The sequence below is a fragment of the Bactrocera neohumeralis genome, chromosome 4, assembly GCF_024586455.1.
Source record: "Bactrocera neohumeralis isolate Rockhampton chromosome 4, APGP_CSIRO_Bneo_wtdbg2-racon-allhic-juicebox.fasta_v2, whole genome shotgun sequence".
Taxonomy (NCBI): Eukaryota; Metazoa; Arthropoda; class Insecta; order Diptera; family Tephritidae; genus Bactrocera; species Bactrocera neohumeralis.
The window spans coordinates 58043193-58114605 of record NC_065921.1 but is presented as its reverse complement, the minus strand read 5'-3'; the positions used below and the strand labels follow the sequence as shown (position 1 = coordinate 58114605).

Sequence of the window (71413 nt, the reverse complement as noted above, 5' to 3'; positions counted from 1 at the left end):
AGATATTCAGCGACAACGCCACGAATTTCGTCGGCGCGATCGCAAGCTGCGCGAATTGAAGGAGGCGTTTCTGGCAATGGGTCCAGAACTGAAGAGATCCGCAGCAGACGAAGGGTGCAGCTTCATCTTTATACCACCGCGAGCGCCGAACTTCGACGGATTATGGGAAGCCGCGGTGAAGTCCGCCAAACACCAATCGTTCGGGTAACCGGCACGCTACATTAGCAATAGTGTTGGCCGAAGTGGAGGCCATCCTCAACTCTCGCCCCCTAGTACCTCTGAGCCAAGATCCCAACGACGGCGAGGCGTTAACACCAGCACATCTATTAATAGGATGCTCCCTGCGGGCATTACCCCCAGAGAAGGTGCCAGTGGACCCAGTTCGTTGTTGCGAGAGATGGCAACTTGTTTGCTGTCTCAAGCAACAGTTCTGGCGGCAGTGGTCCAAAGTATACCTGACGGGCCTTCAGAGCGCAACAAGTGGCTGCACCCCAAACGCAATATGCAGCTCAACGACCTCGTTCTCGTCCACGAGGACAACGTGCCGCCGCAGCAGTGGGTACTAGGGCGCGTCATCGCAACCGTCGAAGGGAAAGACGGCAAGGTGCGAGTCGCAGAAGTAGCAACCAAGACGGGCACGATTAAGCGCCCCATCCACAAACTGGGTGCGGCGCCCGCGCTGGGAGCCTGCTTCCAGCAAGGCCACTTCACTGTCTTTCCACTGTGGTGTTGCGTCAAGCGACAAGATATATATGTGTATTTAAACCTGAAATTAAAATTAAGAAAAATGAATTATAAAAAATTATAAAATATTGAATTATCTAAATTATTGTATACTTACCTTAATTATGCATTCATACTACTAATCTACTACTTACCTTAATACTTACCATAATCTATTACAATATTGAACGAAAAGTTGAAGATAATTATATTTACCCCTTTTTTATACATATGAACATTACCACTAGTTTAAGCCGTTAGTTTAAGATTTAGGCTAAGCAACTAAATGAAATTAAATAAAGAAGCTATTGTATTAGAATCATCGAATCGACCGGACGCGTTTTCATTTATTATCGCAATTTATTTTCGAGACAGGCAATTAGGCTTCTTTTTTTATTCGCGCATTTCCCAAGTTTATATTTTCGCTTCTCAAAAACGCTTGAGAATTTTCAGATATTAACAGTTAAAGTATGATTATTTTTGGAAAAATTTTTTATTTCTTTTGAATTTTATAACTCAATGAAAAAAAATTATTATGAATGATGAAACTCACAGTTTTGTAGGAAATTTACTGCTCTATAAAAATGGTCTCATATGAATTTTCGATTAAGGTGAGCGCTTACGAGATATTAATCGTCAAACATCAATGCATATTAGGGTGGATAAAAAAAATTTTTATTTTTCGTTTGGTACTCTGAAAAATAGGTTCCTAGACACCTCTAAAAAAGCCTCTCCAAAAATCTATTCACAATAATTCTTTTTCATTGAGTTATAAAATTCATAAGAAATAAAAAATTTTCCCAAAAATAATTAAACTTTAACTGTTAATATCTTTTAAACGTTTGGGTTTACGAAAAAATCATAATAGACCTTTTTTGTAGAGCATTCAATTTCCTACAAAATCTAAGGAACAAGATATTTTTTTAAGTAGTTGGAAGGGAGAAATAAATTTTTCAATCTGATAATAAGAAAAAATAGAAAATTGTATGTAGGAGGACCTTCCCGTTACAATTAGAAACTCATGTTTGGAGAGGCTTTCTTAGGGGTGTCTAGGAACCTATTTTTCCGAGTACCAAACGAAAAAAAAAAATTTATTTTTTTGAATCACTCTAATATACATATACTATAATATTTGTGTGCATATGTAGCAACGACAGCAATGCCAGAGCTGCATTCGCACCATCTGGCAGTGTGCATCTTATTGCTACTGCCACAAATAGTAGCTAGCTTCAAGTCACAACTGTCCGTAGTTTGTGTATCTGTGTATTGAAAGTCGCCGCATTTCATCGCGCATCAGCACTTCGGCTGCATATTCATCATTTCGTTTGGTGTTGTTGCTGTTGCTACGGCTTCTGTTTGTTAAATGCCCATGCGAATAATTAAAAAATGAAAGGAAATGAGGAGAAAAGTAGCGGAGCTAAATGAAAAGTACAGAGGGAGAGGCGCAATATTGCGGCAAAAAAAGTCCGCTTACTTTTATTATGCAAATATGCGGCTTTCTTTTGATGGCTCATTCCGGTGTTAATATATAATATATATATAGTGGGTATTACCACCATATATAATGTAAGGAATTGTTAGTCGCGAATTGATCCTGCTTTCCTCCATTGACTGGCCTTCAAAATAGGGTGTTATCATTTCAACCTGCGATAAAGATTTGTGGTATCTTACAGAGAATATCCCGAACCCACAGTTACTTAGGGAAATTAATTGAGTGAATCAAAATATACTTTCAACATTAAGCTACATATCATCAAATTCCATTGTTATTGAGTTGAGTAGCTGGGGCGATCCAATATAGTAGGCATTCATATGGCTACAGGTGAAGTTCGGCAAATGAGAGTTGATTTATCATATCTATTATTTCATTCAGTCGTTTTGACTGTACTCCTACAAAGTTTTTTCCAGCTCAATGCGACCTGTTTTACGTTCTAACGGGCCTGTAAATATATTTTCTAGTCCCGAAGACATTAAATATTTGGTCACTCTGAGTTTTAGCTTCCACTTATGTCCGTGGACCCCGAATTCCGACATATATTCAGATGATACAGCAAAGAAAGTTACTAGTTTAATACAGGCTAAGAAGAAGCCATGAAATCAAATGCAGAATCACTCTTACTTTGGACTCAGTAGTCAATTGAAAAGTAAAGCACCATCCTGGCGAAGAAAGACCAAACTCCACAAATCCCTCATTAATCCCATTATGCATATGTCATCCGGATGTATGGACAATAACCATTCGAGAGAAAAGTTTAGCAAAAGATTTATGATCTAAGTCGTATCGTCGGGATGAATGAGAGAACTCCAGCATTAAAAGTAATAGATTCGGTAACCGCCGGTGGAAGCAGAGGAAAAAGAAGACCTCCACTCCGTTGAAGAGATCAGATGACGAAGAACCTGGCTACACTTGGTATCTCCAACTGGCGTCAAATAGCGAAGAAAAGAGACGACTGGCGCATTCTTGTTAAATCGGATATAACCGCGTAAGCGTAACTAAAAAAGAAAATGAAAAAGTTCATCTGTTCAGTGATTTGAGTTTATCACTATTTTTTGTACATATTCACTCCATTATGGTTTGAGACTTTCAATTCAATTGAGATACAAGCGTGGGAAAGGCCATTTAGGGACAAAAAAGTCTACCTTTTAACTAGAGCAATTCCAGAGAACTCCACCTATTCGAGGTCTGATATAACCGGGAACATACATGTATAACAACTACAGAACACCGCATCAAATTGGACCGAGAATCTGCTTTGTTGATTACATGAATTAAACTTTATAAGACTTGTCTTGCACTTGTCCTTTCGTCGCTGCTGCCTATTTCGCCATCTATATTCAGCCCTCGAGATGTGAAGTAGTTACCAACGTCACGCAGGGTGTTGCTAACATTACATATACATATATGAATATTCAGCGTGACGTGCTGGGTCAGATTTCTCAGAGTTAGCGTCACTTTACTTGAGAAATCAAAGTAAGGAAAACTCAAGCTGACAAAACTTTCTATGCAAAAGTTGAAATTAGATTAAATTGTGACAGTGGTCGTTATTTCGCATGCTAGTTATTGTCGATCATGCCAGGCTGGAGCCACAAATAACAGCAAAAATAATCATACAAATAAAATAAAGTAAACAAAAGAAGTAAAATGTGCGACGAGTGGTTGTAAAAATAGTGGCGAGTTGAGCAGCTGCCGCCTTGACTGCAATAAACTCGCTCGCACTGCAACAATTTCGCCAAAATATCTGCCTGCCGACAAAGTTTGTAGAATACAGCACAGAAAAAAGTGAATGTTCAGTTGTGCCGAACTGCAAGTAACCGAACGGTAATAAAAAAGTATAAACTAGAAAAATGTGCTGACAAATACAGCAGGCACGATGAACAAGCCAGCGCATATTTTGAATGTGAAACAAGTATAGTGGGACCCTTTAGGAAACGTTAACATTAAATTTATTGTTTCCGAGCTTCAGTCCAAATCAGCTTAGCTGACAAAAGCTCTTAGATATATGTAAGCTCTTTTTCGAGTTTTCGTAAAATACTTTTTTCTGACGTGTACGAATGGTATTTCATAGACGGTGCTCTTTTTACGAGTGCGTTCTTTAATTTCCACCTTTCGGCCATATTGTTTAGGTCTCCGAACCAAAGAAGTTCATAATACTATGGTAATAATATTATATCGAACCAAAGCAAGCTTCATAATACTATTTTTGAAGTAATATTTAAATGTTGATAACAAGATGGCGCTACATGCCACACAGCTATATTATCTAAAGAAGTACTATTTGGAAAGCTACATACAGATTCCAAGGGAACTAATTTTGAAAAACAAAGTTCTACCAAGCTGTATCAATATTTGAGGACAACGTACGAAGTTATTTTATGTCCGCACCAGGAAGAATTCATCGGACCAAACAACCAAACAACGAGAAATATTAGTGTTACATGAGAAGTCCTCGCATGCAAAATATGTACAGTCCTAGACCATGGTATATCTGCAAAGCGCCTAAGGTCAGCCACAAATTTATTAAGCCCGCTAGTATCTACTTCAGCCATTACACCGGATTCATAGAAAGTATGATCAAGATGATCCAATCTTAATCTGGTGAAAGCTGGACAGATGCGATGGAAACATGTTTCTTTCTTCCTGCAGATTTAACAAGTTGTGTTCTCTACAATATCTAACCTTACCGCGAGAAAAACGGTGGACAGGGTCCAGTTAGGACACCTATCATTGCGGCTATGTGTATGAGTTAGTAGTTCAATGAACCTTTTGCGATCTACTCTATAACAGAATGCTTTCGCAAACGCACAAGACCAACGCAACGACAGAGGCGTTATCAGCAATCTCAAGGCCCGCATTGCAGTTCTGCTATCGGAAAATACTCTTGGTAACTTAACCAGCATTTTTTCAGTTTTGGTTTCAGCTGCAGTTGCAAATTAAAGAAGCACTGAGATCCTGAGAGATGTCAGTTTCAAAAGTGAGAGAATTCACTGTTACCATTATTCGTGCAAATAATCGTATCGGGCATAAAACGGAGTAAGCAATATTGTCGTACATACTTTTCGCCCTGTTCTTGGAAACATAAATGTATGCAACGGGAACCTGCTTAGTTGTTTTTAACAACTACTTGATATTTGCTAAATACTGCGAAAATAGAGCATAACTTAAGACATTTTATAAGAACAGAAAACTTTTCGCGAATAGTGTTTGAGAGCGCGAGTACGAGTTAGTTCAGAACGGTTTTGTGCAAATGGATCCAATTGTCATGGAAACTGAACGCTACCTAACAGATGTTAACCTTGCATATTCCTTACAAACTTACAGCCGAAACCAGCCTCAATTCCAACGAACTCAGTTCCCATTTCGGACATAAGTTTTCTAAACGGGTATGTACTAAACCTAGCATCTCTCGACATATACGAGTATATTGCATGCGTGAATTTTTCATTTTCCAAACTATACGCAACCAGCAAAGCTACTGCCGCTGAGTGCCTCCAACATTTTTTGGCACTATATAAAACACTTTCGCTTCGCATTGTGGCGAAAAAATAATGTTGATGTGATTGCTCCAAAGCTATTAAAGTATGTGACGCTTAAAAGCAGGAGAATGGAACACAGCACAGCTTCAAAAGCAGCCAGTAAAATCATCAACTTACTGCAGTCACAACAAAAATAGTGCCACAGAAGTATCATGACAGTCACAAATCAAGTGCGCAGCCATGAAATGCATAAAAATAAAACACCGAAAAAGTAGCTAAGCATCTTTACGAATACAACCGCTAAGTATGCAATTGGTGAGTAAGAAATGATTGTGATCTAAATATATTTTGTATTCGAAAAGTGCATAAAACTTGGAGAAAATTCAAAAGTAAATAATCGAAAAAATGGTATTGAATTTAAAAATAGGAAGTATTACGTAGGAGACAATCGCAGTTAGAAGGATCAAGTGAAGTTTTATTCTCTTTGGTTATTGCGGTTGTTATTGTATTTTTACTATTTGCAAATTTGGTAGTCCACCACGACTTTGCGAAGTAAAAAAATAATGGCTTCGAGAAAAAAATTACAATAAAATAAGGTTCAAATTTAACAGGTTAAGAACAAGTGCGACAGCAGCTTTGATGCCCGCAAAGTTACGTTAGAATGGTGAGGCAAGTGACTGCTAGCATCGGTTTGGAGAATTTAGTTGATGTAAATTTTAATTCCTTTTCGCTGTTTGGCGCCAATTGGAGATTTCAATTTTAGCCAGTTCCTTCAGCACCTGGTCTTTCCAACGGAGTGGTACTGCGCCGAATACTCTTGGAGGTGGAGTGTTTTCATCCATTCTGACGACAGACCTAGCCAGCGTGGCCGCTTTCTCTTAATTCGCTGAATTATGTCAATGTCGTCGAATATCTCATAAGCTCATCGTATTGCGGTATTCGCCGTTACCAAGGCGCAAAGGGCCATAAATCTTTCACAGAACCTTTCTCTCGAAAACTCGTAAGGTTGACTCATCAGATGTTGTCATCCATATAGCAGGACGGGAATAATGAGTGATTTATAGAATTTGTTTTTTATTCGTCAAGAGAGGAACTTACTTTTCAATTGCCTACTCAGTAAGTAGCAACTGTTGGCAAGAGTTATTTTCCGTTTGATTTCGAGGCTGATGTTGTTGTTGGTGTCAATTCTGATACCAAAATAGCCGAAATTATCTACCACTTCGAAGTAATAACTCAACTAACTTATTGCTTCATGACATAAGATATTTCATCTTGCCATCGTTCACTATCATTTACTTTGCTAGGGTTACGTTATTTCGAAGTTCGTTCAAACAATTTGTGAGATGTTTGACAGAAGAATAAACTTTGAGATCTGAGTACAAAGAATTTCTAAATTTTTTAAAAATCATCTCAGTATAGTCGCTGTTCCAAAATTACGGAATAGAATATTTAACAATATCTCGTAATGTGCCGTTGCCTCTCACGATATCCCAAGTAATCAAGAACTGATATCTGGTTACACGATGGTTCTAGAAATATATAACAATTTCAAGTTTGGAACTCAAACTTGCTTTAGAATTCTACAAAGTCTAGGAGCCAAAGAAACAATTTTATTCATAAATATTATTTCAAGTGCCCAGGAAAACACCTCATGTTCGACAGAGTTAGGCCGGTTCGTAAATCCTCTTCTTAGGCCTCAGAAGAAGCTCAGTTATAAAAAAATAATATGCGTATCTTGCCTCAATGAAAGGACTCGGTTGTAGCCCTTGCATTAGTTTTAAAAAGTTTTAGCTCTTGCGAGAGTCTTCGATCCCAAAATCTAAAAATAAATATAGTGGAGTTCTACAGTGAATGTGTTCGAAGGCCAAAATTTTTCCCCGGAACGGTCGTTTGAGTTTTCTGAATAGCCAGAAGTCATACGGAGATAAATCAGGCGAATACGGTGGGTGCGGAAGTTCATATTGTTTAAAGATTGCACGATAATCGAAGACGACTGTCAACAGAACCTTGATTTCTGACATGCTTTGACTTGTTTTGTTACGGCATGGGCTCACCTTTGCCACGATATTCAACTGATTGATCTCTGTTTCCAGGTCGTAAGCATAAGTGCAAGACTCATCGCCAGTATGGATAAGTTTCATAACATTCTCTTAGCCGAAAAACATTGTTTTACAGATGTTAATGCATTGCTGTTTTTCGAAAAAAATTGTGATTTTGGAAACAGTCGTGCTTTTACTTTTCTTTGGCCCAAATGATCTTTCAAAATGGTTTTTACTGACCTTCCGATATTCCAACAATTCCTGTGAGATCTCTGACTGTTAATCTTCGATTTTTGATCTTCGATTTTCATTAATTTCAATGAAGATTTCGGCCGATTTTTGGTGAACTCAGGCACAGTTTCGATGGAATTTCCGGTGATCACGTATTTTGATTGGCCTACACGTTGATCGTCATTTACAATCGATAAAGATCGCAGATTCTAACGCACCAGTCGACATATAGATGGCGCCACCAGGGGGCGCTAGATTCAGAAAGTCCTGCTTACTTTGGAAAGCACCTTGTAGGTGTGTTAGCTACACAAAAGCCCAGCCTTCATCTCTGATATTAATATACAACTTTTCTCATTTCACATTCTGTTTTTGGAGGTTTGCAACCTACGTAACTTGGTTTAATACTAGTTTGTAGTACATTGCCGCTAGTGTCAGCACTTGTTTTAGGTGATGTATAAAACTATTATGTAAGCACATCTTCGTGTACAAGTTTCTTATGAATGAATCTAAAAGGAAATTTGCATGCAAAATTTAATTTTATTAAACAGTTTCGTGACGACACAACTCACAGCGAAGACAACAACGGTAACAACAAAACAAACACTATCATTTGTGTCACAAGAGCGAGCAGCATCAAAATTTCAAGAGATACTTTTATAGAGAAGCAGCACTCACACACAGATACTTGCGCGCAAACATGCATAGAAAATGAAAATGGAAAATAAAAAAAGAAGATCATATAGAAGAAGAGAGAGGCAGTTGCTGGCATACAGTAACCTGCTGCTAAAGAATCACTTTAGTTTATTTACGAGTGCATAGAAGGGACTCCATTACCGCGGAGAAGAGCACACAAGCAGCACCGCTTGAAGGCAAAGTCAAAGCAAAGTAGCGGAAGTGCGAAGTTATGCAAATAGAAAGAAGTAAGTAAGTAAATATGTGAAACAAAAACGAGCGAAGTGGTGCTGATGAACACACACATGTACACATAAACACATACTCACACATACACACTTTCATAAACTCATTCACACCCCCACAGATAACGCAATGCAGATGTGGGTATTTGAAATTAATATTTTTGCAGGATTGCTGGATTTTCGCCTAATAATTTATATAAAACTTAACAGCAAGGAGACGAGATCATATTAAAGTTTGCTATATGTGACCTGCTCTACGGAAAGGGGGCTTAGGTGTCAAAAAATCAATTTTCACTTTTTAGTTGATTAACGAGTTGTTTATTTTTAACAGCTGTTTCCCAGAAAACTAGTTTTCGCACGTTAGCTCCCTTTTCCCTTTTCGTAGACCAGGTCACATATAATAAACTATATAATGTAATTTTCAATATAATCAGGCCAAATCCTCAATAGAAGCAGATAATTTGCTTTGAAGCGTAGAAAACTTAAAGTATTTAAGCCAGATGAAGCTCTGGACAATTCAACTGGATGATTACATAACACCTGTTCATGCTATTTTCGAATCCTCAGAAGCCTTTAAAGGTTTTTAAAATCTGTGAGGTAACTATTTTTATTATTCTATAATAGTGCATGCAGGTTGCAACTATCTCTGGCTAGAAAAGTTCTACAAATAAACAAGCCCATACTTATTCCTTATAAAAGTAAAATTCTTAGAAAATGGCTATATTGAATTAAAAAATTTTACTATTCAGTTTTTGAAATTTAAAATTTTTGAGATTTTAACAAAGAAATTTTTTTTCACTTTGCAAATATGTATTTGATCATTTTCAATGAATTTGATATGATAGTACCTGAAAGCTGTCTTAATTTCAAAAAGTCTAAAAAATTTCAAAGCTTTTTAAAAGCTCTCAGAGCTAGCCAAAAGCTCTTTGAAGATGAGGTAGGCAGAAAGATGTGAATACGATGTTCTCAAGATGCTGGCTAACATGAGTGCAGCCCGAAAATTTTATCAGACGGCAAGTCTACCATAGACCAGATTTTCAAAATTTGATTCATATAGTTGATTAACAAATCGACACCCATCACCTTTTTGTCGATTTCAAAACCGCTTTTGAGAAAAGCTGCCTATTTGGCGGATTTCTAAAGTTGATATCTCTACAAATCTCATACTGTTATGGAGAAAACTGTACTCAACATTTTTTTTCATCCGCTCTGTTAAACTCGGAAAGAGCCTCGGCTATGTACTATGTACTTTACCTTATAAACAGGTTTCTGAAGAATTCAGATGGGAATACGTAAGTGTAAACTCGTCATTAACCGTTTGAGAAGTACACATATTCGTTGGAAAACGGTTGAGGATAGAAATAGATGTATAAAAGTATGCCACGAATAACTGAATTATAAAATTTGAAGTGAGCAAATGATAAAAGAGAAGGTATACATTTCAGAACAATTTTATTTAGAAAATACAATACTACTTATTTTTAAAATAATTACAAATTCATATATGTATTTTAGAGCACAATGAAATTTTGGGCATTTTTCCGCTTAAACACAAGGGCAAATAATTACAATCAGCGTAACAGAGCGTAGCCAATTTAATTGTAATATTTCGTCCGAAAATCCTAGCACACTTTGTGGCGCGTGTAGCCGGTTTTACGCATTCAACGCACAACAAGCTGCAAAACAAAAATCCACACATACATTTTGTCTCGGCGCGGCATATTGAATGCAGTATAATATGTTTTACACTAACACGCGCGCTATGAATTACTTTACATTTAATATTTAATTACAGCGCAATGCAACAGTCACACATTGTTGCAGCGGCGGTGCGCTGCGCAACTCAAGCGTGCCACAAGCATATTAAGTACGAACAGACGCATTACATGTGGCACGGTGGATGTGGCAAGCCGCTGTTGTTGTCAAATACGCGTATCAGTTACGCTGTGCTGGAAGCAGTTTTGCGTCTGCTCATACTACCACTGGCACGTCAGCTGGATTTGTTTTGCAAGCAACAGCGCGTTTTAGCTGAGCGCAGGCGTGCGGAAAATGTTGCGGAAAAATTACTAAATTTTCGCAAAAATTTCGCTGAAATGAAGAAATTTGTAGTCGAGATGTGCATTAGGTAAAATAAAATAAAAAACAAAGTTAAAAATTATAAAAAGTAAAAAAGAATTGAATAAATAAGCACGTTAAAATTTTGACCCCCGCGGTTGAAATTTAATCGAAAGCAATTTTATTTAATTATACCCTGAACAGGGTATATTAAGTTTGTCCGGAAGTTTTTTAACACCCAGAAGGAAGCGTCGGAGACCCTATAAAGTATATATATAAATCATCAGTATGTTGAGCTGAGTCGATTTAGCCATGTCCGTCTGTCTGTCTGTCCGTCTGTCTGTATATATACGAACTAGCCCCTCAGTTTTTAAGATATCGTTTTTGAAATTTTGCTAACGTCATTTTCTCTTCAAGAAGCTGCTCATTTGACGGAACGGCCGATATCGGACGCCTATAACATATAGCTGCCATACAAACTGAACGATCGGAATCAAGTTCCTGTATTGAAAACTTTCACATTTGACAATGTTTCTTCACAAAAGTTGGCACGCGCTATTTTCTAAGATAATAATGTAATATGTGAAGAAATTGTTCAGATCGGCTTACTTTAGCATATAACTGCCATACAAACTGACCGATCGGAATCTAGCGCTGGTTTGGAAAACTTTTGCATTTGACAAGATATATTAAGAAATTTGGTATAGATAATTTTCAAAGGCAACATTGTAATCTCCGAAGAAATTGTTCAGAGCGGTAAACTATAGCATATAGCTGCCATACAAACCGAACGATCGGGTTCAAGGGTTTGTATGGAAAACTTTTGCATTTGACGTGGTATCTTCACGAAATTTGACATGGATTACTGCTTAAGGTAATAACATAACCTTCGAAAATAGTTACTAAAAGAAATGCTCCTGTGAAGGGTATATTAGCTTCGGTGCAGCTGAAGTTAACGTTTTCTCTTGTTTTGTTATTAATTTTGGAATATGACCCTCGAAGCAAGAAAATACGTTAAATTCGACTCCACCGAAGCTATAAAACCCTTCGCAAATATAAAAGATTATCAGCACTTTACTGCGATAGTTCAGTACAGATTCAATCTAAATTTCCTCATAGATTGCATTATTGTCTTAGATTATGGCGCATGATAAGTTTCGCTAAGATATCTCGTCAATACAAAAAATTATTCATGCAAGCTTTCCGATCGTTCAGTTTATATGGCAGCTTCATGTTATAGTAGTCCGATGACAATAAAATGCGCCAAATTTCATATGCATATTTCGAAAGTGGAGAACTAGTATATTCGTCCAGCACGCAATGAAGAAAATATAACAGTCGTAGCTGAAAGTGTACACGAAGACCGTGGAGAGTCGATTTCACATCGTTCGCAGCTACGCTTTTAAATTGAACTGTACAAAATACAGCTTGTGCAAGAACCGAGAACTCTATGGGATCATGATTGGAATACTCACTGGTCAAAGAATGGTGGTGGCTCACGCCTACAGAATGGAGCTGAGAACTCGAAAGGTCTGCAGGAAATATCAAGAGCAAAGCACTCTTCCGCACTTGTGCCCCATTAGCAAGGCACACTTCAAGAATTTGGAGGCTCCACGTTGTGAAACTCCATGATGGAAGAGGGATCGTAAGTAAGGCCGCAGCATCTAAAAAAACTAGAAACTTTCTCATCCCTTTTCATTAGGTTTCACTAAATGCTTTCGAATAATAACCGAAATAAACTTGAGATATAAAATCGTATACAACGAGGTTACAACTTTTAACCACTGCTATAGAATCAAATTCATCTCTGGTGCTGGCTTTCAAGTGGCCTCCTGAAAGATCAGTACTCTTCTCAGCCAGACATACAGAACGTGGGAAACTGAAGAACCGACTAAAGGCGAGCACACATGGAATAACCAAACAGATTCGGCAGTTTTGAACAAAATAATAGTAGTACGCTTATTAAACTCTTCCAGAGAGTGCAAAGATTCTTAATTAACAAACGGATTCATTAATGTTCAATAGTTAAGTATATAGACTTAAAATTCATCAGATAGGAACTCCTTAAACTCAGACCGACGTAATATCTTCAAACATGAGAACCTACGTTTTCCCTCTGCACAACAAAGACTTCAGAGGATCGGAATATGTAGTTGACAGAAACTTTATAAAAAAAGTCTGTTGTGCAAACCATAAATCACTTATTTAACGGTAAACCGTTCTAATCTCGTGCAATGTGCAATGAATATAGAGAAACAGCATGTTTCCATACGCCACAGCATGCTGCACGCAACAAGTGAATGAATTCATGAATTCTTATGCATGATGCATGGCGATGTTAGCGAGGTGCTGGTGAAATAAATAAAGGACGACAAGCTAAATGTGTGCCAAAGAGGTATGGGAGTGAGCAAGGTGCAGAGACGAGCCGAAGCAGTCAAGGTGTGAAGCAATTGCCAATGGTCAACCCTCGCCGCTCGTATGCAAAAAGAAACGCAAAAAGTTCATAGACAAGGAAAAACTAGATAGAAATATTGCTGGAGGAGAGGAGGAATCGAAGAACATTGTTAGTGTCTGTGAACAGCTCACTGCAGCCGCAATGCACATAGATCGCTTGAAGACAGAATCAGTAAGAATGGTAATGTGATATTAAGCCTTTGACGAAAGCGGTAATAAATTAAGAGACTGTAAAACCCAGCATTGTCATGGAAACTCATTGGCACACAGTGAGGGAAGAAGCAAATTAAACGGATAGTGCAAAAATTCACAATTGTATTTGACATACACGTCGTTTCGTGAAGGTCTAAAAGTGAATTCTTCGATTTTTACTATGTCTGAATTTATTGAACAAAGAATTGCGATAATGCGCCATCTCATATATGATTCGTGATCATTTCGCCTTATTTTCAACTAATATCGTGCCGCAACCACTATATACGCCTGATTTACCTTCGTGTAACTTCTGGCTATTCAGCAAATTCACATGACCACTCTGAGTCACCGTTTTGACTCAATTCAGTATATAAAAGCTGAATCGAAGAAGGCTCTGATGGCCATCATGACGGAGGATTTTTCCAAGTGCTATGATGACTGGAAATTTCGTTGGCATAAGTGATTTGCAGCGGGACGGCATTACTTTGAAGGAGCTGAAATAGGCAAAATTCATCTTTCAATTTGATCACAGTAGTATATTAATTTTCGGCGAGAAATATGACAAACTGCCACAACAGGCTTAGCGGTATGGTTTTGGGAATAGCTTGCATCTCTTTTTAAACCACCAAGGACATCTTTCAGATTATTACTTTCACCGTGACATAAGCACTTAAGACCAGCACTATTTCAACGAAGTAGTTCAGTGTGATGGACCCAGCAAATCAGAAGCGAACTTCATTCAGGCTTAAGTCTATGGCAGGTTACGAAGCTGGGCAAATTTCGAGTGGATCGAATCACTCAACCTGCAAAATATGAAGGTTTACAAAGCTCAGCAGATATCGAGAAATAAACTCAATTAAATATTAATGGCATCTAGTTGCTTTCCATGAAACTGGACCGATTGTGATAACAGAAGTGGATAAATATTTAATTGGGTATCTGCTTAATGACAGTTCTTTCAGTATTTACCGCTTCCAATTTCCAAGATTTCAATGCAGTTAAACCGTCTGATGAATCCAGGAGATCAGTGTCTGAATTCACTCAACAAATGCAAGCTTACGAATTAGGGCCCACATCGACAACTGTAGTGGATAACATCTATATCAAACTAGTGACATCTGTGCTTTCCGATAGTTCCTTCAGGATTTAAAGATCCTATTTCGAAGATTTCAGTGACCCAGGCGACCAACATCTGACATTACTTCAGCAAAAGAGCTTTTCTAAGTTTTTCTTAAATGGCTACAGAGTTATTTCTTCATCAGTTTGCCACATGGTACAACCAGCCTTCCTCATCACCATAAAATCCGCTGGCTTTCGCCTCTTCACCTAAACTCACTTCACTTTAAACTCTACTTTCTTTCTTACTTCCACATTGTCACGCAATGCATAGCCGACAGAGCAATATATGTACGTATGTATACGTATAAGCAATTACAACAACAAAATGCGTCAGAATAAAATCAGCGTGATTCCATGCTGAGTTGTAAGCGGAAATGCAGCAGCTGTGCGTACTGAAAATGCGATGATAAGCAAGAAATGGAACGAAACGTGTCGATTCTAAGCGCCGGCATGACCTCCTGTCGGCACCATTACCTTCCTATTTCCACTTACGCTGAAAAACAGTAATTTAAGCTTCCTTTTCTGCTTGGCTGGGGCAGAGCTCACTCCATGGAATCGTCTGTTTGACCGCCGCTTACCCCGTTTCCAGCTTTTCATAATCAAATATCATTGAACGTTTCGCCAACAATGTTTTCATTACAGGTTTTTGTTTTTGTATTTGCATTTCGTTGCAACGCAGCGCATTCTTGTGGCTACTCCTTCTCATAGAAACGGATCGAGCTCTGTCTTGTATATATATATATATATGTATATATATGTGTGTGTAAGATGAGCGAACTGATGAAATGACATAGTAGTCTGTTGACAGCCTCTACCGAGGCAACACTGCTAGCCAAGATTACTGTTGTTATTTCTTTTGTCGATATTGTTGCAAGTGTCATTCGAGTGTGGCGAATGAATATAAGGAGTAGTACGTCAAAAATGCACAACTACACTCTTGTTAATGTATTTGTGCGTGTGAATAGAAAAATCGCGCACATTCACATACTCATATATACGAGGATATGCTCAAGCACGTGCTTTTAATACGGCACTGCAAGCATTAGTGCTCACTCACACCTCGCTGCCTCAGCTCCTCACCTACTTTACGTACAACTCACCTCGCTACCTATCCATTTCCCTTTCTCTCTGCTCACTACCCACTTTACCCCAAACACTTTACCAAGTCACCCTCATCATCCTTTCACTCACTTGAGCGTCTCAAGCACCATAGTAGTGTACAGAAAAACATAAAAGCCCTTGAATACACCCTACTACAACACAACCAACAAACCAGCGGAGAGTGTTGTTTACTATCAGCACCTACTATAGCGGGCACGCACTTATCAATGCACACATTCACGCACATAAAAGGTGTGTTCCAAAATATACACAGATTTTGGTGATTGTGTAAAGTGGACGCATTTTTGTGCGGCCCAGTGTTTTCATAGTTTTTTCCAATAGTTTTGAGGTGATTCCGTGGTTATAAATTTTGTTTTGCCGTTGTGTTTGGAGACATCAGCTGTTTTCCCCCTTTCTTTTTCTTCTTTCTCTTTTTTGTTTTGTTTTTTGCATTCCCTTTCGGTTTTGGCGTTGCCAACCATCGAAAATTTAAATTAGACATAAAAGGAAGAGCCTGAACAGATTAGTTGGCAGGTGTTCCCAACTATTTTCGAGTGAGGTATGGCCTCTGAGAATAGTTCTGGGTGTACACCAGAAAATCCTTTTAGGAGGATTGCAAAAATTGCAAGAACGCCGCCAAATGGCAAAAATGAGGAGTCCACCGTTGCTGGACCAATAAAAAATAGTGAATCTGCCGACAACGAGAACAAGAGTGGCAAATCCGATACAGCACAAAGTAGAGAATCTACTAATATTTTTTGCAAATTGGGCAGAAAAATAAAGGAGCTCGAAAATATGATGTCCGGACAGATACACATAAACCAAGCCATGCGAGAGCGTGTAAGCAGCATAACATACTTGCATGGCAAAACAGAAAATCCCGAAATCCATTCGAAAATACTGATGGTAGGGAAAGCGTCACAAGTATCGCCCCAAAATACCCCAAAAAGAGCACGGGAGACATCAGGCTTCCTACCACCTACGAAGAAGCCAAAAAATATGACCCAAAAAGTGCAAGGAACCTTTAGTGAAGTCCTCAAAACAAATATAAAAGACACCGCACCAAATAAACCAGCACCCGAGAAATGGGTAGAAGAGGAAAAAAAGAAGAAGCCCATGGAGAAGAGAATTAGGTCGAAACCAGACGCTATAATTCTAACAAAAAAGGACGGAGCCTCGTATGCAGACATCCTCCGTAAAATTAAAGGTGACAGTGGCCTCGAGGAACTGGGTTCAAACGTGACCTACATCAGGAAAACTCTCAAAGGAGACCTGCTCATAGAGCTAAAAAGCCAAGGAGACAAAAGAGCTGAAACTTTTCAGAGCGCCCTAGAGGGAGTGGTGGGCGAGATGGCTGTAGTACAACCAAAACCACACAACGTCACTATAATGTGCAAAGATCTGGATGAGATAACAACTCCAGAAGAAATTTGCTGCGCATTACAAAAAGAGTGCGGAATACAAAACATAGGGCCAGCTAATGTTAAAAATATGCGGAAAACAAGAAGCGGCACCCAAGTAGCCCTTATATCCCTGCGGGACCAAGATGCCAAGACTGCCTTTAAAATTGGCAAAGTAAAGATTGGGTAGTCGATCTGTCGCCTCCGGGAATACTCCCCTGTTTCCCGCTGTTACAGATGCTTCCATCCAGGCCACATGGCGCGTAAGTGTTGCAGTCCGATCGACAGGTCTTCTCTTTGCACGCGTTGTGGAAGCGCGGGACATGATGCAAAAGTATGCACTAACACATCGAGTTGCATGCTCTGCAAATAGAACATTCGGTTCTAAGTACGACTTGCCCCAAATACGTGGAGTTGCTTAAGACAATGGAAAAATTACAATATTGCAGCTGAACCTAAACCACTGCGCTGCAGCACAAGCCCTGCTGCAACAAACCGTAATAGAAAGCAACATTGATGTCGCCTTACTGAGTGAGCAATATTCCCAACGTTCGGAAAGCACTTGGATTACAGACAGAAGTGGCAAAGCAGCAATATGGTCCTGTAATGGACAAACATTCACATCTTGCTGTAGAGAAGCAAAAAATGGCTTTAGATGGGCGGAAATAGAGTGAATTTATTACGTAAGCTGTTTTGCTCGTCCCAGTGCGTCCGTCAGAGAATTTGAAGACTTCCTCCTGGAATTATCCTTAGAAAGCCGAGGAAAATCGCCGATAATAATTGCAGGCGATTTTAACGCATGGTCTACTGCCTGGGGAAGCAGAAGTTCAAACCATCGTGGGCGCCTGGTTTGGAATTCCTGAGCCTAACCAACCTCAGAATAATGAACAGTGGCACAAAAAATACTTACCAGAAAGAAATAAAGGCTCTGTAATATACCTGATGTTTGCAAATGACGCACTGCAGACACATTAAGTGGAAGGTGTCAGACATGTTCACAAATAGTGACCATATGGCAATCATCGCAGAAGTTTTATTCTCTCGAGACCAGGAACCCCCATGCAGTAACACTACACATAAACGAAGTTGGAAGCAAACAAATTTTGACACTGACGTTTTTGAAACAGTCTGGAGTGCAGCAATTGCACCAATAGAAGGCGGCGTCCACTTAGTAACCGCATTGCAAAAGGAACTGATAGCAGCATGCGACGCTACAATGTGAAGGACAAAATGTCACAATAAGCGAAGACCTGTATACTGGTGGAATGAAGAAATTGCCACGCTGAGAAAGCTCTGTCACTCAGCCGACGTCGCCTACAACGAATCAAAGTGGCGAAACTGAAAATCGTCTTAAAGAAGCTTTTAAAATCACAAGAAGCTTCTAAAGTCAGCAAATCCGTAGTCAAAAACTGTTTTGAAAAGATCTGTAAAGAAGTGAATATAGACCCCTGGGGGACTGCTTATAAAATCTGTATGTCCAAATTCCAAAATAAGCGGCAGCAACCCAAATGCGCTCCGTTTATGAAGAAAGTCGTCGTGGCATTATCTCCGACGCACGCCCCGATTACTAGCGCTGTGCGATGAAACGAAGCTGCTGTATCACCCCCACTGGTTATGGATGAAGAACTATTGGCCATAGCTAAAAGAATCTAAAACAACAAAACGCCTGGTATCGATGGCATACCAAACAAAGCTCTAAAGGTAGCCATAATCTCAAAGCCCACTCTTTTCGCAAAAATGTACAACGCATGTATAAAAGAAGGGATGTTCCCCGATCCCTGAAATATCCAGCGCCTGGTTTTAATCCCAAAACAAAAAAAACCACCACCAGATGAACCTTCTTCGTATCGACCTCTGTGTATGCTCGACACAACGATCAAAGTGTTCGAAAGCATAATAAGAAACCGCTTGGAGATTGCAATCCAGGAGGCCGGCGGACTATCAGAAAGACAATACGGCTTCAGAAAACAGAGGTCTAGTATCGATGCACTGAAAGAAGTTGTCGACACTGCGAAAAGAGCAGCAAGTGGCAAAAGATGGAAAGGTGGTACAAAAAAATATTGTGCGCTGATCACCCTGGATGTGAAGAATGCATTCAACTCTGCTAAATGGAAAAATATATTCGAAGCCTTATATGGAATACGCGCCCCTCAGTACCTCATAAATATCATTATGAGTTATTTTAAAAATAGAAGGCTGATCTACGACACCACCGAAGGCATCAAGAGCTACCCTGTTACAAGCGGAGTACCACAAGGATCTGTTTTAGGCCCTCTCTTATGGAATCTAGTTTATGATGGGGTGCTAAGAATTCCACAGCCTAAAGACGTTAAGCTAATCGCATACGCGGATGATCTTATAGTGGTAGCAGTAGGTAAACAACTTGAAGACCTACAAAATAAATGGAATGAATGCATAAATGGTCCAATGGTTTTCTTCCAAGTGTTTGGAACTGGCTGAGCACAAAACAGAGGTACTGCTCATAAGCACCAGGAAAATTGAGGACAAAATAACTCTCACTATAGGAGAGTGTATGATTACTTCACAACCACAATTGAAGTATTTAGGGGTAATATTGGACTCCAAACTGAAATTCAAGCAGCACTTGGTAAACATAGCAAATAAAGCAAATATGATTTATGTATAACGCGTTATCAAGAATGATGGCAAATAGCCGCCGACTTCTAATCGCAAAATGAGCTCAGTTATACTATATGCAGCTCCAGTATGGATACAGGCGCTAAACATAAAAGCGTATGCCAAACCAATAAATGCAGTGCACAGACTCACAGTAATAAGAGTAACAAGTGCTTTCCGAACTATTTCCAGCGAAGCATCTGAAGTACTAGCTGGTATGCCGAGCTCGCGAGATTATATGAGCTATCAGCGCCAATTACAGAAATCCAAAAGAGAGAAAGAAGAGCATAACTATGTGGCAGCAACGGTGGCATGCCTCAACTAAAGGACGGTGGACCCACAGACTTATACCTGACATCCATACGTGGATAAGTAGAAAACATGGGGACCTGGATTTCCACCTGTCCCAAATATTAAGCGGGCATGGGTGCTTCAGAGGCTACCTATACAAATTTCAAAATTACGTCAGTCCGTATTGTTCGATGTGTACGGAGTCAATAGAAGACTCTAAACACGTGTTTTTCCATTGCCCTCGGTTTCTAAACATAAGGGAAAAGTTAGAAACAGCACTAGGTGGTAGTTTAACGGTGGAAAGTTTGACTGCACTTATGTATCAGTCCTCTGAGAAGTGGAAAGCTGCTCGCGAAGCGGAAATTTCCATCATGACAATATTAAGACAGATACAGCAGAATAGGCGTCAGTTCGTCTGTGCTATAGAGGGCCTTAAAAATTAAATTAATTAAAGTCCCGCACTCCGGCTTTCGATGCTTCCTCCTACTAAAAACGAAACAAAAAAAACTTAAAAAAAAAAACAAACAGAACAAATGGTTTTTTCGGCAAAATCAATTTATTTTATTCAAAATAGTCTCCTTCTGCTTCAATATAGCTTTTTGCACAGTCCAAAAGCATGTCGAACGAGTGTTTTAGCTAGTTGGCCGCTTTCCTTTCATGGGCAAATGCATTTTTCCGAAAAGAAAGAAGTCGCCCTGTCACATATCAGGTACATAAATACGGGAAGTGGTTAATGGTTAAAATGTGATTTTTGGTTAAACAATCGTTCACATGATGTCCTTCAAATGTTGGATTCAGAGCAATTTTTGGTCGTCAGTCAATTTGTGTGGAACAAACCGTCAGACAAAATACTTCTTCAAATGCGATAAATCGATGTTGTGCAGATGTTCAATTCCACTTTCATGAATTTGAATGAAGATTTGGGATGAGTTTTGATGAATTCACGCACAGTTTCGGTGGAATTTCCGGTGATCACGGATTTTGATTGGCCCAAATGTTGATCCTCATTTATGTCCTCACGACCACTTTGAAAACGTTAAAACCACTCAGGCACTCTATTTAAAATCAGCAAAGATTTATCATTCTTTTCCACTGGCGGGGGGAAATGAAAAGTCTTATATCGAGGGAGAATATATTCATTCTAATTTTATTTAGATATTTTCCGGGCTTATATACAAATTTTAAAACTATCTTAAATAATTAAATATATGTGTAGGAGTGTATGTTTGTATGTATTGCATCATATTGTTTATGCCGCCTGATATGTTTTATGCTACACGTGTGTGTATGTTTTAATCTTATCTCATCTGTGACTTGTGTCCCCATGCACAGTATTATAGATACATGTGTGTGTCTTTTAAGGATATATTCCCTATTATCTTTAAAATAATTATTAGACAAAATTGGATATATTCCCTATAAAAGACTTGGAACATTGCATTGCATGGCACAAAGGCAATTAGAATCATAAAATATTTCTCGCAGGGCATATTTGGTTTTGCGCTATAGTCTTTCGTGATGTTAATTCGTTGCTGGCTCGACAACGACTGAACGACAGAGCGTAAGCGTACGTGTGAAGTTAGTTTGCACAATTGTGCTAAGAAATGCCGACCACTGATGTAAATGCATTATGTATATAAGTATGTATGTATGTATATACATATGTATATTTGTAGAATTTCGGCTTTGCTGATAAGTAAGCATGTACAATGATATTTTAACACGTGCACTCTGCTACGGGATAGGCAATCATCATAAACTTTCTTCATTAATTGAAACGTTTCGGTAAACAACAAAAAACAAAATTTAATGTTGGCTCTTTGTTCGAAGCTCATTTTCGCACCCATAACACAAACATACTGACAATTAAAACGCAATAACTTCACTTCCAATCAATGAAATGTCATCAAATTCCCACTGACAATCGATAGAGATAGGAGATTCTAACGCACTAGTCGACATGTAGATGGCACTACCAGGGGGCGATAAATTCAAAAAGTCCTGTTTACTTTGGAAAGCACCTTGTATTTGTACACAGGTATCAGCTTGAGGGTTGATACATCATTATTTTAATTAGTGTAATCGAGTGCACGCGAAAACATCAACAACCACTTACAAATGCTCATATGCACACATGCACACATACTATGTCTATATGCGCACATTTATTATCAACGTTATTCCCCGGCATATCGAAGATATCCTTGCCAGCAACAATAACAAGCACATATGGTTGGTGAAAAACTCATTTTCTCAAACGCTAGGTATTGCGCGATAAATGTTTCGTAAGTCGTATCCACTAACAATGTATTTTCAACGAGAAGTCAAAGAGTCGTTACCGTAAACTTAATGGCAATCGATTTAATTACGCTTCTTCCTTTCCATTCTGATTTGTCGAATGCAACATTTTACACTAGTTTGCGATAATTCAATGATTGCTTTTGCGGTAAGTGTGTGCAATAAATTTCAATCAATATTAGTGAACGGTTAACGACTGGGTGAGAATTGTCAGTTGAAACAATTTCCAATTGGAGTCGAATACAGTAAGATTGCGAAAATTAATCTCTGTGGGGAATTACGTGAGACTAGAGTTTGTAGATACACTTTTAACAGTTATTTTGTTTTTATGAGAGCAGCAAAGAATCAAAAGCTTTAACAAAATATCAAAAGTTTTAAAGCAAGTTTTCACAAAATGTGATGTGAAAGTTTTTTTTATCGGTTTGGTGGAAATAAGAGAAGAAGGCAATTTTAACTAATGTCTTTAAAAAGGGCAACTTTGTAATCGATATTGACACAAAAGCTTTCATAAACACTCTCGGAAATTCTCTCAATGAGCTAGGCGTAGGCGACAGCTTTCACAAAAGCTTTCTAAAAGCGTTCACGACGACTTGTTAAAAAGTTTCTACGGTAACTTTCCAAAAATTGTTCAAATATTTTTCACAAAAATAATTTTCAGAAAGCTTTCTTAAAAGTTTCCAAAAAGCTTAGCAAAACGCTTTCAAAAATATTTCTCAAAGACTTTATTCAAATATTTTTCACAACAGCTCTAAAACCGTTTCCAACGTATTCACAAAAGCACTCAAAAATCTTTTCTAAAAACTTGTGAAAGGATTTACCAAAAATTTATCGCAAAAGCTTTGAAAAAATTGTTCACATGTTCGTCACTCAAGCTTCCGAAATCGGTCACGACAACTTTCACAAAAGCTTCTATGGTAAATTTCCAAACAGTAATTAAAAAAAGGGTTCAAATATTAAAAAAAAAATTTTAAAAACTTCTCAAACTCCTTTCATACAATCGTCCAATAATTTCATAGCTTTTTAAAACTGTGACCTTGTAATGTAATTAAAAAAAGGAAATTACTCGCCTAGAGTATATTTAGAAATCTTCCCGAAAATTTTAGTAGATTTCCTTTAAACATATTGCTTTAAGCTTAACAATGATAACTTCTCCCATTTCTTCTCTTATTGCCACCACAACGATATTTAATGACTGCAATGAAATAGGAAGTCTGGCTTCAGCAATACTAAACAGCGCCTTAGTTATAGCAACAGCTGACGTTGCAAACTATAATTGCTGGGCAACTAAATTCAGCAACTAACAGCTGTTTTACTAGTCGGCAGGCGACAGGTCAATGCCTTCTACGCCAAGCGCTTTTTACAACTCTTCCTTATTATCCCAACACTTCGTACCAGTTTTTGGAGCCAATTGAAGTTCCAAAGACTGCCGACTGTCGGTGCCATAAAAATGTCAGTATTGTAAAGCGAAATTTATGTCTCAGGGACACTTGCAAAAATACTAACATACATACACACGGTCTATTATATGGGTGTACAGCTAAACGTGCGCTGCCACACTTAGTGCAGATATTTATAACCCAAAGCCTAAGCGCCTCTGTATAGTCTGCTAATCCACTATATAATATAGCTAAGGATTAAGCGACGAAAAGTATGCTACACCATGCATCAGCGGAGTAGTTTGAGTCAGCCAGCGCGTGCTTATTGCAATAAAATTATGTTTAAATTTAATTACGACAAAGGCAACAGCAAAAATTAAACTGGAAATATGTACATTTGCATGTTTGTATGTTTATTTGTGTATGTATCATTTTTGTGTATATGTATGTTTAATTAAATTTCTTCTAATTTTAATACATACTGCAGCTAATTCTATGTCTACATGTATAGGCGAACAGTATGTAATTCTTATGTGAACACATACAATAAATGCATAACATTTCGCTCGAATAGCAATTCTCTCGCTGTTAATCGTTGTCATTAATTTTCTTCTTCTCCACATACGCCTGCCGGATCCGACTTTCTTAAGTCTACTTTGCCGCTTTTCAGTCCTCACTTCATTTTTATGTGACTTGCCAGTCTTTCCACTTTCATTAAGATTCTTCCCTTTCCTCAGTAAGGTGACCTTCTTCTATGCGTAGGCCGCTTGCTGCTACATAATTCATATTATCGCTGTGTTATAGTGACACCCATGAAATTAAATATGTTGAAGTGTCACTTTCACATTAATGAATTTACTCAACTGCACTTGAACAAGAGGAAAAAACAATAACAAAAGGGCAGCACAGCTTTATTGCGTCAGAAATAATATGCAGGCGGCGCGTAGCTCATCGTGGTCAGCGTAAATTATTATTAATCTAGTAGTGTTAAGCCCTATTTGCTAATTGCCTTTGTGTTTAAGCAAAAAACAAATAATTAATTGTTCTGCTTGTATTTGTAATAAATAAGGGGCTTTAAAGTAGGCTACCCAGCAAAACTTGCGTGACTGAATCTCCAAAACATTTACACAATTTTTACTTGTCACTAACACTCCCTCACAAATCTTTGAAATGAGTAAGAAGTCAATCTATTGTGTCTTTTGTTTGTTTTATATTATAAGCTCTTCACTCAACAGATGTTAAGCAAAAATAAAACAAAAGAAGACAAACAAATTTTTTAGCTGTCATCGCTTATTGAAAACGATGGATGTGAAAGCGTACAGCATGATACCGTGAATTTGACGTTTGCTTGTCCGTTGTGACAAATTGAATTCGTAGAAAAAAAAATTCGGTTACAAACGCGTCGATAATTGAGAATTGTGCAGTTTTGTGCTTGTGCATACTTATGCAAAATTATTTAAAATAAATATTTAAACCTATTCTAATTGTATTTCTTTAATATTTGTGAATATTTTGTGTCTACAAGTGCAATAATATTTGGAGAAAGTGTGAGTAAAACAAATAATAATTCAATATGAAGAAAAATACATTTAGTGAATATATGAGCCGGGAAAAACGGCTTTTAATCTTAGTGCATCTAAATTTGTGAAAATTTGTGAAAAAGATGTAAATTTTGATTGTGATCCTGATGTGGAGGGATGCCGTTCACTAAGCTCCCTTGATTTTTCTTTAAATTGCAGCGATAGCTATGTCAGTGATAGGAATAATAGTCAAAGCGAACCTTTAAAAGTGATAGAAAATAATTCATTTAGTTTAGAAATAAAAGCTTGGGCTTTAAGATAGGGTATCCCATAATACAGTAACCGATCTTCTACAAACGTTGCGAAAAATAGGTTGCACAGATTTACCTAAAAGTCTCCTAGGTACCAGCCGAAAAAAAGTAAATATTCAAACGATTCCAAGTGGAACTTTTTTATATAGAGGAATTCAAAATCATTTTGAGAAAAATTCATTTCCTCAACTTGAAAATAAAAATAATATTGTGCTAGATGTGGAAATAGATGGCCTGAAATTATTCAAGTATTCGAATAAAGTATTGTGGCCTATTCTAGCATCGATAGTTTCGTTCCAATTTTTTTAAATTGGGTGCTTTTAACAGAAAAACTTTGATGCATTAAATTTTTTAGAAGAATGTTTGTGAAGAAGTAAATTATTAAAAAAAAAATGGTCTTCAGGTTCGTACTTATCTTGGGGAGAAAAAATTTGATATTAGTTTGTTTTGCAGATGCTTCCGCTTTTTGCTATTGCAGTCGCAGCAAAAAAGTCTTGCTTCGAAATGTGATCAAGTGAATGCCTACAAAGATTGAGTTTGTTTTTCAAAACAAATAAAACATTTAAGAGCTGACCAATCTTTTAAAAATAGAAGTGACAAATCACATCACATTAATCCTTTTAAATTTAGAGAAAGCATTTTAGAGTCAGGAAATTTCAAAATGGTTTCCAAATTTCCTTTAGACCCAATGCACCTTCTAGATCTTGGTGTATGTAAAAAGTTGCTTCAATTGTTGATTAAAAAAAGCAATATAAACGTAAGCACAGTTAACGAAAAAATAACATTCCTTTCCAATTTAGTTCCTTCAGAGTTCGGTCGAATATGTAGAAGTTTAGATGAAATCAGCAATTGGAAAGCGGCAGAGTTTAGGCAATTCTTATTGTATATAGGTATATTTGTCCTAAAGGATTGCATTGGTGGTGACCATTACTACCATTTTTTATTGCACGAATAAATAAGGCTACTATCATTCGAGAAGTCTGCTTGCACTGAAGCCAATGTTGCCCAACAAATCTTGGAAGAATTCGTTGATTTGTTGGGAAATATGTATATACGGTGACCATTTAGTTAGTTACAATATACATGGTTTACTCCATTTAACTGACTGTACCAAGCAATATGGTCATCTAGACAACTTTTCCGCTTCCAAGTTTGAAAATCACATGCAATATTTAAAAAAAACTTATAAATAAGCCCAATAAAACCCTGCAGCAATAACATTTAAGGCTAGAAGAAAGAAATGTTCCAAAAATTTTACTTGCAATAAAATATCCAAAATTAATTCGTTTAATATAGATTTTAAAAAAGAAAAAGACTCTTATTGTTTTAGTCAAAAATTAGGCCCCATAAAAGTTACAGGCATGACAGAGGAATCTGGTATCGCAACTTTATCGGCATATTGTTTCTTGGGTGTTGAAAACTACTTTCAAGAACCATTGGAATCGTCATGTGGTTTAGGTATTTTGTTGGCAGATAAATTGGACCCACATTTGTTTAAAATAGAAAAAGACGATATAGTTTATAAATATTTTTCTATTCCACATGAGGGCAAGTTTCTTCTAATTCCGATTTTAGATCATCTATTTCATGAATTTTAAAATTAGTACCACTGTAATTATCGTATCCCGGTGGTATTTTATTATATTATGTTGTTATTTAAAATGAATTTTGATGCTGCCAAATTTTTATTTCTTAATCAGATGGATTCACCAGCGCTTTTTGATGACACCTATTTGGAGGAATGCCCAACAACATCTTCGACTCCCGTAAAAGATACATATAAAATTGTCATTTTAGTTTTCAATTTATTTTTACGCATTTGTTATTGTAGAACAATTGACATTTAAACGGAAGAAATTCAACATTTCTGGTTGCTACAACTCAGAGGCAAGCTTCTTAAAACAACAAGGAAACAATTTGCCTGTGGATGGAAATGGTAATCCAATATATTGTTAAAATGCATTTCTTAAAAATGTTTACTTTATTATGTTTACACCTTTTTCAGATGTTTTTAACGTATTAAAAACTATTTCCACCCAACTACAAGAATTTTCTTCAAGAGTTGATAATATGGAAAGGGAAATGGACAGCTTTTTGAAAGAAAATGTAAGTTTATGTCGATAAAAGTTTTTATTGTTCTATAACTATTTATCAATACAAAGAAAACGTATTGTTAAGATATTGTTGTTATGGCATTATTTAAGTATTCAAAAAAGCGAAGAAATGGCCTAACAAAAAACCGTCCGCGAATGTAAGGTGCTAATTCGGAAAGTTCACCAATCAGTATGCAGACTGACTGGCGTAGAAATCGACAACACACAAACAGAAATTGCTTCCACCCTACGATTAACAACACTAGCTGCAGCTTTAAATGGAAGAAAACTGAAATGCGAAGAATTCGAATACTACAGCAACGGTTGTGATGTATACAATTTCTTCAATAAACAATATTTATTTTGCAAAATATTTTCAAATTACAGAAACTGTTTGTTTTAAGGATGAAAGATAGTTCCGACAGTGTATGGGATGTGTTGTGGCATTTGTACACTGACGAATTCCTGATCTTGTGTAACTGGTAGAGGAGGAAGCAATCCTAGTCAATTTCTGTTCCAACATATTATATTGTCAATTTAGATATTTTTACGCATTTGTTATTGTAGAAAATTGATTTTAAACATATTTATTGCTAAACTCCGGCAACAAGGAAAAATTCCTGTGGATTTGTAATCCAATAATTGTTAAAATGCATTTCTTAATTTTATGAATTTTTAACGTATTAAAAACTTTTCCATAACTATAACCTTTTTGAAGATAAACTCGATAAATGATTTTATTGTTCTCTTTTTCAATACATATTGTTTGAATTGTTGTTATGCATCGACTGGAATCGTCAAAATAAACTTTCTATCTTCGTTGCAACAATAGTTAAAGATGACAACACAATAGAAATTGCCGCAATTCGACCAGTCCACAACAAGCGATATAAATAGGCCTGCATTATTCGACATGCATACACCTATAGTAAACATGCTAAGTTTTTTTCAGAAACTTTTGTTTTAAGGATTTTAGTTTCTCGAAATGTGTTGTGGTTAGGAAGCGAAGATTTTATCACAAACATATTAAATTTAATAAATTTTTAAACTCGTTCTTCTGCCATTGTGGAGTTGAACGTGACGCATCGATGGACCAAATTTTAGTGAATTTTTTTTTTAAAAAAAATCGTAGCATTGACAAACATTCTTTTTAAACGTCTTCAATAATACGCATTGCATAATTTTATGGAAAGAACTTTTGTTTTTCGTCCCAATCAGATATATATCGTTAAAGATTCCTGCTTCAAATACTGAATTACAATACACTCTATATATAACATTTATAATTTACAGATTATCAGCATATCTTATGCATAAAAAATTTTGTATCAACCATACCACCAAATTTTGGCGTCACCACTACTTATACGTAACACATCTTATAGAGAAAACGAACTGACACTACGTATGAGTAACCAGAGTCTCAGTACTCTGAGTACTTTCTTAATTGGTTCTTTAGTGTAAACGTCGAAAAACTGCTGAAAAATCTTATAGACAGGCGGACAGACACTGCGTATGAGTAACCTGAGTCACAGTGTTCTCAGCAGTACCTTGTTTGGTTGTTTACTGCAAATGACGTACAACTGCCCAAAAATATTATTTGTCCAAATTTTTTGAGTTGTCTTTTTAAGGCTTCTAAAATTCTGGATTTGTACTCTAATTTATACTCAAGTATGTTTTTCCAGCAAAAGTTAACGTTTTTGGCTATAACTATAACCTTTAAGATAAACTTAAACGCTCGTTCATTCGAAGTCAATTTTTTGTACTATCAATTTAATTGATTTGAAAGCATCTATTTAAATATTATAAATATTTCCTTCCAGTTACTTAGATTAACTGTTCAGCCAAAGCGCACTTCGTGCTGCAAGAAAAGTGCAAATACGAAGTGAATTTACAAATAAATGTATGAATCCAGTTTAAAAATGTGACTTATAAAATACAAATGCATAATAACAGTAAACACATTTTGAGTAAAAAGACATTTTGCGCAACTGCAGTACATCTCAGTAGACAACGTGGTTAGCTGTAATTTTCATTATGATTGTGAGAGGATTCATTGCTCAAAAATGTAATGCAGTTATAGATGGTACTGGATGGTGATATATAACCGTTGTAAGCTACTAGAGAGAAATGAGCCTCCCTACCTCGGCACCATATATATATAAGCCACGCGTGATTTTTGCCCTTAAATTTTTCCAAAAACCATTGATCTGTTCTCGAGTTTCTTAAACTAATGCTAAATATTCTCGCACAAATATTTATTTATGTAAATAATACAAATTTTTTGCACACAGTAGTAATATAACGCATGTGCTCGAGTAATACACATATCGAAATATCGTAATATATAATAAGTTAACTACATTACCATCTACTTAAGCGCTATTTACCATCTACTTTGTAAATAAAAGCTGCCCAATGATTATGCATACAAAATTGCAACAAAAATGATTGTTCCGTTTTCGAGTTTCTAAACGCTAATGGTCAATATTCTCTTTAAGAATGTTTTTATGTATTTTGCTGTAATACAGTGGAACTTCCTTATAGTGAATTCGCAGGGGACCTGAAAATCGCTTCGCTATATGGAGACTTCATTATATAGAAACTCATTTTTTTCCTTTGTAATTTTATTTAAAACTAGCTGACCCGGCAGCCGTTGTCCTGCCTGAAATTATGTGTTTTGAAATGAAAAGAAAGTTGAATTTATATTGTGTTGAAAATCATTTATTTTCGATTTTTCCAAATTTTTTCAATGTAACGAAGCTTGATAAACAATATTTTTTGGTTTCTGTTTCGGTGCGTAAATGTACAGAGAAGATGGTTTTCCAACTCATGAGCACGTCACGTATATTTGGCCGTGTGAAAAACATGGCATTTCTAAATTTATGCCACACACTTCTAGCGACTATCCTTGTGTCCTATTGATTCTCATCTCAAATGAAATTTTCACTGGAAACGGAATGCGTTCAAACTGATATGGAAAATTGTAGAACTCTTTGAAAACTGAAAAGGTTTGAACTGAAATGGCAAATCGTTGGAGCTCAGAGGAATTCGTAGAGTCAAGCATTCTGCCCCATTCTATAAGATAGCTACGTCCACGTTACAATCAGTCGGGTTGCATTACACAGTTTCGGTGCTTGAAGATTGCGAAACATAATAACGACAGATCCAACTTTGAGACGCAAATAATGCGGTGTCATACCAAGCCTCTCCAAAGCACTTAGAAATTCCACTTGATAATTCGCGGCTTCGTCTCATTGTCAAGACGATCGATCGATTTGTATGAGCGCAAGTCTCCCGGAATTTGACTTTAAATCTTCCAGTTTAAGTCAACAACATCGGTATTTTTGGCAGCTAAAATTGTGCGTGCACTCAAGAAATCGTAGTTACGATAATTTGGCCAATGTCCGAATATTCTTTATGAGTTTATCTTTCATGAATTGATAAACGGCAGATGGAATTGATATTAAACCACCGGAAGTATCAAGCAGAATTGACTCATTTGCAATTCTTAGCGCAGACGATGTAAAATGTCTTCGACAATGTAATTTTTGTTCGTATACCATAATTGAAGCGGATTTGAAGGTTGATATGTCGAAATTATCTTCCCGAAAAGTGTGCGAACTTCATTTGTACCGCATCGTACATATTTTGCTGGCTTGCTTCTAAAATTGTACACACCGTACGCGCGCTCTAGAAAGCAACTAATAGCCTCTATACCCTTCACTGCTTCTCTCTATTCTAATGCTTGTTGATAAACTATATTTTTAGTTTTATGTTCTGGCGCATAAATAAATAATGTTGATGGTTTTCCGACACGGGAACAGGCTACATATAATTGGCCATGTGCAAAACATGGATTTTCTAGGTTGATGCCACATACACTTAGTGACTGCCCTTGCGATTTATTTATAGACATTGCAAATGCAAGCCGCACTGGAAACTGTAAACGTTTAAAGCTGAATGGTATGTCGTTCGATATCATAGGGATGCGTGGGATTAAAACATCTTCGCCTTTGTACTTCCCTTTCAAAATTGTGGCTTCGATGACGTTGTTCAATAATTTCTTCACCGCAAGCCGGGTACCATTACACAGACGTGGCGGGTTTATGTTCCGTAACATAATAATTACTGATCCGATTTTTAATTGCAGATTATGAGGTGGTAAGCCGCGCAATTCCAGCGAATTTAAAAATTCTGTTGGATAATTGACAACTTCATCTTCATTAGTAATGGAATCAACTGATTTGTAATTCTTCAATTCGCCAGCTATTTTCTCATTCACATCAACATTTTTTGCGGCCAATATAACACGTTCGCTTAACCAAATGTGATTTACGTAATTTTGAGCAATGTTTGGGAAAACCATCTCCATGAGTTCGGTCTTTGATTCACAAAAGTTACAAAAATTGGTAGGGAATGTAATGTATCCAGATGATGTATCAACAGCAATAATACCATTACCAATATCGAGCAGTTGTTTGGAAAACACTTCTCCAGACTGGTCTTCCTGTAATTCGACTCTCATGTTTATACTTAATTTAAGCGTTTTAATGTATTTCCATAAAATGGACGACTTCAAACAGGCATTCAGTTCATCAGCTGGCGTTGAGCGTGGAACAACTGGCAATATTTGTCGAAAATCACCTGCCAATAGTATCATTGCACCACCAAACCGGTTTTTGTTATTTCGTAAATCTTGCATCGAGCGATCTAATGCCTCCAAAGATTTTTTGTGTGCCATCGTACATTCATCCCAAATGATCAGTCTTGTTTGCTGCAGCACTTTGGCCATCGCAGAATTCCTCGAAAGGTTGCAAGTTGGAGTTTCATTAATTTGAAGGTTTAACGGCAGCTTGAGAGCTGAATGAGCTGTTCGACCGCCTTCCAACAATGTAGCTGCAATACCTGATGAAGCTAGGGCTAGTGCAATTCCATTTTGCGACCGAATTGTTGCCAAAATCAATGATAACAAAAAAGTTTTCCCAGTTCCACCGGGAGCATCTAAAAAATAAAATCCGCCAGTTCCATCGTTCATTACTTTCATGAGCGTATCGTAAGCATATTTTTGTTGTTGATTTAAAAGGGGAACTGTTCTATCAACCATTCTCGTAATGTTTCGGAATCGTATTGGGCTTCGCGTCTCAATTCTTGATCAAATGAGTCGAACATTGGGCGATTGGGTCCTATCATTCCTATTTGAATTAATACTTTGTTGGTAAGCATCAAGCACATGTCCTCAATTAAAATTAATGCTTCATTGTGAATTTCTTCGTTCATTTGCAAATCTGCATTCGATGTTCTAAGACGCATCTGATGCAATATATCTTCCGCCATATGATCTTTGTATTTATGCCATAAATCAATCGGTGCTGATGGGAAGCATGTCGACAAAATTATAGAAAATAATGTTCGTATTTGTTTAGCATTTGACGAAATCACAGCATCTTCAAGAGTCTGGTCCCAATGAGTGTCATTCTCTAACAATCCCAAATGTTGACAGGCTTCTCTGTATGTGTCACACAATACACCATTAACAGTTCGCAGATGTTGGAATGATGTTGGACCACGAACATTGACTAACAATAAACGCAAATAAAAACACTCGTAGACACCGCTCTTGACTGGGATGGACTGCATAAATACGGCCTAGTGCATCGGTGGAAAATACTTGTGGGTAATCTGAAACTGGCTGTCCTCGTTTTCGTCGTTGAAATTTTTTAGATGATTGATTCCAGATATAATATCTTGGCATTTCGGAGTAAAGTAGCGTTCTGGCAAAATCATCATTCTGGCACATTTCAAAGAAGCTGGTTAATGTTGTCGATGGTGGCCTGTCAACTCGTTGTAATACGTTTGCATCTGTAAAATACACCCGTTGACCATTTTCCAAATGTACGGCCAAGTGAACAACAGTAGGATGTCGTTCATGTATTGGAAACGAAAATATACGCCACATGCCTTCGTTACTACTAACATAGCGGCCCATTTGATATTGAGTGACTTCATCATTTGAATTTTCGGCAGCAACTCCGAAGACAGCCATGTCACTACCTTTGTTCACGTACTTGCAAATATATTTAATAGATTTTACGGAATGGCAAAATTCGACGTTTATGTGTGCTTTATATGCCTTGCAGAGTAATGGCGAAAACGGAACAACCCAACGATTATCAACTTCAATGTCCTGTCGATTTACTTTGACTATTGTTGACTTTCCATTGTCATCAATGGATCGGCGGCGATAAAGTGGATATCCATCATTTCCAGTAATAGTTTCTGATACTAATTGTCTTGGGTAGCGTTTTGAACATTTTCCTTCAACCATACACGGAGAAATTGGATTTAATATTCCACATGGACCATGTATCACATTTTTTGTAATAACCTCATGTAACAGTGGGTCTTCATTATTATCGGGAATTTCTGCTGATATCACATTATCAATTTCATTCGGTCTTATCCTCTCAACCAACCAAATGAGGATATGTGAATGTGGCAATCCGCGTTTTTGCCACTCAATTGAGTACATCCAACAACGCGTCTCGCCGAACACGCGATGCTTAACAATAAAATCCATGAGTGATTTTAATTTCATTTTGAACACCTTTGCAGTGATATCGTGGCGATCAATAGGTGATTGGCTAGTAAATAATTCTTGTTGAATTTCTGTCCACTTTGGATTGCATGTGAATGTGATAAACAAATCTGGTGTGCCATAATGTCGTACATAGGACATAGCATCTTGAGCATATTCATGCATATGTCGCGGGCTTCCGACGTATGTTGCTGGGAGAATAGTTGTTCTGCCAACATTCTGTGCATTTCCATCAGCATTAATGGCATCCCGAAGATGAATATATTCCTCGGAACGGAGTTTTGCCTGGTTAAACCTGATAAATGTCAATCGTTCAGTTTCAATTTTCACATACATATCCACAGCATATTGGTGAAATAGACGCCGACACTTTAAGATGTGATTGTCCTCATTTTCCCGAACCATCAGTCTGTATGAATAATAATTCATTGAACTAACTTTTTTGTTCGTTTCAGCACCTATAAACAATTTTTTTTGTTATTAATTTGATAATATAAATTTTAAGTTAGTAAACATATATTTTAATGTGGTAAACATATATTGTCAATTAATTTACCTGTAACTGGATTTATCATCTTATTTGAAAATTGATAGCCGTCTTCACCTTGCCAAAATAGGACAGGATATTGTAAGGCATCATATGATCGATGTGTTTCAGACACACGCTGAAGTTGATCGTTCCGTCGAAGTAAAACAATGTCTCGGTTTTCTAAATTTTCTCCCACGACGACAATAGCCACTTCATCAATTGTTGGCGCATTAAAACGTCCAGCATGTTGTCCTGCAGGCGCCTTATCGGCTCTGATGACAATTTTATGATTATCTGATGGCATGCGGTCTAATGCAGTTGTGAATAATGCAACTAATTCATTGTGTTGATGGAAAAATGTTTGAAGTTGTTCCACAATGGATCTTTTCACTGAGTTGTTGTGTGCGCAACGCTGATCGACTTCTCTTGCTGAATCGCCCATAAAATATATTTGCAAAAATTTATAGTCTTCATCAGGCATTGGCAATAAGGAACCTGTTCGATGATATATTTGACCCTGAATTTGCAAGAATATAAATATGTATGTATTTAGGTAATTGTATAGCAAATTGTTTGTACCACCATGTGGCTCGCAAAATACTCCCAAAATACTTTATAGATCATTTCAAATTAAAACTAAATCTCAACATTGAACAGTAGCCTTCCATGGCAGTTTTAGGTAGCAGGCTTTACCAAGTATTGGAGCACTTTGTAAACACATCTACACAACACTGGCTCAACATATTTTGCATCAGCTATATGGTTGAAAAACTAAATAAAGTTGTTTGCCATTATACTTATATACCTTGAAAGTAGGCATAAAATTGTCTCCAATAACTTTTGTTGCGCCAAATGATGTCATTTGAAAGCAATTATTGTATTGCTGGATATGAGTCAAAAAATGATTAGAATCTGGCCCATTTCCGGAAACCAATGAATGTAGTGGCTCTGGTGGTGGTACCAATGGCGTCAAATTGACTTGGCCGCTGGCGCAACACAATCCAGGGGCTTCATTTTTGAATTTCAATGCATTGCAATGTGGACATACAATATTCATTGGTCCAATAGCAACAATTTGCTCTGAACTGTAATCAATTGCCACATTATAGCAAAATGCAGCTCTGTGGGGATTAAACACAACATTTCTTTGTTGATTTTGATTTCTTTGTAGTTCATTTCTTTGATTTGTTCTTATATTTCTTTGACTTGCCGTATTTCGAATTCTGCGGCCTAAGTTTGTACGTCTGGTTAAAAACGAAAATCCAACTGAAAATAAAATGATCTCATATTTTTTCTGTTTAACCATGTATACCAAATTGTAATATTGTGTAGTCAGCAAAAGTTACCAAAAATCGATATAAGGTGAATTTAACTTACCGTGATTAATAAACACTTATTAGCAAACAAAAAACTTCTTAGTCTTTAAAACAAAACGAACTTTATCAAAAACTTAATAAAATTTACATGAAAACAGATTACCACAATTTTTGTTTTTTTTTTTTTTAATTGAATGACGTTGACATTTAAATTGAATTACGTTTACATTCGTTACGCGCGTTTTTTAAAATATGCAAAATGAAATGTATATTTTTCAATCTTTCTGAGAGATTTTCTGAATATTTTTTTCCATAAGAACCTTGTAAAGAGTATTTTACAAAAAAAAAGTCAGGAAAAGTTTCTGAGAGATTTTTTCTTAATATTTTTTTCCATTCTAATGAAAGAACCTTTTATATACCGAATTTCATTGAAATCGGTACAGTAGTTCCTGAATTAGTATTAGAAAACTACAAAAAATCAGCTAAATCGGTTCAGCCATTCATGTGTGATGCCGTGACAACGCTTGCTTTGTTCTAGGTGAAATTATGTGTTTTGAAATGAAAAAAAGTTGAATTTACGTTGAGTTAAAAATCATTTATTTTCGATTTTTCTAAAATCGGTTCAGTATTCACGCAGTGATGCCGTTTTTTTTCTAGGTGAAATTATGTTTTTGAAATGAAAAAAAGTTTACGTTGAGTTAAAAATCATTTATTTTCGATTTTTCTAAATTTTTTCAATGTAACGCAGTTTGATAAGATGGTTTCTATTCCGGTGCGTAAATGTACAGAGAAGATGGTTTTCCAACTCGGGAAAACGCCACGTATAATTGGCGCGCACCCATGCAATCGTAGTTACGATAATTTGGCCAATTTGGCATAAACATTCGTGATGAGTTCATATTTCGTTGAAGTGAACACTGGAACCGAAATTTGCCTATTTCCAATTCTTAACGAATATGATGTAAAATGTCTTCGGCAATGTACTTTTGTTCGTGTTCCATAATTGACGCGGATTTGAAGGCTGATATGTCGAAATAACCATCGCGAAAAGTGTGCGCAATGACTCAAATCAAACTGAACGACGTACATTTATTAATAGCAACCGAAGGTATTAGCAATCGTAGTTTTTCGGGTGCATTATGTAAATTCGTCCTAAGGAATTAGTTGAGAACACACCTGGATGTCAATCTATTGGTTGGCCTTGCTTTATGCGTACCTATTTCTTCGGCGATGCATTCCATGCATAATATCAAGGCATTTCCAAATAGAGCAATGTTCTCACAAACGAATCACTGACGCAAGTTGAGAAAAAACTCGTCAATGTCAATGTCAATGTTGTTGGAAGTGTTTCCGCTGGCTGTACTGTATTCTCTGGGTTGAAAAACACTCTTTAGCCATTCTGCAAATGAACTGCGAAACGCACAACAGTCGGAAAAGTCGATTTCACCAAACTACAATATCAAACATTGGCATGAGTTTTGAATGTTAATTAGACAATAGTGGCGAATATGGTACGATCAATATGTTGTCGACTTCGATATTCACTACTCTAAGTTGAATGGTAAATGTCCTGCCATTGTCGTCTGATGAGCTACGACGATAGAGTGGATATCCATCATTTCTTGTTTGAGATTCCGAAAGAAAAGCACTTGGATAGTGTTTCGTGCATTTATTGCAAGTGGGATTGTGGTGTCCGCAAGGTCCATGCACCATATTGGTTTTCATCACTTCGTAGAATAATGGATCTTTCTCTGCATGAGGAATTTCCGCAGAAATGATTTCATCAATTTGATTTGGTGTAACCACCATCCACCATTCAAAGAAGAATGTGTGCGTGCGGCAAACCTCTTTTTTGCAACTCAACAGAGTACATCCAGCATCTGACTGCACCATACTTGTATATATATGTACATACGTTGCTTCAAGATAAAGTCCATCAAACATCGCAGCTGTTGTTGGAAAAGTCTTGCTGTCTTATCGTGATGATCGCTTGCTGATTGACAGCGATCCATAATTCCACACATATGTCATCGCATGCTGGGAGTCTCATGTAGTTCATGTGTCTTGGGCTGCCATACATACGTTGATGGCAAAAAGAACGCCGACCGATATTAGCGCTATGTCTTCGTTGCTTCGTAACAAATTTCTATCTGTAATTGATCACTTCGGTTGAAACACACATAAAGTTTTCACTGAATAATTTTCAATAATTTTTCTATTAAATAGCCGGAATAAAAAAGCAAGCGACCGAAATTGAACGATTCAAATAATTTACAAATCAAAATATTGAAAAACAAAACAAAAAATAATTGTATGAAAAGTCACTTTTTGGAAATTTCCAATTTTTCGACTTTTCCTTATGAAAAGTATATGGTTTTTTTATATCTAACCCTTTCCAGATCCACAGCGCACAACTTCTGATTTCATGAGGATTGGTTCCGCCGTTCTCGAGCGTTAGCGTTACTAACACACAAACAATCATTTTTACTTACATATGTATGTATGTATATACAAAATAAAACGTTTGTATGGGAAAAAGAAAAGGGCTGTTTTTAGGGGTTTTCCGGCAACTTTCGTAATTTTTTCTTACATAAGAACCTTCTCCTAATAATAGCAAATACAACAAAAAAAAAATCAACCAAATCGGTTCAGCCATTCACGCGTGATGCCGTGACAACGAAAACGGTTTCATTTTTATATAAAAGATAATCAGTAAGTTTGGTTAGAATTACATTCTTCCATTTTTCATTTTCAACAAAAGCTTCCAAATCATTTAGACAGTTAAAAACATTAATCGGTACGTCACTTTTCATCTCCACAGAGGTTCTAATACAGTTAATGGAAGTAGAAACTTGTCCTAATGTAGGTAATGCCTCATCAGTATCTGCCATTTCTTCTTCAGTGTCCAAATCGTATTCATCGATATCAAAAAAGGAAAAAAAAGAAAGAAAGCCAAATCCGCTATTGAAAGGTCTTCTTCATCCCACTGCTCAGATGGATTCTGCATGGCATCTTTTGAAAGTCCTGCCTTTCTAAAACAGTTAGGTTTCATGTTGTAGATAATGCCTTGGTCCATTAGTTGCAGTAACGAAGTCATGTTGGAAGGAAAATAAGCAAGCTGAATGTTTTTTAGCTTGTCTTTTACATCTCTAGGGTGCGCAGTGCAGTCGTCAACAAAAAGTAAGACCTTCCTGTCTTGTTTACCAAATTTTTTGTCCAGCTTTAGAATCCATTTGGTAAAAATCTCACTGGTCATCCATGCTTTTTTGTTAAACTCATAATCGACATCTAACGATTTTACTCCCTTAAAGCACCTCGGATTCTTCGCCTTTCCGATTACAAGCAATTTAAGTTTTTCCGATCCAGTCATATTGCTTCCCACCATGACAGTTATTCTCTCCTTGCTTTGTTTTCCCCCAAAGCATTGCTCATTTTTGAATGTCAGTGTTTTATTTGGCAGGCATTTGAAAAACAATCCAGCCTCATCGGCATTAAAGATGTCGTTTGCGTTGTAATTTTCAATAAATCTTGGTAAAACGTTCATTACCCATTCTTCGCGATTTTGTAGGTTGGCGTCAGCACTTTCTCCACATAACGTTTTTTGAACAATACCATGGCGTCTTTTGAACTTATCTAACCTGTACTTGCCTCAAATTCATGGTGTCCTAGTGCTTCAGCAAAATCTTTGGCCTTTTGCTTCAATATTGTTCCAGATAAAGGACTATTCTTACCACGTGCAACGACTATCCATTTCAGCACTGCTTCATCAATATCCTCAAACTGGCAAGTTCGAAGCCTTTTGCGTTTTACGCTAATTGCCGCATCTTCTACATTTTTCAAAATCATTTCCTTATTTTTTAGAATATTTGATAAAGTGCTGGGAAGTATTTCAAACTGATTAGCAATATCTTTTTTTCGTACCTTCCCTTCTTTAACTTTGTTAATAATTAATAACTTTTTTTCAAGTGAAATGCTGCTTCGATGCGTCATTTTTACTTCAATTTCTTAACACAACTGAACTCCTAGTACAATGTACATATGTATGTGTTTTCATTTTGGGATTCCCCGTATTACATTTCTACATTTCGTTTATTTCTGAGAATACGCAGTTACAAATAATTGAGTGTAACCGAAAACATATTTGAAAAAATTCACTATACGGAGACAAAAACGTATGAAGCTTGATTTTCAAGCAGTAAAATTTGTTCATTATATAGAAAACTTCACTATATAGAAATTCATTATAAGGAGACAAAAATCCACCGAAAGTAGAACCAAAAAGCTGCGCCTTCAAAATGACTTCATTATAGGGAAGTTCACTATAAAGAAGTTCCACTGTATTTAGTAGAAATTACTTTTATAAAACAGAAAAGAAACTTAAAGTGAGAGAAATATAGACTAATTGGAACTCTCGAACCATCTTGCGTGTTTATTTTTCCAAAAAAAAATATTTATTAATATATTACAAATTTTATATGTCCAGTATTAATCTAACGTTTGCTCTAGAGTAATTTTTGATCAGACTTATTCGTCAGAGAACCATTTAAAGAAATATACTGTATTTCAATTTAACACCAAATGAAGCTTAATTACGAACTATTACAATGCTATCTACTCCCTCTTTTATAAAAATAAGCCACTCAAAGATCTCATCCACAATAACTCACCAAAATCTATTGAACCGTTCTCGAGTTTCTGAAGGGTAAAGCTCAATATTCTCGTTTTATGAATGTTTTAATGCTATATCATATTTTTTGATTGAAATATAATTCAATTTAACACCAAATATAACAAACTTACTTACTACTAAATCGCTATCTACTCTCTATGTTAGAAAAATAAACCACGTTGGATTACACACACATAATCTAATTCTCATTACTCCAGATTTACAAACGGTTTGATGCTCGTTTGTTGCACTATCATCCATATTATGTCTATATAATATATTATATATAAGGATTAATAGAACTTGTTAATTTTTCTAATTGATATATTTATATTCAATATTCTCTGTTTATGAATGTTTTAATGATCGTTATTGGTACTATTACCTCTATTATAGTCTATGTAATTTTTTTTGGGCAGATATAAGATTTTATAGAACTTACTTATTTTTCTAAGAAATATTATATAGTCCTTGAAAAGGAATAATGAGCAATTTTGATCCAACCTTTTCACATCGTATTGCTTCTTCAGAGGGCCATTAGGCAAAACATTGTTAGAGGTATTATGAGTCGCATTCATGTTCTCACGTACAAACACAATCACTCTAATAATTATTTTAGCACCTTTTTCTTCTTCTCTTCCCAAATTTTGTTTATTTTATATATATATAATCACGGTGCCTCATATTAACAACGCTTTTATATGCTATGTCTTCTGCAATGACTCTACTTACTTTCTACTTTAGTTTCTACCTTCATTACTTTGCTTTCTTTTATCGTTGCCAACATATTTATTGTTAGTTCATCGCACTTAAGCTGTGATGCATCGCCTTAATAACTTGTAAATACTGTTATAATCGCATTTACGGCTCATTACATTGTGAAACTACATATGGATGGGTATGTGTGTATATATGTAAGTATATACGAATATATGTGCGTGGCTTGGAAATTCAATTTAACAAAACTTTTTGTTTTTTTTTTCTTTTTAAAAAGAAGACACATACTTTCAAATAGCTTTGTAATTATAAATACGTAAAATAATGTATGTGCTCATATATATATACGTATACAAGTGTATGTGTGCGCATTCTATCTTATAAAAGTGAACTTTTATTTTAATAAACTCGCAGTAATGCATCTTTGAAGTTAAAAGTTTTATACATATGTTCTTGCCGCAAATCTCTTTATATATTTGTGGAATATGCAATATACATATGTACACTAATTTTACAAAAATTACTTTAAAAAGTAAATAAAACATAGTGACAACAAGTAAGGAAAGGCTAAGTTCGGGTGTCACCGAACATTTTATACTCTCGCATGATAAAGTGATAATCGAGATTTCATTATACGTCATTTACATATTTTTCAAATACCGTATTTTTGTAAAGATTTATTCCGCTATCATCATTGGTTCCTAATGTATATACTCGTATTATACAGAAAAAGCATCAGATGGAATTCAAAATAGCGTTATATTGGGAGAAGGCGTGGTTGTGAACCGATTTCACCCATATTTCGTACATGTCATCAGGGTGTTAAGAAAATAATATATACCGCATTTCATTGAAATCGGTCTAGTAGTTCCTGAGTTATGGTTTTTGGTCCATAAGTGGGCGAGGCCACGCCCATTTTCAATTTTTAAAAAAAAGCCTGTGTGCAGCTTCCTTCTGCAATTTCTTCCGTAAAATTTAGTGTTTCTGACGTTTTTTGTTAGTCCGTTAACGCACTTTTAGTGATTTTCAACATAACCTTTGTATGGGAGGTGGGCGTGGTTATTATCCGATTTCTTCCATTTTTGAACTGTATATGGAAATACCTGAAGAAAACGACTCTGTAGAGTTTGGTTGATATAGCTATAGTAGTTTCCGAGATATGTACAAAAAACTTAGTAGGGGGCGGGGCCACGCCCACTTTTCCAAAAAAATTACGTCCAAATATGCCCTCCCTAATGCGATCCTTTGTGCCATACTTCACTTTAATATCTTTATTTATAGCTTAGTTATGACAGTTTATAGGTTTTCGTTTTCCGCCATTTTGTGGGCGTGGCAGTTGGCCGATTTTGCCCATCTTCGAACTTAACCTTCTTATGGAGCCAAGGAATACGTGTACCAAGTTTCATCATGATATCTCAATTTTTACTCAAGTTACAGCTTGGACGGACGGACGGACGGACGGTCAGACAGACATCCGGATTTCGACTCTACTCGTCACCCTGATCACTTTGGTATATATAACCCTATAGCTGACTCTTTTAGTTTTAGGACTTACAAACAACCGTTATGTGAACAAAACTATAATACTCTCCTTAGCAACATTGTTGCGAGAGTATAAAAATACAGCACAAACACCAAAGATCTCTGGCTACGTTAAAATTAAGATGCAATTTCAATAATACAAAGTACTTCTAATTATAAAGAAATTTCTCCTTCAATATCCAGATCTCCGAAAATAGGTGTGTGACGGTAAAGTGGATTATTCTACTTAACATTTCACGTCAGCAAATGGCGACCTTCCAAAAACAAGGTCGATATTCGCTAAATAAAATGTATACTTTAGAGTGGCGTAAAAATCTAAAGTCGAATGCGACTCGTAGGTCGGTATAAATGTCAGTGAGTCTCTTCCTCTTAGATATGGCCAGAGGTAGAACTCCTCTGAAGATATATTCAGGTGTAAGAGCCCTTATTGTTAAAGACCGCATCACACCTTTTTTCCCCGATTCTCTCAAAGAATATATAATGTGCTCACGACCACTTGAGCCGTCAGATGGTCAACGAAACTCAATAGGACAGACACTTCTAAAAAATTAATTCACATACAGAGTAGGAAGATTTACTATAAAATAATGAGAAATGCAAGTTTGTTTAAAATAAAAAAAAATTAAGAAGTAAGGAAAAACTAAGTTCAGGTGTAAACGATTTTTTTTTCTCTTGCAACCTGCAAGAATCAAAATGGAAAATACCTTAAGGCACAAAACGTCAACCAGAGGATCGGACCGACATATACCCACAACAAAAAGTTTGATATAAAAACGAAAAGCATTATACATATGTAAAATATGCGAGTTGAGAGTAAAATCGACCTGATTTTGTCTATTTTTGCCAATACTACATTCTATTAATATGCCACATAATAATAAAGTATTCCCAGCGTTCCATTAAGTTACCTCACAAGCCATCACCAATCATATGTTGTAAAATACGAGTAACGCGTATGCTATATAACACCTTCCGCCTTCCGCCCGGGAAATGCATCCTTCAGCATATCGGTTGTAACACGCAGTGTAGCGTACCATTGTTTATTTACGTGTATTTCGCATGTGTTTACTACACAAATGTCAAAACAAAACTGACATTAGAGGTCAATTGCAAAATTTATAGCATCTTCTGATCATCTTCTGGATTTTGCGCCAACCTGTATATATATTTGAGCTAAAGGAGTATTGAATTATTATTGCAAAGTTTTATCTCGTAATGTTAACTGGGTCTGGATTTATATACTATAAAGTGAATCAAATGTAATTTGAAGTTGTGTTATATGGGAAGTAGGCGAGGTTGTAGTTCGATTTCGCGTTGTGGCATAAGAATCTTACGTAGTGAATTTGGTTGAAATCGGTCCACCAAGTTCTGAGATATACAAGTTTACCTAAAAATGTGCCTTGCCACGCCCATTGTTAAATTTTTACAACGGGTCGTATAAAACCATCCCGGTAGAAAAATTTAATGTCTTTGGCGTTTTTATTTATTGATTTATCGCGCTTTTAGTACTTTTAAACAGTACCGTTATGTAGAGACCGAGCGGGATTTTCTTTCGATTTCGCTTATTTTCATGCTGTTGGCAGGAGTTCTTATAATATTTGCTATTGGCGAATTTGGTGTTTGCAGGGGGCTTAGGAGATATGTATATTAAACTTATTAGATAGCAGAGCCACGTCCACTTTTTTAAATATTTTTCGCTCACAGTTGCTCCTTGCTACTGTGATCACCTGCATCAAATAAAAATTGTATATCTTAATTTAGAGCATTGTTATATTTCTTTATACGTTCCCGGTTAATAAAGTTTTGTGGACGTAGAATTGGAATGCGCATACCAAGTTTCATCAGCATATCTCAAACGCAAAATTAAACATCAAGTGCAACCTTACCTGACAAATTTTTCTACAGAGGTCATTTAAGGCTATCAGTCCAACCGTTTTGAAGAAATTTCCTAACTAACATTGAAAGCAAATTCACAAGTAAATACTACTGTGATCAAATTGAAAAGTGAATTTTGTTCGTATATCTCTTTCAAATTTAAATTTATTGTGCACACAGGGGAGAATAAGAAAATGTTTGGCGAACTTTGTCATACAAGAAGTTAAGAAATAAATAAAAGCGGAACAGGGAAAATGAAAGGTTTGGAAGTATGTGGTGGCACGAAAGTGGAGTTTATTTGAAATAAAGAAAGAGCATGACTTGGTCACACGATAACTAAATATGATTTCCCTGAAGGGCAGTGCGTGGCTTCCCACTTCCTTCAGAATAGCTTATAGGCTGCTGCAGTACGACATCAATATTATTGAATGCAATGATTTGATTTGAATTTTGAAATATATTGAAATCCTGCTGCACATCGAATACAAAGTGGGAAGTCAAGAAATTCCTCACTAACACGCGCCAACTAAAATCATAAATAAGGAAGAAATTTAAAAACGAACGGTAATTACATAAATAAACAACAGCAAAAACTATTTAATAAGAACAAATTTTATAGCTCGACCAAGGCAGCTAAGCTTACATAGAAACCACTTTTACTTATGTGCTGGCAGTCTGAAAGCTACCAACACGCCAAACAGTTGGCCGATGCTGACAATATTATTATAATTTTTCTTAATAACAAATTCCGGGCAAAGTTCTGCAGGAAGACACACAAGAAGGGACAGCAGCAACAACAAAATTACGAAGAAAACAGACAGTAAACAGCAGGAGCCAGCTGAAGAAGAACATATGGACGAACATTAGCGTATTGCGCTGAAGTTCATGTCTGGTTAACATGCCAGATATGCGAATGGGCTTAAGGAGAGCCGGAAGGAGCAGTGTAGCAGCTAGTTAATACAGAAGTTTCGCTAAACAACAATCAGGCGAATAAATTACAATTACGAAGTAGCGTTCGTGGGCACACGTAGAGCTTACTTGTGTAAAGTGGCGTGGGGCATGTGTTTGCTTGACATATGCTCGCTTGTTGGCACAGAGTGCGCTTAAGTTGCTTGCTGTTTGATGTAATGATTTCCAGGCGGCAAGGAAACTTAAATCAAACAAATCACCTGGAACGGTTGGCATACCAGCAGAGGTTCCAAATGTAATAGCAAAATCATCCAAAGGTGCTACTAGAAATGTTTAATACCGGTCTTACAGCGGGCATATTCCCATAAATTTGGAAAAACAAAAGTTTTTTTATTTTAGTAAAAGATAAAGAATCCAGACAACCAGTAAGCTTTTCGAAATATTGCTGAAACCAAGGGTAGAAGAAGCAAGCAGGCGGTTTATCACCTAGACAATACGGTTTCAGACCCTATAAATCAACTCTGAGCGCAATTGAGAATGTCGTTAGGAAAATGGGAAAAGCGCAAAATTCAAATCAAATCATTGCACAAACGGACATTATGTACAGAAGCTTTCAGCACTCTTTAAAAAAAAAGAGTTGAAGCGTTAGGAGAAAAGTTTAAAATACCTACTCATCTCAGCCTAGTGGTGAGGAACCACTTGAAATACAGAATCTTGCTGTATAAAACCTTCGAGAGAGAACGAAACTTAAGGCGAAGGTCAGGAGCTGCGCAAGGTTCAATTACACCGGTCAACAAAAAAATAATTTTTTTGGGGTTTCTGTTCTCATGCTTTAATTCTGATTCTAGACATTGAAAAACACTTAAATATTAATCTTTAGATCTTTAAGTTTGCTTTGGGCTGATCTCCAGCGATAAGTATATCTGGGGTTTAATATGAGAGAGCTCATATGAGCATAAAAGAAATACAAAAAATTTTAACTTTTAGACAGTAATTTCTTGTTATTTTACATTTATATATTATTTTTTATCACACATCTTGAATAAAAACGACTCTTGTATTTAAAAAAAAATTCTAATTATAATCTATAGTGAAATTGAAGAAAAAATATAAAAATCATCGAAAAATTGCTCTAATTTCTACGAAAGCAAACTTTAACCGGAAAAAAAAATTTTCCTTATTTTTGTCATAGGAGAAACTAAAATTTAACATGTAGATGTCAGACCCAAAAATCGTGTTGACCGGTGTTATCGATCCATTCCTCAAGAACGTCAATTATAAAGGCGTGTAAAGCCTTTATATACTCAACGAAACTCATGCAGGCGACATCGCTACTATAACCACCGCCAGGGGCACTGAAAACGCAAACAGGAAATTAAACCAGGTAAAGATCAGAGCACAAATGTGGCTTTACGTGCGAAGTTTTACACTTGCCACTGAAAAACCGGGTTAGTATTGCTAAAAGAGAAGCATATTCTGACTATAATAAACATGAGGGCACAAAACGTTGTCAACTATCTGGCTTACAGACACGCTGTGGAAAAGGAGTCTAAACTAAATTTCCAACTTAGCACGGCTGAAGGCGAACATCGAAGGATCGACACAGCAGATACATAAGGTTATAATGTCGACCTTGCTTGCTCTACGGAGCAGAGATATGAACTGCTTCATTCAGAACAAGTAAGGAAGCGCTAAGTTCGGGTGTCACCGAACATTTTATACTCTCGCATGATAAAGTGATAATCGAGATTTCATTATACGTCATTTACATATTTTTCAAATACCGTATTTGTGCAAAGTTTTATTCCGCTATCATCATTGGTTCCTAATGTGTATATTATACAGAGAAGGCATCAGATGGAATTCAAAATAGCGTTATATTGGAAGAAGGCGTAGTTGTGAACCGATTTCACCTACATTTCGTACATGTCATCAGGGTGTTAAGAAAATATTACATACCGAATTTCATTGAAATCGGTTAAGTAGTTCCCGAGATATGGTTTTTGATCCATAAGTGGGCGACGCCACGCTCATTTTCAATTTTTAACAAGTAAGGAAGGGCTAAGTTCGGGTGTCACCGAACATTTTATACTCTCGCATGGTAAAGTGATAATCGAAATTTCATTATCCGTCATTTAAATATTTTTCAAATACCGTATTTTTGTAAAGTTTTATTCCGCTATCATCATTGGTTCCTAATGTTTATACTCGTATTATACAGAGAAGGCATCAGACGGAATTCAAAATAGCTTTATATTGGAAGAAGGCGTGGTTGTGAACCGATTTCACCCATATTTCGTACATGTCATCAGGGTGTTAAGAAAATATTACATACCGAATTTCATTGAAATCGGTTAAGTAGTTCCCGAGATATGGTTCTTGGTCCATAAGTGGGCGGCGCCACGCCCATTTTCAATTTTTAAAAAAAGCTGGGTGCAGCTTCCTTTTACCATTTCTTCCGTAAAATTTAGTGTTTCTGACGTTTTTGGTTAGTCGGTTAACGCACTTTTAGTGATTTTCAACATAACCTTTGTATGGGAGGTGGGCGTGGTTACTATCCGATTTCTTCCATTTTTGAACTGTATATGGAAATGCCTGAAGAAAACGACCCTGTAGAGTTTGGTTGACTTAGCTATAGTAGTTTCCGAGATATGTACAAAAAACTTAGTAGGGGGCGGGGCCACGCCCACTTTTCCAAAACAATTACGTCCAAATATGCCCCTCCCTAATGCGATCCTTTGTGCCAAATTTCACTTTAATATCTTAATTTATAGCTTAGTTATGACACTTTATAGGTTTTCGGTTTCCGCCATTTTGTGGGCGTGGCAGTGGGCCGATTTTGCCCATCTTCGAACTTAACCTTCTTATGGAGCCAAGGAATACGTGTACCAAGTTTCATCATGATATCTCAATTTTTACTCAAGTTACAGCTTGCACGGACGGACGGACAGACGGACGGACAGACGGACGGAAAGACGGACGGACAGACGGACGGACAGACGGACGGACAGACGGACGGACAGACGGAGGGACGGACAGACAGACATCCGGATTTCGACTCTACTCGTCGCCCTGATCACTTTGGTATATATAACCCTATATCTGACTCTTTTAGTTTTAGGACTTACAAACAACCGTTATGTGAACAAAACTGTAATACTCTCCTTAGCAACTTTGTTGCGAGAGTATAAAAATAACAAGAGTAAAGCTCTAAAAAATGTATATACTTGTAGTACAACTGTTCTAAGGGTAGTACGGATATCAGGCAAAACTGTAGTGAAAATAAGCGGAAGCACGTCGTCGACTTATTAGCTTTTTAAAGAAAGAAAATATGGACGTTGAAGGAACAATTGATACCACAAAAAAGGATATAAAGAACGATAACTTGGAACAATGGCTAACTCGTTGGGAGCAGGAACGTCATGGTACATTAACGGCTAGGCTAATAAAAAATAAAAAATTGTGGTCCATTGGACAAAAAACAAAGTAAGATGGATTATTATACTGCACAACTTCTAACCGGTCATGGATACCTTATGAAATATCTATAAATAATACTAAAAGTGGGAAAGCCAACTTGTATATACAACGATGCGATCAAGGATGACTCCGAACACACATTTTTAAAGCATACGCGCAGAAAAACCGAGGCGTAATACGCTGCAAACTTTATTTGGTCCCCGAATGCGGATAACATCATAGCTGACATGCTATAAAACGGAAAGAAAACTGGAAAAACGTGATTCTTCAGTAGAAAAACCGAACATGGACGCATGTAAGTTCTCCTCAAATTTTATCATGAGCTTCCTAAATATATTTTTTAGTAATTTTTTAATTTCAAAGAATCCGGATCAGAGATATAGTGGTCACGGCAAAACGTCTTTTTGGGAGGAGCTGCCGGAGATCAGCTGTAGATCCTTTCCAAATAAATATTTTTACTAATACTAATACTAAATCTTAAAATACAGCTAAAATTACCATAATATGTGTAATTTTTGGATCAATAACTTTAAAAAATTCCTCCGAAAAAAATCTGGAAATTTTTTTTTTCTCACTTCTAACTGTATATTACACTTTAAAATCTTAAGACGAGTTAATGCGAAAGTGCTCCCGGGGTTATGCGTTTCGTCGCAAACTTATATGCCCTGTCAATGGTATAACACACATAAATTTGAGGCGCATTCAGGACAAGATAATGTAAATCTGTGGACTTGGGACTAAGCAAGACTTGAACTAAACCAATTGTGGCCAAAAAACGTCGAATTTCATACTCTTATCTACCAGATCTGTTGACATTAGTACTTGCCACATTACAGAAACTAATACATAATTCTAATCAAAAAGTTACCATCTTCACTACTCTTCCTCTCTTTTGTTCTTTTCAAATGCTCTGCTCCACTCCTCAGTTGCTCATTTCAATTACTCTCAACTACATATCAATCGAGATTTCTACACTTCATGTTACTGCCACTGCTGACATTTTCAAATGTCATTTTATGCCTGCTTTTGTTGTTTTTTTAACATTACTGCTGGTAGGGCTAAGCTGTATAAGAATTTAATAATATCAACACATTCCAAGCGATTTGATGTGATGTGTCACGCATTGCTTGCTGCTTGTAAAAAGCAAAACTACAACAACAACAACAACAGATAAGAGTATTTGTATTTGGATACATTAAGTGTGTAATATGGCGGCAAGAGCTGGCTGCGAAATGTCAACCAAGATGCTAACAAACTTTTTGTTGCCAAAAATGGAAGAACTGAACTTGGTTGACATGTGGTTTCAACAAGATGGCGCTACATGCCACACAGCTCGCGATTCTATGGCCATTTTGAGGGAAAACTTCGGAGAACAATTCATCTCAAGAAATGGACCCGTAAGTTGGCCACCAAGATCATGCGATTTAACGCCTTTAGACTATTTTTTGTGGGGCTACGTCAAGAAAGTCTCCATAAATAAGCCAGCAACTATTCCAGCTTGGAAGACAACATTTCCGAAGAAATTCGGGCTATTCCGGCCGAAATGCTCGAAAAAGTTGCCCAAAATTGGACTTTCCGAATGGACAACATAAGACGCAGCCGCGGTCAACATTTAAATGAAATTATCTTCAAAAAGTAAATGTCATGAACCAATCTAACGTTTCAAATAAAGAACCGATGAGATTTTGCAAATTTTATGTGTTATCAAGCAAAAAATACTAGAAGCTCGGTAGCTACCGCCCCTACCACCCGCCACAGTAATTCCAATAGCTGAGGCTTTGCGACTTTAATAAGCAAAAATCGTATTGCAATGCGACATTGCATGTGGCATGTTGCAATATAGTAGGGAGACACTTTTATATAGTAGTTAGCGCTGGGTTGCACACGAAGAGTCTATGTCACAATGCCTTGTCAGTAGTAGCATAAGCAACAACAAACACAAATAATTAAAAAAAACAACAACTGTCTGTTAGTCAGTCAGCGCATGCAACAAAGCGGAAGTGCATTGCAACTTAAGGCGTCAACTGGTTGCATGTATGCTAGTGCACTGACATGAGTATGCGCATGTGTGTTTGTGGCATGCAACCGCTTGCTGATGACACACCAGTTGACAGCACTTTAACAACTACTGTTGCAACATGGCTATGTGGCGCTAACTCGCCGTTGATTGCTGCTGCGTTTTGATTACATTTTTTTTACGTTATACTTTTATTGCTCGCACTCTGTCTCTGCCTCTTCTAGCACATTTTCATGTCACTTACTTATTTGTACGCTTCTAAGCACGACTAAAACATTTTAATGGCTTTCACATTTAATATTTAGTTACATATTCAATGTTGCATGCAACATTTGTTGTTGCGAATAAATTACCCCAGCTATAAAATTTAAAATTTCTGTATTTTTGATCGTCTTTTACTGCTTTACTATGAGCATGCCGCATAGTTTGCTTTATCAGATAGCTAATGTTGCAACATGATTGCTACTTTGTGTTTTTCAGCTTACTTACCTTCTGTATACAGTATGTACTACAAAACTATGAACACCTTTGCAACTTGCCACAAATTCAAAACAAACAAAGGCTCCTTGTCTCATGCCTCACACAGTTGCTACTTTGCAATGCAGAAAATTCTTCTTATGTGCGTCACAAGGACACACAAACCGCCGAACAATACTTCAGCTCCCCCATTTTCGTTGTAGCTGCTTATTGCGTAAATATGTACCCCGTTGTTAAGCACAGCAACTCATTTTGGGACAAGGGGACAGATATCAGGAGGACAATTACTTGTTTGCCAGCTTCTCCACGTGATTGCTCAGCACTACACTGCAATTGTCTATGTTTATGAGTATGTGTGTGTATGTTTCGTGTAGCTAAGTTCATGGCGGGTGTTGAAATCAATTAAATTTTCAATTTTATTGAGAGAGAACTGAATTCGAAAGCAGCTTCAATCAAATTAGTGTGCGGAGAACAATCGAGTCTCTGTTTAGCTATTGAGTACTGACTAAATTTGCACTGCATTGTTCAATAATTACGGAATTTTGATTAAAAAAAAACAACAACAAAAAAAAGTCGACTTCGGTTGCACTGAAGCTATTATAAAAAGTCTCCAGACAAGAACTTGATTTTGTTGGTTAAGTTTGTATGGCCACTATTTGCTATAGTGGTCCGATTTAAGCATTTTCTTTGAAATTTGTGCTGTTACTTTTATTCGAAGATTACCCCGTTGCTTTTAATAATAATCCATGCCAAATTTCGAGATGATATCTTTTCAGACAAGGACTTGATTTGGAACGATCAGCTTTTATGGCACCCATATGATATATAGATCTGATATGGGCGATTTTAACAAACGAGCAACTTCTTAGGAAGAAATGGTTGCATTAAAAATTTTTGGAACGATATCTCAACAAATTGAAAGAATAGTCGCGTAAATTCAAAGATACGAATATGGCTAAATCAACTCAGCTCGCCCAACTGATCGGTAAACCTTTTATAGGATCTTCGATGTTTTCTTCTCGGTGTTAGAAACTTCGTGGCAAACTTAATGTACCCTGTTTAAGACATTAATATTGAATTTTAATTTAATAATTTTTTTAGTAACTAATCTTATAGCAAACCACTGAGTGTTATTATGATTACAGATGTCGGTTTTTACTGCTGATTATGGAATCATGACTTTGATTTCTGACTAGTGACTTTTGAATGAACTATAAAAATTGGACTATAGAATTAAGACTAAAGAAGTTAGATTATTTAGTAATAATTAACCTTTATTGGATTGGGACTAATGACAATTGAATGAGGACTACAAGACTTATATTTTGTTATATAGATTTCTGATATCCTGATTTTTGACCAATGGTTACTGAATTAAGACAAGACTTTGTAAAATATGAAATTTTTTTTGACTAATGATTATTGCGTTAGGACTACATGCCGCATATTTTAATATTTTGGTTTCTATTTTCATAAAATTTTTATAACTCAATGAATTCACATTTCAAATGAATTGGTATTGTGAATTCTGGCTAATGACTATAAAATGAATTCTAAAAAAATCTGCTTGTTTAGTAATATCTATGCTAAATTGATTTCAAACTTCTACTGATAACTATTGAATGAAGGCTGAAGCTGGCGGTTTATTGGTGTTGACTACGCAAGATTGGTTTTTGCCTTTTGACGTATGAATTCTTTGTGAATTCTGGCTAATGACTATAAAATGAATTCTAAAAAAATCTGCTTGTTTAGTAATATCTATGCTAAATTGATTTCAAACTTCTACTGATAACTATTGAATGAAGGCTGAAGCTGGCGGTTTATTGGTGTTGACTACGCAAGATTGGCTTTTGCCTTTTGACGTATGACTTTTGAGTCAAGACTACACAATTTATATTCTATTATATTGGTTTCAACTTCTAACACATGATTTTATTATTCAATGAATTACGATTTCGAATGATTTGGTATTAACTATGTGATATTGATTTCGACATCTGACTAATCGCTACTGAATTATGAATTTCTGTTTCGGATATGTAATTACAAATTTTTAACTTTAATATAACTTACTTTCACAAAAAACGGTCGTTTACTGGCTGTTATATAATGACTAAGGTTTATTAGCTATTGTCTGTAATGGTTTTTATTATCTTGTACAAAATTAAAGCGTTTGATTGGCTACCGTAATAATTTGATTTAAATCGAATATATATGTACCTCGAGTTCCGATTTTTTTAAACAACGTGATACTGATTTCGATTTTTAACTAATTGGTACTGAAATTAAATTTTATGTTATTTGGTAATAGTAATTTATTTTTGAATTTAAGTTTATATAGTCTACTGTCAACTTTAAATTGACTAAAGATTATTAGCTGTTCAAAATAAGGACTCTGTTTTATTTTTTTTTTCTACTACATCAATAATAAATTTTGATAACGACATTAAGTCATAGTGTTGGCTGTTATAAATTGACTCCAACTATTAAGATTGATTATCGCCTGCATTAATTGGACTAACGATTATTTAATGAGAGTTTTCATTTTTTTTATTTAATAGGACTAAATAAGAGGATTTGTAGGTAGAAATATAATTCGGATTTTTTACTACTAAATAATACTTTTTGAGTTAAAATTATACATTATACTGACTAGAACTAACTGAATACGACTAAACACCAGAAGCTATTGACTACAAGAACACTCTATTTTTGTTTTACTAAATAATAAATTTTATATATTTCAACCTAAGGAAACACTTCCTTTTAAACTCAATAACTTTTCCGGCTTCTAGGTGAACACCCACCAAAGCAGTTGGCCAACAAGTCGACAGTAAACTCAAACGTCGCCAAATACGCCGTGACTTAAATGTATCGCTTATATATAATTTGTTATTTTTGTAACATAAACATTTTTTTAGTTCTTATTGTAAATCAACGCCGGCGTCCACAAGTCGCGGCACATTTACGTTGCGACTGTCAGCTGTCTTCAGAGTTTCTGTATCACCCACTATTCCGCTGATACTAATACTTAGGCAGCGGTGCCCGCCAAGACTCGCCAATTTTCGTACTTTTCAAATTTCTCTAAAATACTTAACTCAAAAATGTACTCATTTTTTGGCAGCGGCCATTTTGCCAAAAATCAAAATTTTGGCAGGATCTTCGATCATATAGTAATAATAGTTTTTTTTCGGTATTGGATCTGAGATAATTTTAAACAGAATATCGTCCTCATCTCTAAAGCATTTTTACAGGTCGTTTTGCAAAAGGTCTACAAGTTTAAGATAATACAAACTGTTTCAAAATGAAACACCGATCCGTAAGCGCATATTATTTGAATTAATTAGTAAATAAAGGCCCTTTTCAAAAATATCACAAAAAATGCCCTTAAGATTGATTTACTATTCGGTAGTTTGATACCAAAAATTGAAAGGATGAAATCGGCCATGTGCTTTCTCAGTTTTCAAATACATACCTTATCGAGATAGATATGGATATACATATACATATATCTGTGAGCTATTGCTGCTAAGCTAAGCTGCCACCAAAATTAAGAGCTTACAAAAAACCAACTATAAGCACTGATTATGTTGAGAGATAAATTTGTATGACCATTTGCTCGAATACATAGAATTTGACAATCTCCACTTCCACAAATTCCTCCACATATTCAAGGAACCGAGCGCTTTGTGCTGCTGACTAGCGTTCACGTCGAAATATAGAAAAAATCGCGATGGTGTTATGGCAGTCACGGTTGCAAGTCGAAACGCAACATCTAGGATGCAGCAAACAAGAAAAAGACAAAAGAAGAAATTTTGTTTGGCCCTTAACAGTTAAGTTTTTGCTTTATATATAGATATAAAATGATATTGTTAGGAAGAAGATGAAAGCTATTACGAATTTTATTTATTATTATTTTAATTTTTATGGGTGGATAGGTAACATATACACACACCGACCACAGCGGCCAACGACCATCAACAAAACGAAAAGTTTCTCGTTAAAAACCGGAGGCTCAATACAGTGGGGATATTGTTCGGCGTTTAGAGCCATGGTTTGCCACAGAGATTGCTAAAATTTTCTTAGAATTCATCGAAAATAAGTATTTTTTTAGAGTCGATATAATATACATACATAAGTGATCAGGATGAACAGACGAGCCCACCTCAAGGTGAAATCCATTTTGGGATCTGTTCGACCAATTTCAACCTAATTTCGTATATTATATAATACTACCCAAACATTTTTATGTTCCAGTGCGAAAATGGGCGTGATGAAACTTTGCACAAATAATTACTTGACGAAATCGGCCAGTTAGCTGCCCCAGTTTTCATCATATGTACACCTTTTCGTGATACCTATGATTTAAAAAAAAGGCGGAGATACATAATAAACAGCTGCACCCAAATTTAGCCATTCCTTACTTTTTCATTTCACGGAAACTCCATTTCATTTAGCTCATTGGCCGGTATGGCCGCCAGTATGCCGGTGCAAACCTTTTGAATGGCCTCAGCGTCTGCATAACGCTTTCCTTTCATAAGCAAATTCATTTTTCCGAAGAGGAAGAAGTCGCACGGCACCATTTCAGGTAAATACGGAAAGTGGTTAATGGTTATAATGTGATTTTTGGTCAAATAATCGTCTTTCGAATGTTGGATTCTGAGCAATTTTTGGTCATCAGTCAATTTGTGCGGAACAAACCGTGCACACACCTTTCGTAAGCCCAAATGTTCGGTCAAAACGCGATAAATCGATGTTTTGGAGATGTTTTATTCTATTTCGATGAATTTCAATAATAATTTCGATTTTTGATGAATTCACGCACATTTTCGATGGAATTTCCGGTGATCACGGATTTAGATTGGCCCACATGTTGATCGTCATTTATATTTTCACGACCACTTCAAAATGTTGAAACCACTCGTGCACTCTGCTACGGGATAGGCAATTATCGCCATAAACTTGTTTCATCAATTGAAGCGTTCCGGTAAAAGTTTTATCAATTTTAAAACAAAGTTTAATGTTGGCTCTTTGTTCGAAGCTCAGTTTCGCACCGATAACACAAACTTACTGACACTTAAAACGCAATAACTTCACTTCCAATTGATGAAATGAAAAGTCATGAAATTCTCACTGGATAATCGATAAAGATAGCTGATTCTAAGGCATCAGTCGACATATTGATAGACAGCACCAGAGGGCGTTAGATTCTAAAAGTCCTGTTTACTTTGGAACGCACCTTGTATTTTTGGCTAATTCCCGTTATTATTACACATGCCTAGCAATCACCAACGATTTTGGTATTTTCGAACGATTATTGCACTACAAGCCGCAAAAAAACATAAAGAGACAAGAACAACAGCAACACCAGCATTGACGCTTAACAAATGCGGCAGACAAACGTACATACATACATACATAATTGTTTGAGAGAGTGTGTGTGTGTAGTAACTAACTAAAACTGTTGAAGTCACCTTCCGTGCCGCACGAGCGCCAGCTTTCTAATCGTGTTGCAAATGTCAAATATCACAACGGAAAGAACAGTTGTTGACTATTGGCAGGCAGTGGGGACCCGAGGGACGCAACTGCTGGCTGCAAGCCTACGTGGAGCAAAATAAACGCGCAAACACACGCACACGAAGTAAACGCGTGTGGCAGTTGGCACATTAGCAATAATACATATACCCAGTTGCATTAATCGGTAGGCAGTCCCACGCTCACCCCTCACCAACATAAGTATCGGGTGATTTTTTAAGAGCTTGATAACTTTTTTTAAAAAAAAAACCCATAAAATTTGCAAAATCTCATCGGTTCTTTATTTGAAACGTTAGATTGGTTCATGACATTTACTTTTTGAAGATAATTTCATTTAAATGTTGACCGCGGCTGCGTCTTAGGTGGTCCATTCGAAAGTCCAATTTTGGGCAACTTTTTCGAGCATTTCGGCCGGAATAGCCCGAATTTCTTCGGAAATGTTGTCTTCCAAAGCTGGAATAGTTGCTGGCTTATTTCTGTAGACTTTAGACTTGACGTAGCCCCACAAAAAATAGTCTAAAGGCGTTAAATCGCATGATCTTGGTGGCCAACTGCCCATGCATCCCGAAAAATGCACTGTTTGGTGTGGTTTGTACGCTGGTGGAATCATTGGACCGTATTTTTTCAAAGATGCTGTTGGACGCAACGTTACGGTGAATGGCGATCGCTATCGTTCGATGCTAACAAACTTTTTGTTGCCAAAAATGGAAGAACTGAACTTGGTTGACATGTGGTTTCAACAAGATGGCGCTACATGCCACACAGCTCGCGATTCTATGGCCATTTTGAGGGAAAACTTCGGAGAACAATTCATCTCAAGAAATGGACCCGTAAGTTGGCCACCAAGATCATGCGATTTAACGCCTTTAGACTATTTTTTGTGGGGCTACGTCAAGTCTAAAGTCTACAGAAATAAGCCAGCAACTATTCCAGCTTTGGAAGACAACATTTCCGAAGAAATTCGGGCTATTCCGGCCGAAATGCTCGAAAAAGTTGCCCAAAATTGGACTTTCCGAATGGACCACCTAAGACGCAGCCGCGGTCAACATTTAAATGAAATTATCTTCAAAAGTAAATGTCATGAACCAATCTAACGTTTCAAATAAAGAACCGATGAGATTTTGCAAATTTTATGCGTTTTTTTTTTAAAAAAAAGTTATCAAGCTCTTAAAAAATCACCCGATACATATGTACATCATTGCTCCTTAGCAACGCCAGCAAGCACGCCGGAAAGTGATTCCATTCGATTTGTCGCAAGTTTGCTATGCTGTTGATTGCTCGAGTGACTTCGTATACACCTTTGGAGTGTGTGTATGTATCAGCTTGTTCGCTGGCATTTCTATTTATATTTGCGCTGTCCTTTAGCTGCAGCTATTTCTAATACTCCGTTATTGCTCGTTGGCCGCATTGTTTTTGGCATGCTTTGCTCGTTCGTGTTGTTCTTGTAATGTGTACATATGTACATACATATATTGAAAATTGTGAAATCGAATTCGAAATGCATTCGCCAAATTGAAATGAAATTCTTCGCAAGGAAAATTGTAGAGGCGTCCAATGATAAGTGAATTTTGAAAACATTGAATGTGGCAATAACAAAAACTAAAACAATAACAATGACATCGACAACAATAATGATTTCCACCACAACAGAATCATTTCAAAAACAACAAGTCATTGCCAAAGCAACAGCGGTCTGCATTGAACACTGACGTATAGTATGCAATGACAGCAACAAAACCAAACAAGAAAAAACGTTAACTTCGGCTGCACCGAAGCTAATATACCCTTCACAGATTACATTGGCGCCTCAGAAAATAATTTATACCAACTTTCGTAAGTATATCTTGTCAAATGCAAAAGTTTTCCATACCAGCATTTGATTCCGATCATTCAGTTTGTATGGCAGCTATATGCTATAGTAAGCCGATCTGAACAATTTCTTCAAATGTTACATTATTTTTGCAAACAATAACTCATACCAAATTTCTTGAAGATACGTTGTCAAATGTGAAAGTTTTCCATACAAGAACTTGATTCCGATCGTTCAGTTTGTATGGTAGCTATATGCTATAGTTAACCGATCTGACGAATTTCTTCGGAGATTACATTGTTGCCTTAGAAAATAATCTGTACCAAATTTGGTGAAGATACATTGTCAAATGTGAAAGTTTTCCATACAAGAACTTGATTCCGATCGTTCAGTTTATATGGCAGCTATGTATATGTTATAGTGCCGTTCCCGCAAATGAGCAGCTTCTTGAAGAGAAAATGACGTTTGCAAAATTTCAAAAGGATATCTTAAAAACTGAGGGACTAGTTCGTATATATACAGACAGACGGACGGACAGACGGACAGACAGACAGACGGACATGGCTAAATCGACTCAGCTCAACATACTGATCATTTATATATACACTTTATAGGGTCTCCGACGCTTCCTTCTGGGTGTTACAAACTTCGTGACAAACTTAATATACCCTGTTCAGGGTATAAAAACACTAGCTCTTGCAATAGCAATTACAAAAACAACAACAACACAAATATTGAGCTATGTCATACCCTTAACTCCAACAAAACAGCAGCACTTACATCAAAAATAAGGGAGTAACGATGTACGTTGCCATGTATTGAGTAATAACAACAATAACAATCGGAAGCATACACAATAACGACAGCAAGCCAGAGCCATAACAACAACAAGTGCCAACAACAGCGACAGCTAGCTGCTACCAACAACAAGACGAGCAGGCAGAAAAAAGCACAAACATCGTTTGGCACAATAATAACAACAAGCACAAAAACAACAACTACACTATAATAGCAGCAGCAACACCAAAAGCATCATGATAGCTAGCAATCGAATCATTCGAGTACGCTCAGCGATGATTGAATAAAGGAATTTCGTTGCGATTTGGTGGAGCCAACCGACCTGCCGAGGTCTGCTGGTCCGTTTGTATGGCAGCCAAAATTATTAGATATTGGCAAATCCGACAAATGAACAGCTTCTTGAGAACTAACGGACTTTTGCAAAATTTCAGTAGGTAGGAAGCCACTGATATTAAGAATGTGTACAAACATTTTAATAGACTTAAAAGAAATCGCGTTTAAATAACTGTAATGTAGCTCTATTAACTCGTATATGAGAATACGTTTTGTGACCTCAGCAGAATTCTTCTCAGCTTCCCATCATGTAGCCGCAGAAAAATTTCTCACTAGAAGAAAACAAAATGTTAAACTAACTTCAAATTACAAAGAAGTCAAGACTGTTACCAAGTCCAACCAATCCACAATTCCCTAACTTCTTTTAAATCTGAAAACACCGAAACAAGGGCAACAACTGTAAAATGCTTCATTTACCTTCTAATCTTACTGGTGTTTGAAGAGCCGTCGCGGGATCACGAAAAATTAGTCCAACTCAACCTTCGCAAACTCTGTTTAAAACTTGAATCTATATTCTTCACGCCGAAAATATTTTATGTACTTAAAAGATTTGGATGTTTGAAGTGCTTGAATATTTAAAGGCTCATATAAGAAAAGAGAATATGTACTACATCAGACATCGCTAACCTCCCATCATTTAGTATGCTCTATATCGGATTACCGCAGGTATTGATTACGGCCTCGACCGATGTTTTGTTTTCCTAATGTGCCAGGCCAACGAGACAACCAGCTAACAAACCAATTCAACCAAAATCATCTGTAAATTCCAAACAGCGCGAACCTTTTCAATTTAAACCAGCTGAGCCCAACGAGCAATAACTAAGTATTACGATATCGCAAATATGATTGGATAGCATGCACGAATACTTGATAATTGCAGATGAAAAGATGTGTCAGTACTCGCGAGATCCCGCAAAGAGACGAAAGCAACGAGCCGGACTCTGGTGTAAAACTATTTGATTGACTGTCAAAGCTAATGTGGCGTTTCCAATTGACTGGGCAATCTTAGCTCTAGCGAGCTGACTGCCTGGCTGCCACGGTGCATGGCTTCTTAGTGTTGGAAAAGAAAGCAGTTCATAAATTCGTGAACCACACTTTGATGGTCGTTGACGAACTATATTTCAATTCTGTGCTTTTGATCTTACATTCTTACATTCGTTAAGTTTTAGGATAAATTACATAAAATGGCAAACTTAAGAAGTATAGTACGAATAACTATTATGTACAGTACAAATAAAAATTAGAGGGTAATTATTATAATTAGTGTAGAGTGGTGATCTCCACATTACCCCCCTTCTAGATTTTTGTGAATTGACTTGCAATACATCTAGAGGGTTTGATGCTTGGTTAGAATTAACAACCGATTCTTCATCTGCTATATTGTAACTTGGCTTGAGACGGTCGATTGAAATAACGATGTTTTTGCCTTTTATTGCGATTGTAAAATTTTTGTCGTTTTTTGAAATAACTTTGTAGGGTCCATCGTATGGTTCTGTCATAGAAGGAGTTACTCGATCGTTGCGTACATATACGTGTGTTGATTGAAATAAATTTTTATTCACGAATGGTGTATTTGGTGAATGCCATGAAGTTTCGACGGGACGAATTTTTTGAAGATGATGTCGTAATTTTTCAACAAAAATTGAGTTCGGCTGCATATTTGGTTTTGTAGTAAAAAACTCGCCTGGTAATCGTGTTGCGGTTCCGAATAACATTTCCGCTGCGGAGGCTTTTAAGTCTTCCTTAACGGCATTTCGTAGTCCTAAAAGAGTAAGTCCTAAATTATCTACCCAAGATTCTTTTCCGGTGGCTAGTATGGCGTTTTTAAATGAACGATGCCACCTTTCTATCAATCCATTCGTTTGTGGATGATACGGTGATGTACGTTCACGCTGAGTACCTAATGTTAGTAACATCTCTTGAAACATTTTGGATTCGAATTGAGTTCCTTGGTCTGTGATTATCTTCTGAGGTGAGCCGTATCGTCCAACCCACTCGTTCAAGAAAGCTCTACATACGGTTTCTGCTTGAATGTCGACAAGAGGTATCGCTTCGGGCCATCTCGAAAAGCGATCAATGAGTGTGAGACAATATTTGAATCCATGATTAAGAGGTAATGGTCCAATTATATCAACGTGAACAACTTGAAAGCGTTGGTCTGGCATTTCTAAACGTTGTAATGGAGACTTGATGTGGCGTAAAACTTTGCTGCGACTGCAACGGATGCAGGCACGAACAAATGCTTTGCAGTCCTTTCGCATATTTACCCAAACAAAATGTTGAGAAATCATTTTTAGAGTTGCGTTGGCTCCAACGTGAGCGAGATCGTGAACATTGTGTAAAATCTGCTTACAAATCGTTTTCGGTACGATGGGTCTAACTTGGCTCATTGAGACATCGCAAAGTAATGTAGCGTTGCTGCCTTCTAATCTGAAATGTTTAAGTTGTAAGGAGTGTTTTATCTTACCATTAACAAGTGCTTGAATGTTTAAGTCAGACTTTTGTTCGTTGGCCACATCAGTGTAGTTGATTGATGTTATGGTGTTGATACGCGACAATATATCTGCGGTTTGGTTTTTTGAACCCGGAATGTGACGGATGTCAGTTGTAAACTGACTAATATAGTCAAGTTGTCTAATCTGACGAGGTGAACCTTTGTCATTGCGCTTATGAAAAGAATAAATTAATGGCTTATGATCCGTATAAATGCATGTTTGATTGCCTTCGATTAGGAATTGAAAATGTTTTTATGGCGAGATAGATTGCAAGAAGCTCTCTATCGTAAACTGAGTAATGCTTTTCTGTTTCGGTTAGACGACGTGAAAAATATCCAAGGGGTTCTGGTTCGTTATTTACTAATTGGTGAAGTACAGCTCCTACTGCGACATCGGATGCGTCTGTGAATAAACGGAGTTGCGCACCAACATGAGGGTATGCTAAAGTTGCTGCATCGGCCATATTTTGTTTACAATCTTCAAAAGCGTTGATTGCGTCATCTGTCCAATCGATACGAGTTTTATCGTTGCGTTTGTTTCCGTTGATAAGTTTTTGTAGAACGGCTTGACGTTTTGCGGCGTTAGGTAAAAATTTGCGATAGAAATTAATAGATGCTAGGAAACTTTTTAATTCGTTGGCTACTGTAGGTCGTTTAACTTTTAAAATAGCCTCAACTTTTTCTGGTAGCGGGCGAATACCTTTATGCGTAATGATGTGACCTAAGAATTTGATTTCTTTTTTACCAAATTCACATTTCGACGGATTAATTGTTAGGCCAGTTGCGCGGAGTCGTTGGAATATCATGCGTATATGTTTCGCATGTTCCTCCATGTTTGCTGAAGCTATGCATATGTCATCAACATAAGGAAAGGCGAAGTCAAGTCCTCGTAAGGCTTCATGCATGAGGCGTTGAAAAGTTTGTGCTGCATTTCGTAGACCAAACGTCATATGAGTAAACTCATATAGACCGAATGGTGTTATTATGGCTGTTTTCTTTATGTCTTCCGGTCGAACGGGTATTTGATGGAATGCTCTTTGTAGATCGATCTTGCCAAAAACTGTTTTTCCTCGTAGGATTGTTAAGCAGTCATGAATAAACGGAATAGGATAACGGTCTGGAACGGTGATTTTATTGAGCGCACGGTAATCTCCACATGGTCGCCAATTGCCGTCTGCTTTGCGGACCATGTGAAGCGGACTGGCCCAATTGCTCTTCGAAGGGCGACAAACGCCTATTTGCATCAGATATTCGAATTCAGTGCGTGCGGCTTTAAGCTTTTTATGGTCGAGCTTTCGAGCACGAGCTGTAACGGGTTGACCTTGAGTTTCAATTACGTGACATACCTCAGTCTTTACTGGTTTTCGATCAAGATTCATTTCCGTGAGGTCCTTAAATTCCTGGAGTAGCTTTGCGAATGGACACTGTACGTCGAAAGCCTTTATCTGCATATTCAACTCTTTGTGAATAGTGCACGGCGCTTCGAGATTTGTCTTGTTGTCGATTAATTTGTTGCGTTTTAGATCGATGATCAAGTCGTAGTGACGAATAAAATCACTGCCAATAATTGATGTATTAACATCTGCAACCATGAAGTTCCACATGAATTTGCGACGAAGACCAAGATCCACGTGTTGGCGTACTAAACCGTAAGTTTTTATTGGAGTACCGTTGGCTGCGTATAACGTAACGTTTGTTGGGCGAAGAGAATTGAACTTGTTGTTGTTTGGAAGAACACTGTAATCGGCACCAGTGTCTATAAGATATTTTACGTTTGATGACTTGTCCTTGATGAAAAGTTGATTTACTGCTGCGTTGGGGTGATTGGCGTCAGCATCGCTGACTGAAACTTCTAGTCAGTCATGCTGGGTGTTGGTACTCTTTCGACGTAGACATGGACTACGGCATCGGTTGGCGGAGTCTCCGAAAGTTTGATGGTACCAACATTCCTTGGTATTGCGTGCGGAAGATCTTCGCTCACTCGATTGACTATGTCGTCGAGGAAATCTGCGACTAGTGCGTGAGCGACTGCGTTCTCGTGTGCGCATATTATCAAATTTGCGTTGTAATTCGTTAATTGTATTTGATAGTTGAGAAATTGTGTCTTGTTGAGTCTGAGCTGATGTACTGGCGGCGTGATCCGATGATGAACAAATTTGACGCTGGGTTAACGTTTCCATAATAGCGTCGGCAACTGCAATTTGGACATCTATCGTACCTTCGCGTGCGATTACAGATGCTCTTATTAATTCCGGTAAGCGTTGGATCCACATGGCTCGAAGAGTTTCTTCCGAAAAAGAATTTCCTGCCACTCGTCTCATGGAATTAAATAGTTGACTCGGACGTTGGTCACCTAGTACCATCTCCTCCAATAATCGCTGAATTTTGCGTTGATAACTTTCACCAAAATATTTGAGAAGTTCAGTCTTGAGGAACTCATACATGCCAATGCCTGAGTTGGTAATACGTTGCGTATTTTCAGCGTTTTTACTGATTTGGCTAATGGTTGGTAGCGTAAGAGGATCTAAGGTAGCCATCACATGGTAATAACGTTGAGCGTCGCTGTTCATGTTGCATGCCTTAAACCAATAGTCCACCGATGTGAACCATGCATCCATATCGTTTGGTGTTATGCGAGGCATCGGAATACGTGCATGTGCTTCAGGTGCAGTATACCGTTGAAGCGGTGCAAACTGTACACATTGATGATCTGGAAACGGGATCGCATCATTTGTTCGATGTTGTGAAAACGGTACTATATTCGGCTGATGTAGATTCCTAAACGGTACTTCGCTGCCCTCTGTCTGCGCTGGCTTCGTCTGACGCGCAGCTTCACTCGCTGCCTCTAACTGTATGATCGTATGACTTTGACTTTCAGGTTGAATGTCATTGGCGCTCCAACTGCTTCTGTAGGGTCTAAATGCTTCTGGGCCTACTGAAATTCCATCGCTGCCAGATATGGTTTCGCTTTCCACAGGTTGAAGATGTTCGTCCATTTGGAATAAGCGCGGGGTTTAGAAAAAAATACTTAAAATTTTACTCTTCTGACACCAATTTGGTGGTGATGCGGTACTAAGTGAGTCGTTGTGAACACTTTGATGGTCGTTGACGAACTATATTTCAATTCTGTGCTTTTGATCTTACATTCTTACATTCGTTAAGTTTTAGGATAAATTACATAAAATGGCAAACTTAAGAAGTATAGTACGAATAACTATTATGTACAGTACAAATAAAAATTAGAGGTAATTATTATAATTAGTGCACTCAATGGTGGCGTGGTCATCTGCCAGGCAGGTCATGCAATGCCCATGGGCTCTTGCAACCTGTTTTCGTTGAGCGGGCTTCATACTCTTAAAAATGGTACATCGGGGGCGTGTGGGCGATGGCACAGGCTGCAACATGGAGGCCCCTGTGGCTCCAATAGCTGCTCTTCCCTCATCTCCCTGACTGCTTCGGTGGATGGCGGTGGTCGCATAACCCTGGTCCTTGGAGCGGCAACGGGTGCAGCCGACGCTTTGGGTATAGCGATTTCGGACCTTATGGTGTTGGAGGTGGTTTGCGTCTCCTCTACGTCCTATGGGAATATAAAATTGTATTAAATTGATTTTGTTTATAATATTAGAATGTAGTTGTTGTAGCTACATATCTATACATATGTATATGTATAATACGTTGATCTTCAACGCGCTTGTTTGAATTTATTTGTTGTGTACGGATTATAAAGCGGGTTAATTTCGAATTAGCGGAATTGGTTAATTATTTTTCAATTAATTTTGCGAGTTATTTTGCGGTTTTGGTTGAAGTTGTTCTTCGCTGTTTGGAAGAAAACACAGTTTAGTGACTGGTCGAGTTAATATGCCGGTTTGTGTTCGAACATCGACTACTCGTATGTGACCATCTGATCCTCGATGAACCTTTTCAATGCGGCCTAGTCGCCATTCTGTTGGAGGAAGGCATTCGTCCTGTATGATGACGCATTCTCCTGCATTGGCTTCCTTCTGGGCCGTTTTCCATCGATATCTCTTATGGAGATCCTTGAGATAGTCTTTCTTCCATCTGTGGCTGAATTCGTGATGGAGAGTCTTGATTCTTTCCCATCGATTTATTAAAGTGAGTGAGTCTCCTTCTGTCTCAGGTATGGCGAGAAGAGGAGCTCCTCTGAGGAAATGACCTGGTGTAAGAGCTGTGAAATCGGAGGGATCTTGCGAGAGGGGTGATAAGGGGCTTGAATTTAATACGGCTTCGATACGAGTGAGTAGTGTAGTAAACTCCTCATAATTGAATTTATGATTACCAGCCGTTTTCTTTAAATAAGACTTAAAGCTTTTTACTGCTGATTCCCAAAGTCCACCCATGTGTGGAGAACATGGAGGTATAAACTGCCAATCGATCCCTTGGGGTGCATATTTGTTAACTATTTCAGGTGAGACTTCTTTGATGAAGTTTATAAACTCCTTCTCTGTTGCTCTTTGGGCTCCGACGAAGTTTTTCCCATTATCGCTCATTATTTTTGAAGGAAATCCGCGTCGTCCGCAAAGCGTGCAAATGCCACGAGAAAAGCCGCAGCGATGCTCACCATGCAGTGTAAGCTAGTGCAGATATGATAGAAATAGGTAAGTAAAACGGGATTTCTCTGGAATAATGATGGGATGACGTTCGTTATAACTAAGGCTGGAGTTCGCTAATCTTCCATTTGCCCTTATTAATCCGTTAGAGTCCAAGAATGGATTTAGGACGAGAAGAGAGCTTCCCTTTTCGAGAGGTCGCTTTTCAAGCAACTTTGATATCTCTTTGCTGAAAGAGCGAGTTTGTGTATATCGTATTAGACTGACCTTGGCATGTTGCAAGTCGGAATGCGTTAGTTGTACGCAAGGATCATTTGGTGCTCCTTTCATTTTTTGTTTGAGTCTTTGAATGAATTCGTTCATATAAGCGACTACCCTTAGTGCTCTAGGAAATTATGAAAATCTGTGGAATATCATCCTCTTCTGGAGTGATATGAAAATTTTCTATTTTCCGACTTTCCGGAGGTATGATATTCCGAGCAGGAGATTTAGGCCAGAATTCTGGGGATTCTGTTAGCCATGTGGGACCGTTCCACCAGAGTGTAGTGCTGGTGAGGTGCAGTGGCTTGCAGCCTCTTGTCCCAAGATCCGCTGGGTTATCTGCACTTGCAACATGTTGCCATTTTGCTGGGCCAACTAAGTCTAAGATTTGAGATATTCGGTTAGATACATAGGTCTTCCAGGTATAGGGTGGTTTTTCTAACCATGCTAAAACTATCTCTGAGTCTGACCAAAGATTCATTTTATGATCGTTTAATTTGAGATGGGTTTGGACTATTGAAATTAATTTTGCTAACAGAAGAGCACCATTCAGTTCAAGCCGTGGCAGACTGAGTGTCTTCAAAGGTGCAACTTTGGCTTTGACTACCAAGAGGTGTGAGGATATTTTGTTATCGTACTGATTGCGTACGTAAACTGTTGCGCAATAAGCCTTTTCAGAGGCATCACAGAAACCATGTAATTCTGCGTTAATGTTAGGGGTGAAATTTACCCATCGAGGGATTCGAATTTCAGATATGGTATATAAATTGTTAGCAAATTGAACCCATTTCGCTAAACGTAAAGGTTTTACCTGTTCATCCCATTCAGTGCCATCTTGCCACAATTCTTGAATGAGGATTTTAGCTTGAATCATTATTGGCGAAAGCCATCCTGCGGGGTCGAAAAGTTTTGCCACCGAGGAAAGTATTTGGCGTTTGGTTATGGCGGACATTGCAGATATTGACTCAATTGTATATGAGAATTGATCTGTTATCGCATTCCATTGAATCCCTAGAGTTTTGGTTGTACTAGCCTTTTCAAATTTAAGGAAGTCTGTATCTAATAAGTCTTCTTTCTTAATGTCTTTTATAATTTCAGGGTGATTTGAAGTAATTTTCTTTAGGGGGAAACCTTCAGAATTTAATGCTTTGATCACTTGCGATAGTGATTCGCATGCTAATGCGATACTGTGGCTACCTGATAGTATGTCGTCCACGTATGTTTGTGTTTGCAACACAGAAGATGCTAAAGGCAAATTTGTTGCATTTGTTTGTACCACTTCATGTAATGTTCTAATGGCCAAATAGGGTGCACAATAATGCCAAAGGTGATGGTTTTAAGTTTATAGTCGCTGATTGGACTATCACTTGATTTGCGGAAGACTATACGTTGGAAATCTTGGTCATCTTCATGTACCAGAATTTGCCTGTACATTTTTTCTACATCCCCATTGAAAAGGTATTTAAACATGCGCCAGTTTAAAATTAGCAACATGAGATCAGGTTGTAATGTTGGCCCTGTGGATAGTACATCATTGAGTGATTTGCCTGAGCTCGTACACTTTGAGGCATTGAAAACCACTCGTACTTTTGTTGTAATTTTATCAGGTCTTATTACCCCATGATGTGGCAGATAAAAAGATAAATATCTACCTTTAGACACTTTTTCATATGGTACAGCTTCTTCCATATGATTGAGGTCAAGATATTCGTCCATCACATTATCGTATGCCGATTTAAGCTCACTTTTCTTTATCAGGCTTTTTTCCAGGCTTAGAAATTGCTGGACCGCTGATATTCTAGAGTAGCCTAGAGCTATGGTTTCAGGGAAAGTGGGTTTGAATGGTAGTCTCACAACATAACGACCATGTTCGTTTCTTGTTGTTGTGGACTTGTAATAGGCTTCACATGCCTGGTCTTCTTCTGAAAGGTGGGTGATTTGGGGTAATTCTTCTATTTCCCAAAATTTTTTAAGTTGATTATTTAAAAATTCGTTTGAGATATTTTCCACTTGTGTGGTGAAAGAATTGACTTTTTCAGGGACTTGGCCACTTATAATCCACCCAAAGATTGTATTTTGTGCTAACATTTTATTGGAGATTTTCTCAATACCTTCAAGAATTATTTGAGGTATTAAGTCACTGCTTAATAATATGTCGATTTGTGATGGGGTATGACAATTGGGATCTGCTAATTTGAGATGTGAGCATTTTTCCCAGTGTATTTTATTTACTTCAAAGCTTGGAAGCAAATTTGTAAGTTGCGGTAGAACGATGGCTTGTGCATCTATTCTAATATCCGCATTTGGAGATACTATGGTAATTGGGCATATTTTGTTCGAATTTTGGATAATTCTTCCGCCCATTCCCGAAATTTGGAAATTTGAATGTTTTATTGTAAAATATGTATATTATGTGATCAAATTTTCGTCTCGCTACCGCAAAGATTAATTCTTTTTTTTTTATGAAAAAGTTCGATTTTTTTTTTGTTTTAATGTGACTGAAAATTTTTTGAAGTGTATCAAAGTATCTTCAGTTCACTCGCGCTTATTTGTATATTTGTATCTGCAAACGAATTAAGAACGCGAAAGAAAAAAATCAATACGCAAAATTGTTTGTATGTATTTATTTATTTTCGTATGTTCGCATATGCATACCTATTATGTATGTTTGCTTTTGTTTAGCTTTGCTCGTATCCCTTGTAGTTATGTATTCCCTATATGTATGTATATAAGTATGTTGTAAAAATGTAACATATAACTCTTCGCTAATCGCACATAAATGTATAAAAGCGCGGAAAAAATAGAAATAAATAATATATGTATGTTTATATATTTATGTAAGTATGTACAATATGGGTAGAATTATATACATAAATGTGTATGTACTAAATAATTTGTTCAAATATGAAGAAAGAATAATTGAAATGTAATGTGCCAAAAAAAGAAAAAAATATTGTATGTACATATGTCACGCGGAAGCTGCACACATTGGTACATATGTACATACATAAATGTAATGCCTTTTTTTTCGTCTTTTTATTCTTTTATTATTTCTTTGCTAATTTTTTATTACCTACCTTTGCTCGGATGTTATAAGCGATCGGGCTTGTTGCTTTATAGCCCAAGGGGTATCGCTGGAAATTTGCAAGCAACGAGTGCTTGTCTTTTGTAAATTGTTTTTGTTATGTGTTTTGGTAGTGTGTTTGGAGACACGAATTGAGCATCCAAGCAGGTAGTTTAGTATTATTATGTATGTATTATAGAGCTATGCTAAATTATGGTGTGTATGTACCATATGATTATGTATGCATATAAGTATGTACATATGTATATTAATACGGGAGAATTGCAATTTTAGAAAAATATGCTTATATATATGTATGTTTTAATTTTATATGTATATAGTATATTGGTTTACTTTCCGTATCTTCCGCTTTTGCTTAGGGTTTGAGCGATCCTGCTTGTTGCTTTTTTTTTATAGCCCAAGGGGTATCGCAAGAATTATCGCTATCGCAAGTATGTTATACTTGACTTAGGAAAATTGTTTTTTTTTCGGAAATTATATAATGGGGTGTCTAACGACACAAGCTAAGCAAAAGGCTGGTACTCTACTTTTTGCAGTTATTATAATTTTTTTTGTAGATATACATACATACTTATATCGAACTGTTAAGAACAGTTAACGGTGTCCCGAAATATCGTCAAAATTGTATCTTAACATACATACATATATGGGCAAAAATGTTTTTAT

General features: G+C 37.0%; 2 protein-coding genes across 2 annotated transcripts; both read right to left on the bottom strand.

The window, feature by feature from the left end:
• Positions 1-29574: 29574 nt before the first annotated feature.
• On the bottom strand, positions 29575-32529 carry LOC126755794 (uncharacterized). The gene is made up of 2 exons (XM_050468522.1): positions 31867-32529; positions 29575-29595 (listed from the first exon to the last, which is right to left on the bottom strand). The coding sequence occupies exons 1-2, from the start codon at positions 32527-32529 to the stop codon at positions 29575-29577; spliced, it is 684 nt and encodes a 227-aa protein (XP_050324479.1).
• Positions 32530-32813: 284 nt separating this feature from the next.
• Positions 32814-35822, bottom strand: LOC126755793 (uncharacterized). Its single transcript, XM_050468520.1, has 3 exons — positions 34889-35822; positions 33696-34790; positions 32814-33106 (listed from the first exon to the last, which is right to left on the bottom strand). The coding sequence occupies exons 1-3, from the start codon at positions 35340-35342 to the stop codon at positions 32814-32816; spliced, it is 1842 nt and encodes a 613-aa protein (XP_050324477.1). The 5' UTR covers positions 35343-35822.
• Between the last annotated feature and the right edge of the window lie 35591 nt (positions 35823-71413).

Excerpts from the sequence above, each read along its gene's own strand:
- LOC126755793 (XM_050468520.1), bottom strand. The coding sequence starts at position 35,342 with ATGCCTGATGAAGACTATAAATTTTTGCAAATATATTTTATGGGCGAT. Across the intron at positions 34,791-34,888 it reads GATGATAAATCCAGTTACAG|GTGCTGAAACGAACAAAAAA; the intron begins GTAAATTAATTG and ends AATTGTTTATAG. Across the intron at positions 33,107-33,695 it reads CTATGTTAGTAGTAACGAAG|CACCGATTGATTTATGGCAT; the intron begins GCATGTGGCGTA and ends GCTTCCCATCAG.
- LOC126755794 (XM_050468522.1), bottom strand. The coding sequence starts at position 32,529 with ATGGCCAAAGTGCTGCAGCAAACAAGACTGATCATTTGGGATGAATGT. Across the intron at positions 29,596-31,866 it reads TGCAATTAAAAATCGGATCA|CACGAAGTGCGCTTTGGCTG; the intron begins GTAATTATTATG and ends CTTTTCTTGCAG.